General features: G+C 42.0%; 2 protein-coding genes across 2 annotated transcripts in view; one reads left to right on the forward strand and one right to left on the reverse strand.

Annotated features, from left to right (window-relative positions):
• Positions 1-544: 544 nt before the first annotated feature.
• TESPA1 (thymocyte expressed, positive selection associated 1) lies at positions 545-35343 on the reverse strand. The gene is made up of 11 exons (XM_005611272.4): positions 35071-35343; positions 25236-25443; positions 24241-24283; positions 17490-17539; positions 16850-16903; positions 16077-16113; positions 15705-15803; positions 13867-14075; positions 11506-12314; positions 10284-10377; positions 545-1340 (listed from the first exon to the last, which is right to left on the reverse strand). The coding sequence occupies exons 2-11, from the start codon at positions 25396-25398 to the stop codon at positions 1096-1098; spliced, it is 1803 nt and encodes a 600-aa protein (XP_005611329.2). The 5' UTR covers positions 25399-25443; positions 35071-35343; the 3' UTR covers positions 545-1095.
• Positions 35344-68888: 33545 nt separating this feature from the next.
• NEUROD4 (neuronal differentiation 4) overlaps positions 68889-72089 on the forward strand; it is a 10119-nt gene continuing 6918 nt past the window's right edge. Inside the window, exon 1 of the mRNA XM_023643733.2 lies at positions 68889-69259. The gene's annotated coding sequence lies outside the window, so the exon portion shown is untranslated. The remainder of the gene's footprint in view (positions 69260-72089) is intronic.

A 72089-nucleotide genomic window follows, 5' to 3' on the forward strand; every position in this document is an offset into this window, starting at 1 on the left:
GGCATGTGGGACGCTGCCTCAGCGTGGTCTGATGAGCAGTGCCATGTCTGCGCCCAGGATTCGAACCAACGAAACACTGGGCCGCCTGCAGCAGAGCACGCGAACTTAACCACTCAGCCATGGGGCCAGCCCCGAAAACTCCCCTGTCTTTTTGTTTCCACCTGGCTATGCAATTAGACTTGGTTTACACTCAGTGCTCTCTCTCCTATCGCTGGCCATAGAATTGGAATAAAATCAACCTGTGTTTCCTCATCATATCTGGTATGATTTTTTTCTTTAACACTCATGGTTATGCTTTCCCTCAAATCCCTCTCTTCTGGTCTTTGCTGTCTTGTGATTTGTTAGTCAACCAAATAATACATTACTGCAAATGTGTGTGTGGGTATGCGTGTTCTCTCTCCCACTCTACTAAAATTTTCTTGGTGGAAGAACTTGTCTAAGATGCTCTGTACCACATACAGCCCGGTAGAGCACTGTGGGTGCCCAAGACCTGTTTGTTGACAAAACATTTTCCATCCAACACAAATAATGACTGTTAATTCTCTTTTAAAAATGCCAAGGTTTAAAAATAGTTTTATTTGTATTGTTTTCTGCCAGCAGAAAATACTGTGAACTTTTTTGCAGTGGCCAAGAGGAGGGATCCTGAATTCCACTCATCTCTTTTCCTAGGAAGATACAAAATTTGGGATAGAGGGAGAAGCTGATTTTTAAGGGGGAGGCTCGAAGTGGATCTCCTCAGATGAGGCCTCAAGAAGACAAACAGGAGTGTGGTATTGGGAAGGACTTCCTGGAATTTAACTGGGGGCACATAGGGCTCTGTAGAGGCTCAGAGGGAGTACCCCTGCAGGTTGCACCAAGGTTTCAGAGCCTGAAAGTGGGATTTCTCCTTCCTCACCTAGCTTGAGCCCTTTGAGAGTATTCCAGTAGCAACCCTTGTTCCTCAAACTTGATCATACTTAAATTCTCTAACTGCCCTAGGCAGTGACAAAGTTTGGGAGAAAATTAACTCTTTTTCCAGTTCACCACTGTCCATATCATGTGTTTCAATACCCACATAGTAGAGAAACCAATGTGCAGAGAAATGAAGGGACATGCCTAGGGTCTTTCTCTGTGTGTGCAGTTTACAACAGCGTCAGACGTCAATTCCAAGTCTCTCAGGCTGGTCTTCCTTCCAGTGTACCATGCTGCCTTTCTCCCGCTGAGTTCAGCAGTTTGTAGGGCCAGGGAGCAGGAGCTGGATGCTGGAGGCTGTACAACCTCCTTTAAGAAGAGGCGGGAATTAGGCTCTTCTGTGAAGCCACTGCTGTCAGAGCATGTGCTGTGGTGGTGGCGGAGGAAGCCTGTGATGGGAATTAAAAAGAAACATATCATGCATTTTTGAGGCAACTTTGGGTACTGGTATTGGTAGAAACTTTCACACTCCACCTATGGAAATGTTTATAATAAAGTTATTAGCAACAGCAGCAACATCAAAGAGTCATGTCACTTAGACTTTCTTTTCTTCTCACCATAAAGTGAGATTTCTGAGTTTACCTCTCATTTTTTTATGCTTATAAAAAAATTAAAAATAAAAAACTTTTATCCTTATTCTTTTATATAGATTGCTGAGCACTGCTGGAGAAAGTTACAAAGCCATTGCCATCCATGTTCTGTATCTTGAGCTGAGCCTTAACATTGCTCACCTATTTAAATGTTAACATGTTTCTCCTAATAAATATTTCTGTTGTGCTTTCTCTATAGTGGAAATCACAGGTATTTACTACCTTCCTCAAATTCCCTGCCTCACACTTCTTAGTGATGACCCAATAGGAAAAAGAGAGAGACCAATAGGCAGAGATTTCTTGACTTCCCTCTCCAGGTGAGCAATGGAACTGTGTTCACACCTGTCCTTTTTCCTTTCCTCTAATGTCAAAGATCTGTACCTTTAGCTCATGGCTAAACCCTCCAAGAGTGCTTGGGATCTCAACTCATTCCAATTCTTCAGAGACCTCAGATCATCGCTCTCCCTACTTTCCTGACCCATGGCCTCTCTCACCCAATGATTCATCCTTCAGCAAATACGCATGCTGAAATGTTCCCCATGCTAGAAAAAAACTAAACAAAACACTCCTTAGAGTCTCTTGACCTCCTTACCCACTTTATTTGCATAATTTCCTATTCACTTTTCATATTAATATTTTAAAGCCCTGTCACACAAGTAAAAATACTCTTACTAAGGTTTCTAATCATTATCTAGTTGCAAATCCAGTGGTATCTTTGCATAGTCCTTCCTGCTGGATATTTTGTGACGTGTTCCTGAAGACTACACTCTCCTTCTTAAAACACTTGGCTTCTATTTGAAACTTTCTTTTTCTAATCAATATGGCTACTCCTTTAGGGACATCTTTTGTTTGATCAATCCTTAAGTATTAATGTTTCTCGGGGTTCCTTTTTCACTCCAAATTCTGACTCTGCATACTTTCCCTAGCTGAATTATTATTTCTTATGCCTTCACCCAGTATAAGTGAGCATTGAATTCTAAAGAACTCTATCCTCAAATTCATACATGCAGCTGCCTTATGGACTTCTCCATTTTAGTGTTTCAGAAGTACTTTATATCCAAATCTGAACTCATCAAATTGTTCTAAACTTGAAATAGACAAACAAGATTACCAGATACCCTTTCAGTACAGTGTTAATCTTGAGTTCCTATTTACGGGGCTATTTTATTACTCTGTAGGGGCAGATATTACCTTATAAATTTATGTTGGGTAGAGGTGCAAATAATTTCTTTCCAGTGTAACCAATAATCCCAGAGATTAGAGTTTATGGTGTTGGATATTAACCAGTTTTGCAGCTAACTCAGCAATCTGTTAGGTTGTCAATATATAACTAGCTTCTTAAATACTCTTTGGACGTGTTCAAACACACTACTGGTATCTCATGATTAATGAGTTGAATAAAATCTTTGAACATGTTTATCTTACATTTGCGTAAGTCATTATTTTGCCTTTTTGAAAATTATACTTTAAAACATTTGCCTTCCAACTTGTTAGTTCTACTGTATTTTGTTCTTAACAAAAGGACATTAATATTCACTTTGTCATCCAAGAAGAAACCTCAAAATTTCTCTGTTTCATTTTTTTCCTTATTCCTACCTCCCCAACACAAGTCTGACTGGTCTTAGGCTGAGCCATTGTACATGTTAAATATCTTAAAATTCCACCCTTCTTTCCTTCCATCCCCAGTAACCTCATCTTGTTTCTGGTCATCATGTTTCTCCTCAGTCTTAAATGATTTTCCTTACTCCACTGGCTCTCTGTTCCAACCATCTCCCATACGTCTGCCAGAATGATCTTTCTAAAAGATAAATCTAATTATATCACTTCCTTTGTAAATTTTTAAGTGGCTCCTTATCTTCCTAGACTAAATCAAAACACTTAAAATAGCATAGAAGACTTTGTTTCAAAATCTGCTATCTATTTATCTTTCCTTAATTTTTTTTTTTAAGAAAGATTAGCCCTGAGCTAACATCCGCTGCCAATCCTCCTCTTTTTGCTGAGGAAGATTAGCTCTGAGCTAATGTCTGTGCCCATCTTTCTCTACTTTATATGTGGGACGCCTGCCGCAGCATGGCTTGATAAGTGGTGTGCAGGTCCACGCCCAGTATCCGAACTGGCGAACCCCAGGCTGCTGAAGTGGAGCAGGTGAACTAAACCACTATGCCACAGGGTTGTCTCCTCCTTTTCTTAATTTTGATCTTCTCCCATGTATCCCCTTTCTCCCATTAGCACGAGGTGTAGTTTCTGAAGACAGTGTGACATTTCATTTCTCTCTGTCTTTGAACGTGTTTTTGCCTCTCCCTAGGATATCAATGTCCGGCTTCTTCTTCTACTTCCCCTCACTATCCTTCCCTTGTTCAACTTTTACTCGTCTGTCCAGATTCACCTGGATATGTCGTCCTCTGGGAAGTTCATCTTTCTATATCCCTGTGGCATTTCTTGAATTAAATCAAAATAACTGTTGATTTTCCTGTCATGTCTTTCACTAAACTATGAACTCCAACTATCCTGTGAGTGTTCCAGCTTACTCTGTATAATATTCCTCTTGCCAGTGACTTTATGAGAAGGAAGCAAAATCCAGTGGTGACAAAGGTAGGGAGGGTATTGGTGCTTAGCTCAAAGGGTTGGGCACACAGTCCGTGAAGGTCAGATCCAAGTACAGGTAGTGAGGCTTGCTCTGGTCCACACCTTCAGCCTGAACTCCTGCACATTCATGGCAGAGTGTTCTGATGAAAAGGACACTGGTCTGGGAGTCAGGAGACCTGAGTTCTAGTTCTGACTCTGATATTAACTACGTAATCACATGATCTTGTTAAGTCACTTTTCTTCTCATGCAGTTTATATGATAATAAGACTTATGCGAGATGATATCTCTGAAAGTGCTCTACAATCACTAGAGGCTCTTTCTACCTGAAGGGCTGGGTAAGGTACTGTGGACGCACCTGGGCCTCTGCTCAGCACATCTCTAGGAGCAATGCTTACATTGCAGTCTGCATGAATGTTGACACCTGAAGCTGTGTGGCTTGACAGCCTTGGATATAGCCTTGGTAATCCATCAGAACATTTGAAATGTATAACTTAGAAAATGGGCAATATGCAATGCCAGTGGAGATTATCCTTCTGCCTTCCACAGCTCTAGAGAAGAATGAGGCAGTGAGATAACAGGAAGGCCAAGGAAGAGAAAAGAATATACCGAGAGGTGTAACAACAAATATAAATTGATGCTTAATTTTCCCTATCATGAAAGAAACTTCTCCCTACACTTCCCCTTTCTTATATCATGTTCTTTAGAAAACTTGCAAGTTCTTTGTCTCTTTGAAAGGTATGAAAATCTTTTTTAAAGCCTAAATAAACCTCTTGCCACCTTTATGACACAGAAATGTCTTTCTCAAGGATATGGAAATCATTGTTTTGAAATGTAATCATCAAGGACCATAGCGCCCCTATTTCCCAGTGTCCATGGGAGGGTAGGAGTCGAACTTATGTGCCTGGCTCCAACTTGAAGAACTACTTTCTGTCATAAAGATATGAGAAGTTTTATTATTCATTTGGATACAGGAAATTAGCTAACACAGTTGGTCACCCCAGTTACAAGGCAAATCTAGGATGAACTATGTGTGACAAATGGTGCTGTCAAGTCCTCTTCCTTGAGAACTAGTTATTGTTTATTTTGACAACATGTATGTAATGGGTCGTATCTGCTCGGCTATATATGAGGGTGAGAGTTCCTTCTGTCTTTGCAATCTCTTTAGTGGGTTGTCTGTGATGCACGTCATATTCTGGTTTAATCCTTATTCTAAAAAATAAAACTGTTTTCTACCTTTTATACCTTTCTGGAGAGATTTTCTGGGGTGGTAGAAGATTTTCTTTTTAATTATATTTCCCTAACAGATGCAAAACAACCTTGGTAAGAATTGTAAATGAGGCAGAAAAATAATTGTCGCATTCTCATGTTGTCCCCTCTCCCCTTTCATATCTCTCCCTACACTTCCTATCTGATAGTCCCTCTTCAGAATTTATTTTGGTATAAAAATAACTGTGCCCAGTGTCATCATCTACAAAATGTGGAACAACAAAAAAACATATATCACAGGATTAAATAATATAATTCCCATAAGGTGCCAAGGATAGCATCTGACGTATAGTAAGCGCTATACGGTCGGCTCTCCAGAGGTTCTGTGCTGTGGATGGAAAGGACTACCATGGCCCTATCTGTACTGAATAGACACAGACTTTTTTCCTTGTTATTATTCCCTAAACAATATCACAGCTACTTACATAGCATTTACATTGTATTAGGTATTAAGTAATCAAGAAATGATTTAAAGTATATGCAAAGATGCATGTAGGTTATATGCAAATACTATACCATTTTATATACGGAACTTGAGCATCCCCGGATTTTGGTATCTTCAAGGGCTCCTGAAAACAACCCCCCATGGATACTGAGGGATGACTATATATAAGTATTTGTTATTGTTAATATTATCAGATGGGAAAATCTTACATCAAAGAGCAAGTCTGTAGCTACCTGGCTCACATGGGTGCCACCAAGTACAAACAGATAGTTTTGAGTTACATGCCCAACATTTGGGATTATCTCAGACTAGTTTCCTTCCTTATTCTGTCTTCTGCACCAGCCTCCCTACCTCATCCCTCCTGTCTCTTGTCTCTTCTCCCACTGTCACCAGCAGAGTTGACCATAAAATGAAACCTCCCACCTCCAGATATGATCACTTCACAAAGAGAATATATATTGGCCTGTGCTACTTCAGACCTGGTAAAATAAACAAACAACCATGGAAAATAAAAACCTTCTCCTTGGCCCTGCCTCTTATAAATGTGGTGAAGGCCAAATGGTTTAAATTTCAGTAATAGGGCACCAATAGAAAGGGCTGTGAATATGAAATTCTTGAGCGTGGTGCAAATTGTGAGGAATGATGAGGGTCATTCTTTCTCAGCAACTTGGAGGAAGATGAAGATTTCTTCTCTGGCAGAGATTAAATGAGAGAGTAGACAGGAAGAAAGCTGATAGCTGGGGATCAGATCCTCTTTTAACAGAAAAGATGCCCTTGTGCTAATTACAGAAAGGAACTCATCTTCTGTAGAAGAAAAAAAGAGAAATCCCTCTTAGAAGATGAAGACCCTTGAGATTTTAGTTGGGGACCTCAGTAGAGCTGGATTGCACCCCTCTTTGTCTTTTCAGGTGAATGTCTCTGTGCAGCGTGAGGGCTATACAGCTGGGGGCAGTGGCCGGCTGGGTGCTGCTACCACTTCCCACCCATGCTCGCACCCCTCCTCTGCCTGATAACAAGAAGTAGATTAACATCTGGGACTTGATAAAGAGAGCCTGGGAGAGAATTAGTCTCTAGGAGATAATTACAGACCCCGGAAGAGACGGAATGGGGTTGGTTCTCAGTACATCTGAGGAACTGCCCCACTCAGCTCTGCCTTTGATGGTGGCAAGTGAATTTCTTCCTTCCGTATTTATCACACAATCTTTAATCTTGGCAGTACTGAGCTGCTTTCATAGGTATTTCCTCCTTCCGGTGATCTCGTAAAGGAGGACAGAGGTGGATGGAGAGAGAGAGTTCATAGCCTTGTGGAAGATGATTAAACAGATACATTTTTGTTGTTGCTAGTGCTGTCAAGTGGATTCTGACTCCCAGCCACCCTGTGTACAGCAAAGCAGAACCCTGCCCAGTCTTTTTGCGCCATCCTCTCAACTTCCGGCACTATATAGGCAGTGTTCTGCTGCTACTTACAAACGCAGAGAACATTGGAAAGATTCGGGAAGCGCTGTGGCCCTCCGCCTCAGCCAAAGACGCGTCTGTGAAGCAGAGATCTCTCAGTCTGCTAGGGAATCAGAGAAGGAAAATCTACAAATGCATTTCCTCCTTTACCTGAGAGACTAAGTACATGTAATTTCTAAAGTTACTATGTTTCATTGAATCCCATAAGGCGTCTTTTGTAAGACTCATAATTATTTTATATTCTGCTAAGAAGGCAAAAAAAAAAAAAAAAGAGGACAATTAAATTGGCTGACAGTGCCAATTGTAAGACCCATTCTATTTTAGAGTTATTAAAATGTGGAAAAATGAATGCCTTAGAATAAGTGAAATAGAGCATTTCTGACCACAATCTCTCCTGCTGTAAGGAAATCCCATCGCCCTGGCAGAAAATGGAATCCAGCTACTTATTTGAAATACACAACTCCTAGTAATACTTTCTCCTTGGCAATCCAATTATAATCTTTCTGTTTACTGACACTTAGTCAAAGATGGGACAGGTTTGTGAGAGGAACCTGGGTCCTGGGTGTTTCACAGATTGCCCAGAAAGGTATAACCATATAGATCCTGCGCACAACTCGCTTTGCTGGGCATCTTGGCATTTTCTTGTGAGAAGCTGACATCTGCTGGACACATAACACTCGAGCAAAGCTTTGTATTTTAGAGTAAATTAAATTCTTGGCAGGCAAACCTAGCTATGGAGCATATACTCCACATTTTCTATTTAAATTTGGTAAGTTCAGCGGTTACTTTCTTTTTCAAGTGTTGCATGCTGTGGCTGAGACTGCATGAGCTTTAGAATGCAAGCTCACATTCAGTGCATCTTTAATACGTGAGGATAAAGCCCCTCAATTAAACCAGTTGTTCTTAACCTTCTTGGTGCACCAGAATCATTGTCTGTGGCACACTGTTCATAAAGATGGCCACAACAACCCTCCCATCCCACATGCTTTTTTACAATGTGACTTTGCCACTCCTATTAAAAAGTAGAGTCTGTTTTCCTTCCCTTTGAATCTAAGTTGGCCTTGTGAGTTGATTTGACCAATACCATGTGATAGAGGGGACATTGTGCAACTTGCAATGTATCCTTAAAAGGAGGCACTGCAACTTCAGTTCTTGCTGAACTTCCATAGAAGCAAGACGAGCTAGATCACTGAAGAATGGCACCCCACCTGGAGAGAGTGCCTGGCTGACAGTTAGCACCAAGGTTCCAGACATGTGGGTGAGCCCGTTTTTGACCTTCTAGTCCAGCCCAGCCACCTAGCCAAAGCAACTGCATAAGTGAACTCAGGTGAGACAAGCAGAAGAGCATCCCAATAAATCCACAAAATGGCAAGAAATAATAATTTTTCCTTTAAGCCACTACATTTTGGGTGGCTTTGGTTTACTATGCAGCAGTAGGAAACTGTTGCACTAGGACAGCTTCAAAAGAAGAATAAATAATAATGCCAAGTCCAAACCCAAGAGATTTGTATTTAATTCTATTGGGTGGAGCCTTGTAAATAGCAACTTTTTAAAAAGCTTACGGGACTGAAAGTCACTGGTCTAATTATTTTATGCCCATGAATACCTTTTCTAAAATCATCAGCAGCAGCAGCAATATCATTGTTGTTATTTCAATGTTACATTACCTTCACACACTCCCTATAAAATGCTGAAATGTTATATAAATGCCTAGTCCACATATACATGTGATATATATATACAAATTATTATTATTATTCTCCTATTTTATAGGACAAAACTAAAGTTATGTGATTCCTGCAAGATCATTGAACTAGTATGGGGTAGGTCATTTGGCTATTTCCTAAACTTTTTCAGCTACATATAACATATTGCTGCCACGTGATATTTCTGTCTTTTGTGAATGACTAACGGGACACACACAGTCTAGGTACCTGGAGATGAAGGTAATGGGTAAGAGAGAAAGAAGTGTAATTAGGGCCCTAAAACTACAGAGAATTAGAATTAAAAGAGTTAGAATCCTAAAGATCTTTATGATTCGGGACAAGTAACACTGAAATTTTGGCGTATTAACCAAAAAAGCTGTCGGGCTAGGAAGTGCCATAATAGTACTAAGGCATCCAAAATGGAGGGAACTCTAAGCGGGATTCAGTTACTTAATTCAAGAAAGATTTCAGTTCCTACTGTCTTGGAAAAATCATTACCCCTGATGCCATGCTCTCTGTGGTCCTAGGGGATAGGTGGTAAAAATACAGGAGACTAATTTCTACTTAGTTTAAATGATAAATCTTTAGCCAAAATGTTCAAAGGTATAAAGGATACCTCTAAAAGAGTTAATACTCAAAACACACCTCTAGAGGAAAGAAATTTCACCTTTATAGCAATAATTGCCATGTGAGACTCATGTTTTCTTTGAAGAGGGGGAAGAGAGCCATGTGCCTCAGACCCTGGCTGCCAAGAGGAACTCAGAGCCTACAGGAGCATAGCTGTGAGATACACCGAAGAGTCTTCCGTAAGTCCCAGGATGTGAGCTGATTAGAAAGAAGCTGAAGGTAGGTGCTGGGATACAGATCTCCATAGCTGGTCCTCACCTGTTACAAAACTTCTACAGAGTCTCAGGCCCCGTGCAGAGCTAGTCAGCCAGAAACTCTGGGAGGTGGGGCCCAGGCATCCATATTTTAACAAGCCCTCCAGGTGACTCTGATGCTGTAGTCTGAGAACCACTGATCTAGAGAAGTATTTATTCAGCCATAATAGAATCATCTGAGGAGCTTAAAAACAAAAAATCAGCTACCGGTTTCCATGCCATACCAATTAATCAGAATCACAGGATGTGGGATCCTTCATCGTAGGTATTTTAAAAAATCTTCCCAGGTGATTACAGTGTGCAGCTAAGTTTGAGAACCACTGCCTGTGTGTGTGTGTGTAGGGGTGTGTGTGTGTGTGTGTGAGAGAGAGAGAGAGAGAGAGATGGAGAGAACCCACTTACTTCCTGAGTCTTTGCCAGAAAAAGTCTGGTAGATGTGGGGGTGTCTGGGTCCACTGGGCCAACAGCTCTCCTCCTCTTCACTGTTGTTTTGCACCTGTAACCAAGATCCCAGCAGAACTCAGTCAGGGCCAGTGAGGGGAAGGTGTGGGATGGCCGGCTGCTGTAGGGGGAAGAGGCCGATTGTCCTTGGGAGACCTAGCCTCTTCTCTTGTGGTGGGAAGCCAGTAGAGAGGAAGGCAGGAACTGAGATGCAGCTCTACATTCAAAGAGAAGTGACACACACACACACACACACACACACACACATGCACGATAATGCAAATCACCACAGCTTCTCTTTGTGGCAAGGATTGGAGAGCTTTTCCAAGAGACCCCAGCACTTGATGGCAGTACTGTCTATAGGCCCAGGCAAGAGGATTTTACGGTCCATGAGATGAGGACTTGGTGGACCTAGAGGATGTACCCACCTGGTTCCTGCACTATCCCTTTTAGACCATGCTTTGGTTACCAAGAATCCCCAAATGTGCTGCTCGAATGGCCCCAAGCCTGCTTCAGGGAACTGCACTGACTTTGCCTGGCGTCAGTTCTCTCAAGGGCTGACCTCTCCACTACTGTCTGCACCCCCAAGCCTGAGTGATGACCAATAGATGGCTATTTGTGTGGGTAGGGGGTGTGTGGCATTTGGATATGCAGGTTAGGGTGTTCACACACGTGTGTGCAAGTCTCTTATGGTGCAGGCAGGACAGGTCTAGGCATGGGGGGAGAAGGGGACGGGCCAGGGGCTGGAGAGTGGCTCTGCTCACACTGCTATGTTCTAGCGCAGAAGTCTTAAGAGTCTGAGAATTCTAGATTTGAACCTAGATTTCCAGGTTCTTATGGGTACACATTTGTCAAGGTAGAAGAGAACATATTTCATTTAATACTGTATAACTGGCCTCTATTTGTACTCTTGTGTGGACCCCACAAATGATAGGGGCAGGTGTGCTTGATGAGAAACTTCAGTGAAATCAGATCAGATGAGGAATTAGAAAAGCAGTTCTGGGCCCTCTTAAGAAACTGGGCTTCTCTTTCTCCTTCTGTGTTAACCTACTACCAAAGGTTTCTGAATGTAACTGAAGAAGTGGTATATCTGGTGAGGACAGGGAGCCTGGATTCCCTTTACCCAAGGCAAGAATCTACCACCTTTCTCTACCAGCCCCTCCCTCACCTCCAACCCACTCACCTCCTCTGAGTCAAAAGTGTCCCGCAGTTGCTGGGTTAGAGATTGGTGCAGTTCTGGTCTCTCTTGACTCTGCTTCCATTTCTGCTGGACGGCGGACAGGTCTAAAGACTTAGCCTTCCTGCCCATGGAATTCTTCTGAAACAGGCTCTTTCTTGCTCTGCTCTTCCTTTTCCAGAAAGTCTCATCATTGGCTGAATGGGCTTCCTTATTGGTGGCCTGTAGACCCCACAGCTCTCTCTTTACCTGTGCAGAGTCTGTGCTCCACTGTAGATCTGCTCTGGCTAGAGAATGTGTGCAACAAGGTGCCTTGGGGTTAAAATCCAGAGTTCGTGATGATGCTTGCACTATGGACATCCCCTGCTGTCCATCCTCTTTAGGGCAGAGGACACATGGACAGGAGGAAGTGGGCAGCTTTGTACCCTTGATGGGGGGCACAGGATCTTCCTGTGAGCCAGGCCCAAACCCAGGGTCTTGCTGGAGGACCAGCTTCTCTCCTCTCACTCTGTCCATCACTTCCCACACCACTTGGTCCAAACTATTCCTTTTGGGAGTATTAGGGGGTGGTGAGAGCCGATCTCGGGGGCATGTATACAGGCACATTTTGGAAATGGCTTTCCGGAGGCGCTCTCTGGGTGAATGAGGTTCAGCTTCTGGAGCCAGAATCCTGATGGATGGCACATCAGTTGGGTTGCAATTCCAGAACATGTGGGATGGTGTGAACTTTTGGACAGGTGTCTTAGACACATAGGAATAGAGACAGAAGAAGGCATCGGCAGTGACAGCCAGTGTTTGCACCTGCTTGAACCTGCCTGGGCACAAGGGTTGAAAATGGTGAGTCTGGGGTGTCATCAGCAAATTATCTCTTGTATCTCTCCCCTCAATAGCCTTCCTAAAGCTCAAAATTTAGAAAAAAGTTGCCACTTTCCCCACTAGTGTTTCTCCCATTTAGATTTCTGACATGTAGGATCCCCTTCTTGACTTCTTGACTCCCCATCCCAAATAGATATTTTCCTTTAGCCCAAAAATGAATTCTATATGGGATGAGAAACTTTTCTATATCTTGATTTGGTGTATCCTTTCTGCTGTCAGTATATTCTAAATGATAGCCTCTATCACTGTGTTTACTTTAGATGAAAAACATGACAAAAAAGGGCAAAACCAACATTATTTTCTTAGACAGTAACAAAAGGGTTATAGAAGGCTTCTCTATAGCAACAAATTTGAGGGTTATTAACTACTATGCAATGGACTAGGGTAGAGAAATTTCAATGGACTATATCATTTCTACTAGACCTTGCTTCCCAGAGTGTGGTCACTAGCCCAGTAATATGGGTATTGCTTGGGGACTTGTTATAAATGCAAAATCTCAGACTGTACCTCAAGAATTTTAACAGTATCCTTTGGTAATTCATATGCACATCTGTCGTTGAAAAGCACCGTGTATCTATTAAACGGTAAGCTTCCTAAAGGCAAGAATCATGTTCCTGTGGTGAGGCTGTGATTCTTCCTGAATTTAACACCTAATTATGTACCTGGCACATAAAAGGAATTCAATAAATCATCCTCTAACTTTAGTATGCATGGGAATCATCTAAGGTGCTTGTGAAAATACTCCCGCTGAAAAGCTTTGTCTCAGCATGTGGAGCTCAGGAGTGTGGTTATATCAAGCTTTTAAATTGAATCTGATGCAAAGAATCTGAAACAAAACTGTCAGAAACACTATCATCTTGGGGGTGTAGCAGAATATAATTTGAAATATGTTCTAACATCTAGAATCATCCGGGTGGAGAAGCCCTCTCACGTCTTCCCTTAGAATGGAATTGGCATGACTTAAATCCTTGTTTCCCTGGATGTGGTCTAAGGATTACACATAAGAATCATCTGTGTGCTAGTTTAAAATAGACATTCCTGAACCTCCTCCACTCTGGAGGAAAAGCCTACAAATGTGAATGTTTTATAAACTCCCTGGGCAATTTAACATATTTAACTTTGAGAACCACTGCCCTAAATGGAAATGATTTTAATGTAGTGGCTACAAATGGGGAACATTCTATAATTCCAACTGAGAAATAGAAGTTGGAGATAACATTTAAATACGTTGTTCTGATTTGATTCAGCTAAAAGAGAGAAGGCCTAAGAAAGCCATAGTAATATGAGGTCTCTTGAAGACTGTTTCTTTAAGCGAGAGGAGCAGATGTTAAAGTTCTCCATCTTCACTGAAGGCAACCTAAGAAGACACAGACATAAGAGACAAAGGGTCGAGCGAAGCTGACCAAGAGGAAGTAGGATTTGGAGCATTGATCCCTGTTAATGTCTGGAGGCTGGGGGAGAAGTAGAACCCAGATCTGTGGTAACACTCACTGGCCAGCATGAGGCAAGGGTCCTCCATCTCAATCCTCCGCACCTGGGCCTTCAGGAAGAGCTGGAAATCAATGCCTTTTGCCTGAGAGGGGGTGGTGAAAAATCGGGAAGGAATCCTAGATGTGTCCTTGTGGTCCTCTTGGCCAAAGCCCAAACTGAAGAGGACATCTTCTGCATCTTCTTGCACCTTGTCCAGAATCTCAGAGATGCTGCAAAGAGGGAGTTTGGGTAAATGGGGTAATCCAGAGTATCTAATCAAAGTGTCAGGAAACTTAGATATCTTTCTGGCCATTTCTCTACCTTCCATGTGGCTTTGAGAAAAGCTTTCACTTCGCTGAACCTAAATTCTCTGTCTGAAACATGAGAATTACAATCCAGCTCTGGCTTAAAAACTGAATACAATTCTATCAATGGATAGATAGAATGAATCCAATGAACAATGGATTCCAAATGAATGAAAGTTTACTATGGAGGGATTTGAAAAATCAAAAGCAGTTATAGATGCAAAGAAATCTTGTGGTTGTGTTATTAGCCAGTCAGTTTCCACTCACACAAACTATGATGTAGCTGGCTTTGCAGTTTACTACCCAGCTTGCCCCAGTGGTTGTGTGGGACAACTAAGCAATGAGTGTGTAAGGAACATAAAACTCATTTTATTCTTACCCTGAGGGTGAAAATTAATCAATATAGGTATTTTCAAAAACTGATTTTGAGAAGTAAGCCCCTTGATAGCACTATTTTCGGGACAGAAGCTCTGCATTACAGAAGATCAAGCTGTCTCTCAGAATGGTACCAACATGTATCTGCATCCAAATCTGTGTACTACCCAGCTGGGTGACACTAGAGCTCAGTGGCTACGCTTCCAAACAACAGTGGGGATCGGGGGGCTGTGGATTAGTATTTGAGACTTTGAATAATCACTGTCACTCTCAGAAAGGATGCTGGGCTTTTTGATCCAAATAGGTACCATCTTGTTTAATTAATAGGTGGATAATTGGAATTCCTGGATCTACTCTTGTGCTTGCCTCCTACATGCTGGTTTTATCTCTATGGTCCTAAGTCTGCTTACCTGAATTATGGGCATAAGACTGGATCATTGGTACTCCACTATGGCTTCACATTAGAATCATCTTGAGGGGCTTTAAAAAATATGGATATCTGAGTCTCATCTCTAGAGATTCTGGCTTAATTGAACTGGGGTGTGGCCAGGGCTAAAGCTCAGTGATTACAAATCACTAAAGATAGTTACATGGGTAATAAATCTGAGAACAAGGTCTCAAATTCAAACTTTGACTCCAATTTCCAGACACTTTTGATTATACCACACTAGTTTTCATCACTTTTCGTCTTGTTTTAAAGTTATTTGTGTGTATATTTTGTTCATCCTATTGGATTGTTGAGCTCCTTGTCTGGTTGTCTTTTTCAAATTCCATGCGGTCATTGCTTGGCCTGCATTAGGGGATACAAAATTGCCTGGATGACTCAATGTTTTATTGCTTCAATGAACAAATCAACTAACCAATATGTTTATTGATTATTTATTGAGTCCTTATTGTAACTCCAGGAACAGTGATGGTACCAATACTACACTTCGTGGGGTACAAGGTTTAGTGGCAGAAACACCTATATTTCACACATATTTTACACATAGAATACAGCTCTGAGCAGTAGATTCCTCTGCATCCTTGAAGCATAAGTAAGGTCATACTTCTAAAGTATGTGACTACATAAAAGCTCCAGAAAGAAATCCCAGAAAAAATGGGCAATGGATCTCAGTTCCATTCTCCTCTGCCTCTCATCTTCCCCACCCTTACACCCCTGCCAAACTTGGTACCTACCTTGAACTAGTCTTGTTGGTCCCACCAGTCATGCTGCTAGAAGCCAGACTGCAACCAAGATCGAGTAGCTGGCAGGGCCGGGCTGTCTCCAGGAAACACCTGCAGGGATCAGAGCCCATGTCATACTAATCTTGTAAGCAATCTGCACCCTGGTTCTAAGACATGCCCTGCTGGGCGTATTCACTCCCTGCTGGGTACCTTTGAACCAACTACTGTAAAAACTCAGTCTATGGCCTCATTGCCAGTTGGAAAATCTCACTCTCTATTGTGAATCTCCAGCTCCTTGTCTTAAATCTCTTGACTCTGACACCTACCCCTGTTCGGTAGCTCCTGAAAGAGATATCATTCAGCCTGGCTGAACCTCACACTTACCTGGAGAAGAGTTTGCCATTGGTGGCCAACAGTGTGGCTGGACAGGGAATGGAACAGAAAGGCAAAGAGAAAGTTAGAAGGGAAAATTAAAATCACTTAAAACTCAGCCACCTCTGTTCCCCTCCACCACTGCTACAGGCTACCTGCACCCTGTGGACTCTGCTCTTTATGGGAGTGTCTAAAGATTATCAAACACAGATCTGGAAGGGGGACAAATACAACTGGCCCCGAGGCTCTGAACTTCTGAACCATGACTGGTGTGTAGGCAACAGTTTCTCTGTCCTGAGGAGGATAGAGTCATTCAGTCCTCCAGACCAGTGGTCCTGTCCCTCAAACGTGACTCTCTACAGGCCCCAGGAGACACTAGTAGGTTGCTATACGTCTACCCTCTATTCAAGTCCTAGGCTTCCTGCAATGCAGTCTCTTTCCTGTACCCAGTACTCGGGCTGCTTTGGGCTTCTTATACAGAAAACAGTTTCAAAGATGTTTGGACAGCCAATGTTATGGTGATTTTATATATCTTCCCAGGGGCCAAAGGAAAGCTCCAATGATGGACCAGTAGACATCACGACAGGCTGGTGAGGAAGTATTTCTGTGCACATGACATTTTTCTGAGTTTTACATTAGATCATAATGAGACTTCTTGTTCCCTACAGATGAGACCCCAGGGATGGGCTGCTTCTTTCAGCTGTTCTCTCCTTCCATTCTACCCTTAATTCATCCAATGCATAGCCTCATCCTTGGTGCCAATCTCAGAGAGCTGTGCCACTTACCCTCTGCTCCAAGGGTCAAGTCATCTTCAAAGCTGGTTCCATGGCTGGGGCACCCTGTCAAACAATAAGGCAAAGGTCACCGAAAATCAGGCTTGGACACACACACACATAACATCTGTATACATGAACATCTACAACCACGCAATCACATCAGACATCTACATTTTTGCAAAACTATCCCTAGCTATACAAACACTACCTCAGAAATCACAGTCATATTTTGATTTGGAAAGAATCACAGAAAGACTCACCTATAATTAACCTGTCCTCTATATCACATAGCCATGTCCACAGTCCTCTGCCAAATAGTGAGCACATGAGAGGGTGCACTCACACACATAAACACACATTGTATAGAGCTCTTCCCACAGCAGCGATTATTAGCTGAACAACCACTAACAGAAGATAATCTTTGAGTGCTAGTCAGCCTGTGGGCTCTCAGCCGATGCTTTCTCTATCTTTTGGACCTCCTGGACTGCCTTGTGACCACTAATAGGCATTTGGCAGACAGTTAAAGACAGTCAGCATTCTTACGCATGCATATGCGTGTGTGTACACATGCACTCACATGTGCACATGCACAGCCATACCCCTCTCCAGGTAGAAGAGCAAGAGAAGAAAGAACAGAGCCCATACTCACCATTGTAGATTGACTGTCCTGCTTCCTCAAAGAATCCTTCTTCAGAGTATCTAAAAACCAAAAATAATCTTATAGGTTGAAACCATTACATTTTCCAAGGGTCTTTTCCTCAAATATAAGTTCACGTAATTTTCCAGTGACAGTCAGTAGTATTTAAATTACTTTTATGTTGAAGAAAACTAAGACAGAGTGGTTATTTGACTGACAAATTCATAGAGGTAGTGAGGGGAGCTGGGACTGGAGTTCACTGCATTTCAGGTTGTGCTGCCATTGCACTGATCCCATTGTCTAAAGTCAGCTTAGCAACAGTTCTCCAGGTAAAATCCTAGGTAAAATAGGAAAGAAAGAATATAGGAATAAAACCGGAGAATTACATTTATAGAAGCAGGGATTTGTGTGCCATAATTTTCACAACACGAATACAAATACTGAGTGGCTGGCCTGGTGGCATAGTGGTTAAGTTTGTACTCTCCGCTTTGGTGGCCCAGTGTTCATGAGTTCAGATCCCAAGTGCAGACCTACATACTGCTTATCAAGCCATGCTGTGCCTGTGTCCCACATACAAAACAGAGGAATATTGGTGCAGATGTTAGCTCAGGGACAATCTTCCTCAAGCAAAAAGAGGAAGATTGACAACAGATGTTAGCTCACAGGCAATCTTCCTCACCAAAAACAAAAGAAAACAAATACAAATACTGAAATTTTAAAAAACTTTTAGGAGGTTGTGTTATCCACCCACACCTCCTTCCTTCTCTCTGAGCCATGTTCTTGCTGAACATCACATCTTCCAGGAAGTAGCAGAATCTGCATCTTGGTTAGAGATTTTATTTTAACTTTTTGAGATATGGTCTTATCAAACATTTACCATCTCCATAAGAAGAACAGACAGAAATCAGCATAAATGGTAGTGAGAAACACTCAGTTTTACAAACAAGGAAGAAATTCTCTGTCTAAACAGGTGAGTGAAGTAGTCTGTGAAAAAGCTTTGAACAGGAACCAGAGCACCTGGATTCCAGTCCTGGTTCCTCACTGCTGTTATATTCTCAAATATTACGTAAGGGCATTGGGATGCCTAGATGTTATCAATTTCTAAGTCCACTTCAAGGACTAATTTGTCATGAGTTTTATAGAGTTTGCTTTCCTGAAAGTTTTTAAAATGGAAGTTGCACATAATGCTTGAATGTAATCTCAAATGGAGGCTGGAGCAGAGAAGAGTTGTTAAAGTGGGTTTACCAGGGAAACCAACTGGATGCGTCCATTAGAGATGGTCTTAAAGGAGTTTTCTCCTTTATCAGTCTCTAGTGATCCAGACAACTCAGGCTAATGGAGTATCACTTAAAGAAATTTTTAATAATGGGAATGGGTTTACTAATTCAACATCTATAGATGAAGTTGTGTTTAAATTTTACAAAATAAACCACTACATTTGTAGACATCTTTTCTTGGTAGCTTCCTTTCAATACTGAAAAAATCAACCATGTTTTCCCAAACCTGAATTTTTTTGTCTTCATGAAAAATCTACATCAAGGTACATTATAAAACATGAGATGATACTCAAGCTAATTAAGAATGAGTAACTCATAATACAATTAGAACTACAAATATATACTTTTCTTCCTAATAGACAATTACATAAAAATATATACTTTAATATAATACTACAAACACATAACATTTATACTATTACAAATATTAGCATAAATTAATATTTACTATTACTACTAAAAACACTATGATGACTAATATAGTCAACCACTAGAACACTGAGATTTACTATTGCATTTAATGCTTGTGCTGTAGCTACACAGTAACGCAACTACTAAAGCCCTCTATTATTATAACTACTACTGAAACATCTACTATTCCACCTCTAGGTAGAGACTCAGTGGAAATGCCTGTATATGTCCACCAAAAGAAAAAATAATATTCATAATAACCCAGAATTGGGAGACTCCAAATCTCTAATTATTATAAAATGGATAAATGTACAACTTAATACTACACAACAATAAAAAATAATGACCTATTGCTGCATGAAAAACATGGATGAACATCATAAACATAATGCTGAGCCAAAGAAACAGAGATAAAACAGTACGTATTGTATGATTCTATTTATGTAAAGTTTGAAAAGTGCAAACTTCTCTATGATGTTACAAGTCAGGGTACTGGTTCTTGGGAGCAGGCTAATGAATGGAAGGGAACAGAAGGGGCTTCTGGATGCTGGTAATGTTCTGCTTCAGGTTTCATGGATCTATTTCTTTTGAGAAAATTCATTGTGCTATATATTTAATACGCGTTTATATTTCAGTAAAAATTTTATACTTCAATATAATTTATATGACTATTACTTTAACAGCTGTATTGAGGTATAATTGATATGCAAAGAACTGCACATATTTCATGTGTACAATTTAATGAGTTTGGACATATCCAAACACCCGTGATTCCATCGCCAATTAAGGTAACAGGCATATCTAACATCTCCCAGAGGCGCCTTGTTTCACTTTGTCTTTTTTGTTTGTTTTGAAATAAGAACACTTAACATGAGATCTATCCTCTTAACAAATTTTGAAGTGCACAATACTGCACTGTTAGCTACGGACACTATGTTGTACAGCAGATCTCTAAAACTTATTCATCCAGCATAACCGAAACTTCGACCCATTGACTTGTACTGCAATTTATATTAAAAAGAAAAATGCTAGTGATACGTATGCTATACTTCTATAAAATTTTTGTTAAGAAATATCACTGATAAAATTCCTCATTTGTCCAAAGCAAAACTTGGTATTATACATTAGATACAAGTTCTTGCTGGGTGTTCATCCTTTATGTTTTTTCTCTAGTTATGCCTTGGCAGGCATGTCCATGTTCTCTGTATGAGGACCAGCCCAGGGTAAGCCTTTGATAGTGGGCTTTTCTATGTGTATGTGGACTCTACTGCAGGAGAATGGATGTAGGGCTGGACCTACTGATGCCTTTTTCACTAAGTATGCTGATCTGAAACTTCATGGCCATCACCATGTCCCAGGCAAGTCATGCATTATTGCTTAGGACATAAAACCAATGACTAGACACTGGATCTACAGCTGCTCCTCTCTCTCCATCTTTGTGTTCACAGGGCCCTTAGCATCATTTCAAATCTGAACTAGAAAAGCCAAGGTCTGCTCCTCCTGTATACCCAATCCACAAACAAAGAGGAGGGAGTAAGACTGTATTGTGAGAAGCATGTAGACGTTCTTAGCTTCTTCTGGCAATTTCTATAGGTCTCGCTTGCAGAGATTTAAGCTGAAGTCCACACAGACAATTTTTGGGTTCCCAACTCTCTCTCTGATGATTCAAAAGAAACACATTCATGTCCTAAAAAAGCCCCTGAGAGGAAAGGGGGGTTGGGGCTGGGCACAAAGGGTGAAGTGGTGCACCTATAATATGACTGACAGGGGCTGGCCTGGTGGTGCAGTGGTCAAGTTCGCACGTTCTGCTTCTTGGCGGACCAGGGTTCACCAGTTCAGATCCTGGGTGCAGACATGGCACTGCTTGACAAAAGCATCCCACATATAAAATAGAGGAAGATGGGCATGGATGTTAGCTCAGGGCCACTCTTCCTCAGCAAAAAGAGGAAGATCGGCAGTAGTTAACTCAGGGCTAATCTTCCTCAAAGAAAAAAAGACTGATGATAATGTACAACTGAAACTTCACAAGGTTGTAAACTATCATAATCTCAATAATAATAATAAAAAAAATCCCCTGAGAGCTTAAGAGGAGAAAGAAAAAGGAGAGGTGTACTTTGTACAGATATACGTGATCTAAACCTGCAGCAGAATGGTCTGCCTATAGATTCAATTACAGTGAGACACACTGACACAAGTTGTCCAGGAAGTTGGTGAGCTTTCTTGGAGAGCTTGTCAGGAAACAAAACCCTCTTGTGACCAGAGGGTGTTTGGCATTGGAAAGAAAATGGAAACTATAGGGTCTTGAAAGAAAATTTGAAGAGTGCCTCCCTGGGCACCTGTCAACAAGGTGGACAGATAACCAGTGAATGTGGGCTCCTTGTCCATCTTCTTTCCTCTGTGGTCTTGGCAGCCTAAGGATCAAAGACTGCGGTAGCTCAGAATGTCATATTTAGAAAGTATTTCCCTCCTATCTTCTTCATTGTCTATTATCAAAATCAAGCGTTCTCTCACTATCATCGTCATTCTTTAATTTTTCTGATTTTCCCATACAATTCAAAATATTACATACGTATTAGGGAGGATTAGAAAATAGAGAAAATTGGAAATATTTTATAAACCTAATAATTCCCCTTCCAGAGACAAATCTAAGCATGTTAATAGACTTACTTGTGACTTTTTTGGAATTTTAAATATTGAAATTTTTTCAACATACAGAAAATTAAAGAAAATATGACAGATACCCTTGCAGTTATCCCCTTATTTTAAAAAATGTAAACATTTTGTCATATTTGCTTCAGAGCTGTTAATAAAAAATAAATAAAATATTAAAGATATAACTAAAGTCTCATTTTACTTCCATTCCTTCCTAGAAATAACCACTTACCCTAGAGTTCATATGTATTACTTTTAGAACTACTTTTCTGATAAACAATAATAAGAAATTTTCACATGTTGAGGTATATGGGGTGGCTATTCTGGTTTAAACCTGATTTTGCCTGAACTAAGGAAGCCTGACTTATGCCTGTCAAACATACATTGTATATCTGCTTAACCATTGAAGTAAAAATGACGCATTCTATACAGAAACTGAAATATAACAGTGTACACTGAAATTTACAGAATGTTATGAGTCAATATGACCTCAATCAAATAATTTTCAAGAAAGAATGCATTAAACATCATCCCAAAGTATAAGAATGCACTTTTCGAAGATAAGAATGCATACTTCCTTTCCTAGGACGCCAATATCAGTGTTCCTGAAGATAAGTTTCATTCTTGGACATCAGAGTCATGTTGACCTGCTAATCTGTAACTAAATATCTCTTTGAAACTTTGATGAATATGTATCCTGCGTGTTTGACGTATGTTCTTTGTTCTAAGAAGGTATAAAACTGCAGGAAACCGTGCTTCTCTGGAACACTTTCTTTGTTTGTGGAGACTGCCTTCCCTGGCTAGTGTTCTGCTTGACTTAAGTAAATTTCACCTTATCTCTCTAGATGCTAGATAAATAGACTTATTTTGCGAAATTTTAAAGTAGCATAAAGCCCCTCCTTTATAAACTTCACCACTCACATAACTACTATAGAGAATAAAACACTCATACATATATCATATCATTTAAATCTTACAAGAAACTTTTGAAACTTGAGTATTCTAGTTCTTCGCTTTGTAGGTGAGGAGTCTGCCATAGAAAGAATTTCAGTTGTTTGCTTACACTGGGTTACACAGAGAGCACAACAATCAGGCTCAGATCTTGGAGCCTTTTCACTCACCAGACTACCTCCCCATTTTGGTTCAGGGTTTATCTTTGTAGAATATAGCGGGGAAAGATGATTTCTGGAGTTTACAGTATTGTGTTTCTGTGAATTTATTCTTTTCAGTCAGTATATCTGAAGTCAAGGGGCATATTTTAAACTATTTGGCACTCCTCTAGGCCGTTCAGACAATCGGACAGTTAGCAAATGCACAGTCCATACTTGTTGATGTGAATTGATGCGACCCACGAGTAGCTAATGAAGTAAAGACATTAACTGAGCCCACGGTTCTCCTGTACGTACCAGGTGAAGCATTTTACATCCTAGGACTCTTCCCACACAAACCTGCAAACATTCCTCTTACCGCCATCCGTTTACTTCCTTACACTTTGGTTACCTTAATTGACTTTAAAGTCAATGAATTGTGAACCAGATTAGGACATAAGGATGATATGTTTTGTAAACAACAAAAATACAAACTAAATCCTTCCTGGCATTACTTTCCAGGGCAGAGTTGAAATAAACAACCTTGTATTATTCAGTGCTATTTATTGCCTACCAAATAAGCAAGGACGGGTTTATTTATATATTAATTAGATTAAAGGCTATATATAGCTTGAAACATTCCTGGAGGGGAAACAAGAAGGAGGTAAGAGTTATAAATTCTGAGAATTCATTATTACACAAATGATCAGACTTAAATAGGTCACAGAATCTTTCTCTCTGCGTCTGGGTAGACTGAGCCTAAAATGGTACAGGCTGATGGGGTGTGAGGTCTTATAGTTTAAAGTGTTTCTGAGGGAAGAGATACTACATTTTGCCTTGAAGTACCTGCTCCAATTCTTCATGCTTTGAATGGCTGGGGTAAGCCCTTAGCCCTTCTTCCTGGGTTCTGCAGTAGAAATGGGCAACATAGTGATGAATTACTCTGATCATAAGAAGATTAGGTTTCTAACTCTTCCTTTGTTACATAATGTAAGACTGCAGTCTGAAGGGAAAGGTGACGGAGGAGGGATGTGGGACCCAGCCCAGCCATTCCCCTGAGCTGCAGGCTTCCATCATTCTTGGCTTTAGATAAGATCCACCCTATACTTCCAGACCTTCCCCCTAACTTGGTCTCAGGCCGGAGTTGCAGCTGATTCACAGTTCCCATCCCCAAAGTCACCCAAACCCTTACGAGCCCATCCCCACTGCAACCTCCCTTCTGATACTGAGATCCAATTCGAACCCATTTCCTTGTCTCTGAGTTCCCAGGAGTCAGTGCCTGTTGTACACCCAACCACCAACCACATCCAATCCCATTGCCTCTCAAGCACTCACCCACAGTCCTGCAGCCAGTCCTCAATCTTGCTGACTGGATTCCCTAGAAAAGGCAGACATCAGAACACTGAGAACTGAAGGAAATCAGACTCCGCCTGCAACTCACCCCATGCCGTCAGTTTATCCTTATGGAAGCCACGTCATGAATCCTTTTTTCCTCCATAAAACTTTTCTTTAAGATATAGAGGAAAATAACAATGTATAAAAATAGTGGATATTTCTTCTCTCTCTTGACTCCCTGCCCCCTTCCTCCCAGGACCTGGAAAATGCCCAGGATGTCAGGCCCGTTGCTTTCTTTTCCCCAAGGTTTGGGAACAAGGGTAAATCTTTCTACTCAAAAAATAAAAAATAAAAAAAAAAAAAAGAAGAAGAAGAAGGAAAAAACAAAAAGAAAAAAGGCACAATATTGTGTGTGCTTTTTGTTTTCTATGAAATAAGTAAGAATTGGTTTATTAATATAAAATTAGTTTTTTTAACCCTTGTGTCTATAGTCTCATCTGAGTCTCAGAGAAGCTCTGAGAGGCTTGTAGAAAAGTGACTACTATTATTTCAGGTATTTCTTCTTCAATTACACAAATATGCCTTAGAGAGGTGAGTGACTTGCCAAAGGTCACACAGCTTGTTAGTGACCAAGTTGTGGCCAGGGTCCAGGCTTCCAGATTGAGTGTAACCTTGTTACACAGACAAAATAGAAACACCCCAAAGCACTCACAGAGAACCCTGGCCTTGGTCCTTACAGACAGCTTCTCAGGATGATGCAAAAATTTCCTCTTTCTTTTTCCTAATCTTACGCCTGTCTGTTTCTCACATAATTCATATCTTGCATTACTTTACTCTTCTTCATTTAAACTCATTTAAACCAGTCAAAATGAGCCTCCTTGAAGGCCTAGTCTAACCAAGGGACCCACTGCCCACCCTGCAGACCTGTGTCTGCTGCCACCCGTTCCTCACCACAGACAACGTGGAAGTCTGTTTAATGCCTAACTACCTCTTACCTTCCTGGAAAACATCATCCAGGCTGGAAGGCTCAGGATCTGGGACATCCTGCAGGGCAGCTGCAGCCTCCTCTTCCAGGATCTGGGTCTGCCAGTGACGGCTCTGACGGAGCCAGGCCCGCCGTTTCTCCCAGGATGTGGGGCTCAGCACAGAGCCCTCCATGGACCTGGTTCAGACTTCAGGGCCTCCTGCCACACTGATGCTGTCCTGAGTGTTGAAATACAGTGATACTCTCTCATCCTGTGTTCAGAAACCACCACGCCCAGGGTAGCCCCCCTCTGCAAAAAGGAGCATGACTCTTCTGCCCATTCAGGAGAAGGGAGGAGATGTCTAGCCTTTCTTCCATCTTCCAGAAAAAGGAATGCTCTGAAAAATCTAAACACCAGGGCATGTCTTTCAAATCAGTAAGTCTGGAAACTTCAAACATCATATGATTTAAGGGACATTGAGACAGCTCTTCTGACTTAAAGAATTTTCACTTCTCATGATAGCCAAAACGCTGTATTAGAAAACATTTCTCTTTATTCCTGAAAGATTTTGTCTTTCAGAATCTTCCATTGAAATTAAAATACCTTTAAATTCGCAATTTATAAAATTTACTTTATTTGATCCTTATAAAGACATCTGAAGAAGTCTCAGATCTCAAAGGTTAAACAGATTTTTTAAGGTCCCACAACCAGGACATCACTCCAGCTACAGTCATTCTGGGTTTGTTTTGTTTTGTTTCCTCTTTTAGAAATTAAGAGTCCACATCAGACTTCTCTTGGAAAAAAAAAAATCCCACATTAAAAACAAGGAGACATCGCCTTAAGCCATTAGCAGCCACCACCTTCAGAATCATCATTCTCTGATTTGTCAACTTGGGTTTCTCCATAGCCATGAGTTAATTCCCCTGTTCATCAATGCATTTATATTGCATTTACCACTGCCTAATCCACACCTACGTATTCTTCCAAAAGATACATTCAGATGAGAGAAAAAAGAGGGGAAGAATAACCGGAGGTGTAGGACTAGGTAAATAAACTCTGATCAAGGCTTTTTAGACTCTTAAATTTTTCCTAGAGGCAGTCATCCTCTTTTTATCACTTCACAACAGCTCTGGCTGAAGGACAAGTTATCCCTGCTACCCGTCTTTGTGATTTCCCTATGTCACAAGCTTAATTCAATCATTTAATTTCCCCTAAGAGGCACAGGAAGTAGACAGAGAGCCAAGTGCCCGGGGTTAACAAACTCTCCTAGTGCCAACTGCTGTCTCTCCTTGGAGAAAAAGATGTCTTAGGCTGGACCTGAAGTGAAAGAATTTAGATCAGACAGCAGTAATTATGTATTGTTTTTCTTTGGATATGTTCTGTCTGTAGCAAGTAGAGGCATCCAAAACGAGTTTATTGCCCTAGGAATACACTTTATGTTCAGGATGTTCTTTTCAAAAATAGCTATTTTAGTACCTAAATTGTTGAATACCTGACTAATGATTTTGTTTTTAAGCGTTTGAAGAACAGAAGTCACGGGAAACTGGCACTCTTCTTACTTTTTTTCCTTTTATTTTCTCTTCCTCCAACAGTCAAAAGCGTAGCTATGAAGATGAAGCTGTTTATGGCAGCTCCAGGGGACAGAGGGATAAGACAGTGAAGAGCAATGGTCCCACTTCTACTCGTTCACTGTAGAGGGTGTGAGTGTGGCCGGTGGGGATGAGACGGGAGGGCAGAGCCTAAGTTAATGAATGCACACTAGCCTCAAGTCTTTTTAAGCTCTATTTGGACAACCTATTGAATAGGTAGGTGTCAGCACAGAGAAGAAAATGTCAAAGGCTGATTTGCCTGTTGTCTTTAATTCCCCGAGCAAATGGAACTCACTTACATCACAAGGACTCTTCAACTCACAAGAAGTTTTTGATGATTAGGGGAATTTAAAAGGAAGGCAGAAAGGCAGGAGGGCAGGAAGGAAGGAAGGAAGGGAGGAAGGAAGTAAGGAAAGGTTATCTGACTCCCACACTTTACTCTGCCACCTGCTAATGACATAACCTTGGAAAATTCAATCATTTTCTCTGGTCTCAGTTTCTTAATGAGAACATTATAGTCCTAAAAATTGATGCTTTAAGTCCTACGAGCTTCCGGATGTGCCGTTGTACAGCTGAACCCCCAGTGCACCTAGCACAGTGCCTGAATCTCACTAATAGAGATGGTAGATGGAGGTCTCTACTTGGGTTTCAACATCCTCTGTGATATGAATCTAGTCTACATTCCTCCAACATCTTTGAAAATATATCCCGCAGCTATAGGTTAATTTCCCCTCTGTACCCTGAAAATGCTTCTCTCCTTTTTAACCCTAGGCTTTTCTCATATTCCTTCCCCCTCCCTCTTCCTATCCCTCAGCCTTTGGCATACTCTACCTGCAAAGCCCAGCTCTCAACCCACTTTCTCCATGAAGCCAGGCCTGGCTTCTACAGCCTACAATAGTCACTGCCACTGAGTTCCTTCTCTGCTTGATTTTCTTCTTTGTTGTTCTTATCATTAACATATTTTATCTTTTATTTGTCAATCTAATTTATTGTTTACTCTCCTGATTGGAATATAAACTCCATGAGGACGGAGATTTTTGTCTGAGTTGTTCATTGCTGTGTCCTTAACACCTAAAACAGAACCAAACACATTGTAGTTGCTTAATAAATTCTTATTCTCTAAATGAATGCTTAGTAGTTGACTATTCCCCATAGGAACCCAGGGCCTTACAGAGTCATCACAGACACATATAGGGAGATCAGCTTCAAAACCATAGCAATAAGCTTATAACTATGTGTTTACTAAGCATGTAAAAATGTTTTGGGTTGGAAGTTGGAGAAAAGAGATGAATTTGAGGGTTATCCTATGACTTGTTTCTACTCTGAGTTCCTATAATTGTGAACAGAAGTTGTATTTTCTTAACTATTCCTATTTGCTGTTCTGTCCGATACACAAAAGTTTTCCTTAATGCAAATGCATAAAGGAAAATGCCTATGGAAACAGAATCCTCAATGCTTGAAAGTTCAAAAGAAAGGCTTACCAATAAATGGTTATTATAGTTGTCACAACAAATAGGCTAGACAAGTTAAGGGTTCTACTTCCCACTGAGAATGACAGCCATTTTCTGAGCGATTTGGGTGAGAATGGAACAATTTCTTCACTTGAAAAAGCAACAATGGTCTCCCTGATGGTCTGAAATAAAACGTGCAGGATATATCTAAGCTAATCTCAACTGTGGCAAACTGGACTTGGGACTAGGGAATTGAATCAGTTAATTTTCCCAAATCTCTGTCACACTGGGCTATAGCGACCTGTTCACGGGGTATTATGTGGGAACACTATAAGCACAGCAATATTATGAGGCAGGGAGAAATAGAATTGTCTGGTTATTGGCAGGAGGGGGAAGCTGTGCTGCTGGGAGATAAGAAACTGGGTATTCTTTGTGGAAATCTGGAGGAAGTGGCAAATGACTATCACAGAAGAACATCAGCAATGAGAGTGTTAGAAAGAGTTGAAGGAGGGGTGCACGCTACTGTCAAGATGGCATCTTTGAAGGCCTTGGGGCCCCTTGTAATACAGAGAAGGGCATGGAGATATTTCCTCCAAACAAATCGTTCAAAAGCTTATGTGTACAATGGAGTTTGGTGCAGTACAAACAGCAATGACGAAGAATCAGGCGACTTGAGATTTCTTCCAACTTTGTCCAATGAATTGACTTCTGGCAAGTCAATTAGGGTTTCTATTTGGGCATCAGTGTCATCCTCTAGAAAATGAATTGGTAGGACTCAACGTTGTAAAAGTTTGCCTCCAATACCAATGTTTATAAATTTATTCTAGTTGAGTTTGAAATATTTGTAGGAATTATACCTGTAAAAAATGCGTTTATGTAGGTTTCCCCATAAGAAATAGGAAATGGTCCAGTGGCTTCAGGAATGACTTCCTATTTAGCAAATTCCCTTTCAAATTAACACTGACATATGTGGTTTCCAGACTTCCTGCTTTCACTCACCCAGGGAAGTTGTGAGCCTGAATGAGGGAGGCTGAGAAGGACCCAAAGGAGAGTGATTCCGTCAGGCATTGCTTGCTGACCCCTAGTGCTTCTTGAACTTTTCTCCCTCTTTGCTTTAGCTTACACAATTTCATCCACCTTTCTCTCTACCCGAACAAATTCTATCTACACTTTTAAGGCCTACTCAAGTCATCACCTTTCTCTTACCCACCTCTAGCCACTAGCACACATCCCTGTATCATATTCAATAAGAGATAAGTGGCTACCTTTCTCAATGTTATCCACTACTTCTTGTAACGTGTTCCCTAAATCCCATCTCAGGACAAGCACAGTACCTTCCAATAGAAGGGGCTCAGCAAATGCTGCACCTGCAGATGAGCAAGAACCACATTGATGCTGAGAAGTTATCTTCACCTAGTATATGCCATAGGACAGGTGTTCCTGACTTTCCACGTGGTCTCAAATCCTAACATATATATTTTGTACACCTTGCAGTGAAGAAGAAAAGCCTTGGGACACAGTCATGCGAATCCTTTGTTGATATAACCAAGGGGTCACACAAGTCTGACTGAATTTACAAGCCTTAAACTGTCAAATTCTTCTGTCTCTGAAAAAATATTTTACAGAGTTTTCCATTCTAAGTTCTTGTTCCTTCTGGAATATGACTACTATCTTTCTTGATGCTAGCTTGTACTGTAATATTGTATTTAATCTATCTTCTAAGAGGATGGAAGCCTAAAGCCTGCTGAAATATTTTCTCTGATGTTCCTACTAACCACTCCCCTCCCCTAAAAAGCAACAAAAAACCCACACTGGTTCTACTGCTCCTTGCTGAATCACCTCAAGCCTGATTTTTCCCCCCTGCTATCATTTCCATCACTTTGCCCTTTCCTCTTTCCTACATTTCTCTACAAGTTCATTCCCCAAATATTTCTCCACAATCTGTCAAGTGTCTGGAATCTACTACAACTAAGTAGGAGAGAATTTGCTTTGTTCTGGGGACGTTATAATTAAAAGCAGAAATTGTAGCAGACAAGATTGAAATTGACAAGAGAAATCACCTCTAATGGTTTAAGATTAGGGAATTATTTAAGAGCTTTGAAATGAACATCTTAAAGCAAAAGTCATTAGTAGCAGTAACTTCAGTAGCGGAGAAAACCTCTGTGGGTATGTTATTATTACTATGCTGAGAACATCACGTGCTTCCCGTTTCTGTCTTCCGTGTGGTCAGAGATTCGCTATACGTTAACATGTGCAAGTCAAAGCAATAGGTGCTCATAACAGCTGACATGTGCAGACTACCTATGTTTACCCATAAAACCTTCTCACAAACCACTTCACTTAATCCTAAAATCACCTGTGACCTGATTATTGTTATCTGAGCTCGGAGAGAGATGTGACCTGTTCAAGGTCATGTCTTTAGGATCTTACTGCTGAGATTTAAACTTGGGTTAGTCTGACTCTAGTTGTGTAGTCTTTCCACTAACAATAGAATAAGAAAATAACCTAAGATCACCATCCAACTGTCAGCAGTAAATGTAATTTGGAATAAAGGAAAGGAGAAACTATCTCAGTAAATTCTCCATTCCACATGTAAACTCTCCATTTTATAGTCATAGAAGAGGCCTCTATACTAAACCAAAAGTAATTTAGACTTGGCTTTGTGACAATCTCAGTGAAGGAAGTGTTGCTTTGTTTGGTTATTATCATCGCTTTCCTTCTTGACTCCACTCAGATGGTTACAAAGCAGTTTTGCCTTCCTCAGGCTAAAAGAGTAAGTTAGGGGCTGGCCCCGTGGCCGAGTGGTTAAGTTCGCGCGCTCCGCTGCAGGCGGCCCATTGTTTCGTTGGTTCGAATCCTGGGCGCGGACATGACACTGCTCTTCAAACCACGCTGAGGCGGCGTCCCACATACCACAACTAGAAGGACCCACAACGAAGAATATACAACTATGTACTGGGGGGACTTTGGGGAGAAAAAGGAAAAAATAAAATCTTAAAAAAAAAAAATAAAAATAAAAGAGTAAGTTAGTGGTAAGGGCCCAACCAGGTTCCAGTTGAGAGGAGACAGTCTGCTGGAATTTCATGTTACTTTCAGATTGCTGTGGCATTCTGAACATTCACCATTGTTGACAGAGCAGCACAGACCAACCAGAGTTGACACCAGTCACAGCCATGTGGCTGGGTCCTACAAGTGCATGGTTGGTGTGGCACTGTTTTTGTTGTCAGTCTGGGGAATCTTGTGGGAAAGGCTTGGATAGCTGGGTTGTCGTGAGCACTCAGAGAGCTTGGAGCAATGGATATTTATCATAATTTGGTAATTTTACCATAATTAGGTGTGGACATATTTTAATATTTTAACAACCAGTGTGGGCCTACCAATTTGTACCTGTCAAATATCAGCTCCGCTTACAGATATCTCACTATGGAGATATTTTTAAGGGGCCCAGTAAGGATGGTCAACACTTGAGAAGAAAAACTGTAGAAAGAGCCTGGGCCTTGGAATTGAGAAAGCCTTGTTTGGAATCCCAGTTCTTTCTACTTACTGTAAGTGTGTCCTTGGTAAAGGTACTTATCCCCTTTAGCCCTAGGTTTCTTCATGTGTAGGGCAGATAACATATCAAACTTGTTGGGTTATTGGGGGTTAAAATCAGATAATGTATATTAAGTCCTTGATATACAAAGGAGGTGCTTAATAAATGACAGCTATTATTATTATTAATCTTCCCTCAGTCTAAACCATTCACTAAAGTTGGAACATTTTTAGGAATAAGGGAAGAAGGAAGAAAAGGAGCGAGCAGGTGTGTGTGTAAAATCCAGATGATGAAGGAAGGATGTTGCTGTTAAGCAGAGATGAAAAATAAGCAATAAATAGGTCCTTCGCTCTGGCCTAATGCCCAAAGGGATCAGAGAGATACCTAATCCTGGTCACTCATTTTGTAGTTGAGGAACCTGAAAGGGAGAGAGACAGATAGAAGCTTATGTGAAGTCACATAGAACGTTATGGTTATAAACGAGACTCAGACTCACAGGTCCCGAGCCCAGGTGTGTGCTTTCTTCCTCATATCACAGCCTTCCTTCCCAACCCTTGGTTTCCAAGATTCAGCCCCACATTTTTCCTTAGCTCTCTAGGCCTCTTCCCAGGGACATATATCAGACAGACCTCTCCTCGTTTCTGTCCGTATTGCACTACACCCCAAGCGGTGCCTGTGAATTGGGACTGAGAGTGAGAACAAGCGTGGGAGGAGAGAAAAAGGAAATGGAGTTTCCATGATGGGGCCCATAAGACCTTCTGCATCTTATCCGCAGTCACAGCCGAGACACACATCACCACTGTTGCCAAGGGCTATGGGGAATCCCAGGACAGCCAACAGTCTCTGTTTATAGAGGACAAACTCCACTTCAGACCAGGTTGACTGGCCCCCATTCTACATACCCCAACCTGCAACATGCGCTCACATTCCTTCATAGGTAGGAAATATCTTCCTAATTGCTAACCCTCTTCCATGTTATTGCAGTTTGGAAGCGCATCAGAACAAAAATCACCCTGAGTATAGCGTTTGAGCATTACGAGACGTCTGTGGTGTAAGGGAGCAGTTCCATCTATTGGAGGGAAAAAGGAGGCTGTTATCTGATAAATAATACTAAGAAAAATGTCAATTCATCAATATAACACTTTTTCCCTCCCTTTTCACCCCCTCTCTCCCACAAACAAGTTTAGCTGAACAAATACTGAAAGAAGACCACCTAAGACCCCTTTTTTCTCCTTCCCTCTATTCCTTACTTCCACCTCCACCATGTGGATGAGTTTTATGGAAGGTTTGTAAACTGCTACAGGAAACATTCAAGCCGGACATTGGGAAAACGGTAATCCTGTGCTCTCAGTGTTGGGAGACACTAGTTTTTTTCATGTGGTTGGCCAAAAAAAACACCAAAAATAAGGAACATCAGCTGGTTCGGACTGGTTTACAGATAGTTCAGTCTAGAGACAGGGCAGAAGATAAGCAGATTTCTCCATCATCCAGTTAGTTCCGTGAATTCATATCTTCAGTTCTTCATCCTATTTCCTTGGTAATGAAGCTCTTTCCCTCATGTACTCATTTGCATTCGTCCTCCTTTTCTTTCACAATAGCTACACTCTCTCTTCTTCTCCTCAAAATCTGTTTTTAAGCTTTCCTGCATCTGGCCTGGGTGTGGGAAGAGCGCAGAGCAGAGTGGGTACTGGAATGCCCACTTCTGTCTTGTCCTTTAGGTGGGAACAGAGCAGTTGGCAGTTATCAAGTGGAAATAAATGTCTGGTCCTTCTCCCTTACTGTAGCCCAGAGTGAACTTTGAGAGTCATGATCTGAGCTGGGACCACACTTCCTTTCCGTTCTCTATTAGAACACAAATCATAAACCTTGAATTGAAAATGACTGTCTTGGGTCTCTATGGCCACCACGTAATGCTTAATCACACGATTCCACCTAACTTTCAGAAGACCAAAGGAGTCATGAGAAAGTGTTCTTAGTATGGTTGTAAAGAATTTCTAAACCCCTGGGGTGTCCATGAATAAGAAATCATTTCTTAGATCTCTTTCTGTCCCCCCTGCTATTTCTCCAGCTTGTTATCCCTGATAATATTCCCAGTAGAGATAATAGTAAACCTGGCTTATCCTCTTCCTAATAATGCTTCATGTTATAGAAGAACCACACCAGATCTTTAGTTCTAATCACTCAAGACCAATAACTGTTAAGTCTGAAGCTTGGACATACAAGTTGAAAACCTCTAACCTCCAACCTCCTATCCTCAGCACTGCCATATACTGTCTACAATGTCCCCTTGTCTCTCTACTCAGCGCCATTTATGGTAGACAGTCACCAGTACTTCCCTGGGCATCTCTTCCAAACCCTTGTGTCTTATCCAATCACTTCTGTGGGGGCTCTTTTATCTTTTCCTTGTTCTGTACCGGGGACCCACTTCTTCTCCACACACTGGTGAGTTCAATAGCAAGCAGGGTCACGGGAAAACCCCAGTGCAGAGGATCTTTCCACTCCTCTACCCTTCCAGAAACTCATGTAGATGGTGACATGCTCAGCCTCACTACCACTAAGACAAGGGATGTTGGAGAAGCAAAGACCACCACTCCTCAGGATTATGTCATCAAGTAGTCAACATATCCATCTATCCATCTCTGAGATGTACAGACTGAAAACCAACCCTGACAGTGGTTATCTATCCTGAGCCTTCCAGTTAGTTTGGCCTGGCATTGTCCAGCTGTGTAAATTCTCCCTGATATCTAATCCAAATATATCTTGCTGTCGCTTAACTCCTCAACAAATTTCTTCTACACCTTCTGAAGGAAACAGTCATATGCGCAAAAAGCAAAATTGATTTAAGCTGGGTATTCCCAACAGTCAAAGTTATGGAGGCTAGAACGGGCCCTGCAAAGAAGCTAAGAAACTTTTCTCCTGGAGAACGTTTCAAAGTTAGAATCAGATAGAAATTTCAGCAAAAATGAGTACAGCAAGACACGGAGAGGAACTTCTCAGATGAGAAAGGTGAAAAATTCCTAAGAATTAATTCAAGCCATCAAAGAAACCCATGTTTTATGATCCTACAAAGAGTACCCCTCTGGTAATGGGAAGGAAAAGAAAGTAGAAGGACTTCCTTGTTCCGAAAGGCACAACGATGAATTTTTTAAGGTGGAATTCAGAGACGTGGGAGATTTCCTCCCGACTCTTCCCTTTTCCTCGCAGCCTGATCCGTCTCTGACCTGTTTCCTCCTATCTGCCAGCACCAACCTAAATCACTATAGTCTGTAAATGGAGGTGGAAATGGTACTCACCTGTCTGCTGGTAGAGAGCTGAGTTTGAGGCAAAGCGGTTACCAAAGCTGGACCAAGCCCTTCCCAGGGAGCGGGATTGAGGTGGGGACAGGGAGAAAGTATCATATTGCATACTGCACCTTTCTCTCTGTCCTCATTAAACTGCTGTTGCCAGCTTGAAAGGGGAAGCGGAAATGAGAAAACACACACACACACACACACACACGCACACACACATATGCGCAGTCCCCGCCTCCTACCCCAGCCACATCCTTTGCTTTAGCTCAGGAGACTGACTGAAGAACAAAGTATCTGAAGTCACCGAGCTCAGCACTAGGGAGCACTTCCTGTCTGAGTGCTGCCTTGGCCTTTCCAAAACAATGGGAGGCCTTTTCCTCTTAGGGAAAGGTGCAGCCCATCTCATGATGTGTGGATAGGAAAGTCTTCCTCCCATAGAACAGAATCCCACTGCTGCAAATGAAGCTTTCAGTCCCTAGGAGGGAAGGTGTCTAAGGATGGGAAAGCTCTCTCCCAAAAATTATCTCACACTGATCTCAGAGAGCGTTCTTACAGCTTTGGCACACACTTGAGAGGGCTCTAAGCCAAAACGAGTCTGTTTCCGTAACTCTTTCACACTCTGGTAAATTCCCCAGAAGCTTGTTTTCAAATCCTGCATAGTATCGTAAGCAACTTTCTTTCTGTGTTGATTTCTTAGACCTTTGTTTTTAAGTTCAAACCACTACGAGGTTTTCCTCTTTTTTTAAAAAAATAAATGATGGCTCTCCCAAGGAATTTTTAAAGTTGGACTTTTAAAAATCTGTCACACACTGGAGATGTCTTCAATTTACTGGCTTTCAGTTCCAAGAAGCCTAAACTCTACAGGTTTTCCCCAGTCCTCACTCAGCCCTGAGTAGCATCCAGCACTGCTGACCATCCCTCTCCTTGCTTCTCCATTATCTCCTAATACTTCTTCTTTGTTTGATGTGGCACCTTTCCAGCTGTCTCCCATCCCTCTCCCCTGATCCTATGGTTTCCTTCCCTGCATCACTTATTTACAAATATTTATCTCAATATTTATTGTACAAGGCACACCTCTAATGTGCTAACCATGACTGATTTTCACATGTTCATTTTCTCCCCCTAATTTTTGGCTATAAATACAGTTGGATTTCTTTTTACCATGTTCCCGAATTCCATTTCTAATTGCCAATAGGATAACTTCATTAGACGTCGACAGTATAGCTATCCTATGGTGGAAAGAAGCCTAAGGAAAATACCTGCTCAGCAAATCAAGTTCACTAAACATTATTTTCTCCAAGGATCATATGCGTAAAATAATAATTCTCTCTGTCTCTTTCTCTCTCTACTACACACACACATACACAGGTATGAAAATGTCTAACATATTTTCCAGTACATAGTTAGTGCTAAATATTTGTTTTTTTTTTTTTAAAGATTTTTTATTTTTTCCTTTTTCTCCCCAATGCCCCCCGGTACATAGTTGTGTATTCTTCGTTGTGGGTTCTTCTAGTTGTGGCATGTGGGACGCTGCCTCAGCGTGGTCTGATGAGCAGTGCCATGTCCGCGCCCAGGATTCGAACTAACGAAACACTGGGCCACCTGCAGCGGAGCGCGCGAACTTAACCACTCGGCCACGGGGCCAGCCCCTAAATATTTGTTTTTTTGAGAATTATCTCAAAGTCAACAAATAAAAAACTAAACCTAGCACTCTATTGGTCTCTTTATCACTATTCTCTTTCGCACAAATTAACTACGAAAACTAAAATAGTGGAACTCTTGAAATTCTTTTTAACCCTAAGTTTCTGAAACTCAATATTTTCCTTAACAGTTATTTTCTGTGTGTTGGGGATAGGAGAAGCAACACCCCTATAGGGAGTGTGCAAATCTGTGAGGGCATTTTAATTTTCAGAGTGACAGGAAGCTGCTCCTGTATGTGGTGCCTGAGGATCAGAGATGCAGAATGTCTTCGGAAGCACAGGACTGTTGAGCATAAGGAACGATGGTCCTGGCTGAAACGCCAACACTTTAATCGACACTGGTAGTTTCACGGTCAGGAGAGTAGGCTCCGGAGTCAGACTCTGTGCCAGGAGGTTCTGCAGTCCTGGACACATTAATTAACATCTCCAGGCCTCAACTTCCTTGTCTGCAAAATGGGGATAATCCAACTAAAGGAGGGGTCACAAAGCTACAGGATGGAGGAATGTAGAGTTGTTAGTCCAGGGCCCAACTCATGGCAAATACTCAACAAATTGCAGGTATCTTTAAGGCTCTTTAACATAACACTTTCAATTTTTTCCAGCAGGCTCTATGTCTGTATCCATCCAAAGGACTCCACTCATTAGAGAAGCTATTTTATAAGGAAATTTCCAGAGTTTTTTTAATAAAAAAAGAATATTGCTATTTTGATTTATTTTTTTAAAAAAGAAATGTTTTCTTTATGAGCAGTTGTTGAAAGACAAGGATGAAGGCCATAGCATTCCCAGGAGAAGGAAGTCCAGGGTATTCTTCTGTGCTTGTCTTGCTCCTCAGTTGTAGAGCGTTTCCCTCTCTCCTCTCTCTCCCTCTCTCGCATCTACCCTCCTCCATCCTTTGACAACATTAAGTGCCTCTATATGTTTTACACTGTAAAGTTCTCTGATCCCATGTGCCACATGCATCCTGAAAACTTAACCAATTTCCCTTTTTGTGCTAGATGCAGTTCAGGATTTCAGACAGTTTTTAGGAGAAATTGCTCAGTTTCTCCTTTGGTTAAAAATAAAAACTCTTGGGGCTGGCCCCATGGCCAAGTGGTTAAGTTTGTGTGCTCCGCTGCAGGCGGCCCAGTGTTTCGCTGGTTCGAATCCTGGGCGTGGACCTGGCACTGCTCATCAAACCACGCTGAGGTAGCGTCCCACATGCCACAACTAGAAGGACCCACAACGAAGAATATACAACTATGTACTGGGGGGCTTTGGGGAGAAAAAGGAAAAAAATATAATCCTTAAAAAAAAATAATAACTCTTACACTAAATGAGAAGATGAATTAGAGCTTTACCGCCTGGGTGATTCAGCAGTTTGGCGCCTCAGCACATGGCCGGTTTGTCATTCTGTGGTGCCCTCTCTCAGGTTTTACGGAATTTAGTAAAAACGCTGAGCTTGGAGTAAAATAGCCATCCGACTTTAATACTCACTGTACGATAGGTACTTAATTCCACTGGAATCAGTTTCTTCTTCTGACAAGTAGAGAAATATTTTCTAAGATTCTCCTGCCTCTAGAAATCTGTAATATGCAATATGCACACACACTATTTTTCTCTACTCTCAAGTAGCTATGTGTGGCTTATTATGGAAAATGAAAATATTAAGTAGCAGATCTTTGGTAAATCCTTCAAAAGGTAAGAGGATGCGTTAGAAAAAAACTCTTGTCCATTGCAAAACCGAGTAAAAATTGCTTTTGAATAATATTATCCTCCAGACATGTAACCTGATAACACTGACAAGTAAGACAGACAGATGAGCTGGGGAGGGGCATGAGTTCTGAAGCTGCAGAACTGAGAGCTCAGCTGGCAGGTTGCTCAGCCAGACCTGGGCCAGAGCCAGGACAGCTGCCCGGAGAGGCTGTCCCATGGTGGAGAGGCTGCTGCTCACGGCCTCTGCTCTGGGCTGAGCAGCTGGGCCCCTCTGCCCAGATGCAAGGGATCTGCTTCCATTTCCGTTCTCTGCTTTCTCCTTTCTCAGATCCCTGGGTTTGCAAACGCCCATTTTTCACGGAGTCTGTTCCTTCAAATTGTTAATGTGGGAGTCTGAGTGAGTTTGTTTTCTTCTTCTACCAAAGACTCAAAAGTGGGGAGAGAGAGAGGATGGAATCCTAGGCAAGGGTTTTCTGAACTTTCTAAGAAAAGGATCCACCAAGGTCATCTTGTCCTTCTCTCTGCTTCTAAGTTCTGAGAGTAAAGGATTCTAAGAAATGGGATTTGCTAACTTTTCTAACACACTCATTCTCCTAAATCACCCTGAATTGCAAGAAAGTTCTTCTTTCTGTCTTACTATATCTTCCCTATTTTTGAGTGCAGCAGAACAGAAGAGCAGTCTGTCACAGGCCTCTGTAGATGCTATCCCTTTAGAGGTCTGGAATGATAATTCTGTTCAAACTGTACTTTACTGAGTACCTTCTAAGTGCCAGAAATAAGCTGGATCCAGGGGGGCTATAAAGAGAAACAATATAAAATGCTATCCCTTGGGGGCTTACTCTCTAATGTGATCAAATAATTTGGAGAATACACAGTTAACAGAAGACAAACGAGATTCTTTTTTGTGATTTTTGGTGAGGAAGATTGGCCCTGAGCTAACATCTGGTACCAATCTTCCTCTTTCCCCCCCACCCCCCCCCCAAAGCTCTGGTACGTAGTTGTAAGTCATTCTAGTTCTTCTCTATGGGTCGCCGCCACAGCCTGGTTTGATGAGTGGTGCTAGGTCTGCGCCCAGGATCGGAGCCAGCAAACCCTGGGCCACCAAGTGGAGTGTGCAAACTTAACCACTTGGCCACAGGGCCGGTCCTGACAAAACTGATTCTTTAAGGCACAATTTCTTGAAACTTTTAATAAGCTGATATGAATTGTGACTCTTCCAGAAGGAGAGAGTTTGTATTTCCCAAACGTATTAGTCTAGTTTTTTTTTTTATTAATGTTATGATAGATTACAACCTTGTGAGATTTCAGTTGTACATTTTTGTTAGTCATGTTGTGGGTACACCACTTCCCCCTTTGTGCCCTCCCCCCCCCCCCCTTTTCCCTGGTAACCACCGATCAGATCTCCTTGTCAATATACTAACTTCCACCTATGAGTGGAGTCATATAGAGCTCGTCTTTCTCTGACTGGCTTATTTCGCTTAACATAATACCCTCGAGGTCCATCCACGTTGCTGCGAATGGGCCGATTTTGTCTTTTTTTATGGCTGAGTAGTATTCCATTGTGTATATATACCATATCTTCTTTATCCAATCATCAGTTTCTGGGCATGTAGGTTGGTTCCACGTCTTGGCTATTGTAAATAATGCTGCGATGAACATAGGGGTGCATGGGACTCTTGAGATTTCTGATTTCAGGTTCTTAGGATAGATACCCAGTAGTGGGATGGCTGGGTCATAGGGTATTTCTATTTTTAACTTTTTGAGAAATCTCCATACCGTTTTCCATAGTGGCTGTACCAGTTTGCATTCCCACCAACAATGTATGAGGGTTCCTTTTTCTCCACAACCTCTCCAACATTTGTCGCGCTTGGTTTTGGATGTTTTTGCCAATCTAACGGGTGTAAGGTGATAGTTTTTTTGAGGAGCATCCCAAGAAAATTACTTTTGGGAAAGTTGTCTTCTGTGACAGTTTTGTCCCGTGTTCTCTAGATTAAATCACGACATTCACGTCTTACTCAGAGGGCTGGAACACAGGGTTAGTTTGACTACCTGGTGAGCCTGTGTTCTCTCTCTCTTCTGATCGAGCCTGTCTATTTAGAAGCACAGGGCCTCACTGGGGTCTGATTTTATGGGCCCATTTTCTTATAAGGGCATTGAGGAGGACAGAGCCTGGGGCCCATAGGATGGGGTCTAAGAGCAGGAGAGGAGGACAGATCTGGGGATTTGGTAGGATGGGGCCAGGATAACCCCATGGACTTGATCTGGGGCAACCTCGGGGCCTTGAAAAATAAATGTGGAATAATTTTCAGGTTGATCTCCTTATCTGGAAGAAAAGAAGGCTTCCAGGAGGGTTTCTCTCCATCTCACGTACCTGGTACAAAGCAGACGCTCAGAGCAATAGTATAACTGGTGGTAGGAAAGAAAGAGGGGGATGAGAGAAAAGCAATAACAAACTTTTGGGTGAAAGAGCATTTATGGTGAATGAATGTTGGAGAGACTGGAGCACGGCCCAGGGGGTTAGTGAATTTATAGATTTGGGAAACACTTAAAACCGAGGTCTTTGGGTTCAGCACTTTAAAATCTTAAAAAGGACAGGCTTTAAAAGCCACAACAGCAAGTAGAATTTGGAGGCTGCTGTAGACTTGGTATAAAGGAAAACATTATAGGGTGAGCGTGGGATTAGGGTTTAGAGGCAGAGCGTGAGAATTTGGGTTACGGTAACAGACTAGAGGAGGGGGTGGCTCTTTTCTAAGCCCACGCCTGTCTCTCACCTCTGCAAAAGGGCAGCCCTGAAACCCTGAGGCCCTCCCACCAGTGTTGGACTGCATTCTGCAGCCGCAGTGGACTAGACCCTGGTGGGCAGAGAGGACATAGGGGCAGGAAATGGTCTGGGGAGGAACCCAGTGACGAACCCGAGAACAACAAACCAGGATTTCTGGAAAGACGTTAAAATGTTTCATCAGCGTCGTGTCAGCTCATCAGAGGAAGTGGGGTAACCGTCACCTTCTGATCGGAGGGCAGGAGGGGAAATTGCGTATGTGTCAACCCCAGCGCTTGGTCTGTGCAGGAGCCTCAGCTCCAAGGAGAGTCCTCTTTGTTAGGTTTAGAGAAGAAGGAGGAAGGGGTGGAAGAGAAGACAGAAGAGACTGAACCAGAGAGAAGTACAGAGACAGAATCTGAAAGAAAGTAATTCATACGCAAGCGAAAGTGAAACTGAAGCGTAACCACCCAAACTGCGAAAGGCAAATTACTCTGGTTTGCCTCATCGGAGGGGACATCTCATCCTTCGCAGTCACCTGCCCCTGCGCGACCGTCCTCCTCCTCCTTCACTGACGCAGCCTCCCTCCTCTGGAGCCCCCCTGCCCTTACCTACCTGGGACTAGCGGCTTGCAGGCCGACCTTAGAAGGCAGAGTAAATAGAGAGAGAAGGACATTTAACCCACTGATGGAGCGTTCTGCAGCTACGTCCTGTCGTTTCTGCTACAGGCACAATGAACGACTTTCTTCTGACCTATGTTCGGCAAAGGAGTGACGAGTCAAAAAGCCCATCCTTTAGGCCTTGCTCTCTGTCTGTCCTGCATTTCAAGTTCCTTAACTGTAAAATGATGAAATGAAAATAAATAGTCTTTAATGTTCTTTCCGGTGTAATATTTTATGTTTCTTATAATACTCACTACCATTTATTGAGCTAGTGCTCTGCGAAAAACAATTAATGGATCTTAACTCTAGTCCTAAAACAATCTGAAAAGTGGATTTTATAACCCACAGATGAATCGAATGAGACTTCAAGCAGAATCTGTGTCCTGACTTTTTCCATCCTGTAAACCTCTGCGCTCTCCATACTCTTCAAACGAATATATTCCTAATGACCACCAGGTGGCAGCCTATCCCCATTCTCCGAGTTCTGCTTGTGGTTACCTGAGCGGAATTCCAGACTAGCCCACTGCTCAGAAGGTGGACCAAACCCAAACCAACAAATCAATCTAGGAGACTGGACAGGCTCAGGGCCAAAGTGGGTAAATGAGGATTTCTTCCAAAGACTGGGCAATTTTTGTTAAGGACGTCCAGGGTTGAATAGGATTTCACAAGTTAAGGAGTAAAAAGAAGGCTGTCTTGGCAGAGATGCAAGTGAGCATAAATACCAAGGTGGAAAATGCAGGACACGTTTGGGAAGAACTGAGTAGCTCACTGTGGCCACCATGGGAGTTGTACAATGGTGAAGAACGAGTGGGACATAGATTGTTAAGATAGTGTTAGGTTAGGTCCAAGAAATCCTTGAACGTCATATTTCAGGATTTGAATTTTCATTTTGTAAACTTTTCTTTCGTAATAATTTCAAATTCATGTCTGAATTGTAAGAAGAGTAGAGAGGACTCTGGCACACCTGTCGCTCTGATTTACAATGGTTAATATTTGGCTTTATCACCTCTTTTATTTCTGAACCTTTTGAGAATAATGAGCAGATATTTACCTACAAACAAAGACCATGATTTTCACAACTACAGCACAGTTATCAAAATCAGGAAATTTAACATTGAACCAATATTGTCATCTAATCTACAGACTTAATTCCGATTTCCTCATTTTCCCAATAATATGCAGAATCACATGCACACAGTGTCCGTGGCTCTTGCCTCCTTCAATCTGGACCAGTTCCTCAGCTTTCCCTTATCTTTCATGACATGGACATTTTTGGAGAGTATAGTCCTGGTTCCACAGAGTCCCTCAATTGGGTTTGTTTGCAGCTCTGTGTGATCAAATTTGGGGTCCACAATTTTGTCAAGATTATCCTTTTCAGTGCATCTCGTCAGGAAGCACATTGTGTCCGTTTTCCCCTTACTGGTAACTTAAGGTGGTATGTTCTACTTCTGTTTTGTTTTTTATTGTAAAGTTATAATTTTCCTTTTTAATTAATAAGCATGTTTAAATATTTTGAAATCACATAAATTTCCTATTCTTTAACTTTCAACTTTCACTTACTAGTTTTAGTATTTTATTTTCTTTAACTGGAGAGTCAAAAAATACACCAAAACTGTATTGAGTAGGGCAGGCTATAATCAGAGCTATGTTTAGAAATAGCTTTCTGGAGGCCGTGTGTGTGTGTGTGTTTGTGTGTGAGTGTATGTGATTTTAGTCTCTCTAACTCCTATGCATTGTACTCCTTCAGCTTGGGACTCTGGTACTCAAGTCCTAACCTGCTTCAGGAAATCTTTTCCCCTTGAGCCAAGCACATAACAGTGCTGGTAGACTGGAGAACAAAAAAGGCACCCTTCTTCCAGGCCGGTGCAGCCTAGTCTCAGAGCACGCCCCTTCACTATTTGCTCCCTTGGGCTGGCACCCTTGTGCAAGGCACAGCCAACACAACCGTGAGCGCAGAGGCCAACAGCTCTGGGCTGCATTTTGGGAGCACTAGAATCCACGAGAGGATAAAGCTGTATTAGGCTCTCACCACCCACCTACCTCTCTTCTGGGTGTTGTGCCGTACATCCCCTCACTTAAATCTCACAGCAATCTTCAGGGCAGGCATTATGATTCCCATTGCACGGATGAAGAAAGTGAGTTCCAGCAGTCTCAGTGGAAGGCCAGGATTTCATCCCTGGTCTGTCTGATTCTGAAACCTCTCATTTCTGCTGCTTTATGACTCCCTTCCTTGTGATGACGACACTAACACAGCCCTCGGTAACTGCCATAACTAGTTTCTTAATACACATTCTCTTCTCATTCTTGCAAGAGCTTTGGGGGAAACACAAAGCAGAAGCCATTTGCCTCGTTTTATAGATGAGGATATTGTCCTCACAGCTCATGGCAAAACCAAGCTTTTTGACTGGTAGTCCAAAGCTCGCTCCTTTTTTTTTTGAGGAAGATTAGCCCTGAGCTAACATCTGCTGCCAATTGTCCTCTTTTTGCTGAGGAAAACTGTCCCTGAGCTAACCCTGAGCTAACATCCGTGCCCATCTTCCTCTACTTTATATGTGGGACGCCTACCACAGCATGGCCTGACAAGCGGTGCTATGTCCGCACCAGGGATCCCTACAAGCAAACCCCGGGCCCCAAAGCGGAATGTGCAAACTTAACCGTTGCGCCAGCTGGTGGGCCCCAGTCTTCCTAATGACAGCATGTGCCCTCTCCTGAGGAAGGAGGAGAGGATTTGGGAGAGCGAAGAAGACAGGGAATAAAACCTATCCGAGTGGAGGACGTCATGGGTAGGGAGACCTGTGAAATCAAGATGCCTCTCTGGCTTCCTGGACATGGCGCCCGCAGGCTTCAGGATGCAGGACACATCTGTGCCCTTTTTGGCTCCTTTTGCAGAGCCCGGGAGATTGGCAGGGACCCTAGAGAAGACTCACTCCTGGGTGCAGGGCAGATGCTGAGCAGCTGAGCAAGCAGGACGAGCGAGGCAGGGAGGGCTATCTCCTCCAGCTAACTCAGTTTTCCAGAGGCCCTGCCAGCACTGCCTCCCTCCCTCCCTCCTTTGGGAGGAGAAAGCTGGCTTCTCTCCCTTCTTACTCCCAGTGGCTCTCCAGGCCCCAGAGGGAGGTCTGTGCAGGAAAAAAGGGAGCCGAAGGAGTAACGGAACCTCAAAGTACAAAAGAAAAGGCTTCTCACCTGTTTTTTGATTATAAGCCAGGAGGCCCCTAGGATGGGACAGGGAACAGCTTTGCAGGTCCTTGCAGGAGAGGGGAAAGGTTAAAAGGCACAGAAAAAGTTAACCCTGAGAGTAAAGAATAAGATCCCCAGTAAATATCTATATGTCTTCCCACTCCCCAAAATGACAGGCTGAAATGTGATCGGGTCTGGCTTAGGCTTGAAATAAAGAAAGATTTCTATGGAGCTTCAAAGTTTTATGTCACTTTGTGGGTAGACAGACCCGGCAGGTCCATCTTGGACAGAGGGAAGGATGCGATGATGTCTGAAGGAGCAGGGTGTTTCTCAGGGAGACGGGGATTGAGAGAGCGAGTGGGCTGTGGGATTTGAATCCCTGCTCTGTCATGAACCAGCTATTTGAGTTTGGGCAAGCTACTCAGCCCAGAAGCCTTAGTCTTCTCATAGAACATGGGGCAAGAATAGCGTCCATCTCAAAGTGTTGTGGGAGCGAAACTGAGAGGGTATAGAAAGCTTAGTAGATGACCTAGTGTGTAGTAAATGAGCAAAGAATTTAGCTGCTATTATCACATTTCTTACTCATAGTGAAAAGCACCTTGGGTTGAGGGTGAGAGAAACCGGTTTTTATTTCTGTCTCTTTCAAGATATCCAGTTCTATTCCTGATAAATAATATCTTCTTCTCTCCCCATATGTCCTCTGTGCAAAAAGGCAGTATCGTGTGAGACCCAAGTTCTATTTCCAGTTGTGGTACTAACTCATGTTTTGAGCTAATGCAAATTATGTCACTACCCTGAAACGGAGCCTCAGTTCCCCATATATAAATGGAGAGGATAACACCTGTTTTGGGTTGCTGGTTAATAGCATAGTGTTTAGAGTTAGAGAGGCCTGGATTTGAATTGTACCTTCAGCACTTACCAGCTGTATGACTGCGGGCATCATATCTTTCTCACAATTAAGATAATGAAGCATAAAGTGCTTCTCCCAGAGCTCAGCACAAAGCAAGCGCCCAGGAAGTAAAATTAGTAGCTTTTGGTCTGAATGAATTCATTTAAGAAGTATTCTTTTAATCACATTTCTTTTGCCTAAGACAAAAAGAAGATAATGAGAGTGCAATTTTAAAATCCTTATTCTGCTTTTTCTGTTTAGACAGACCCACTGAAAAAGTATCTTAGAATATTTGTCTGGAATTCAGCTATAACCTCCTCCAGCACTCCCTGCCCCACCCCTCCACCAGAACCACAAGGCCTATCCATCAACTCTCAACCTCACCTTTGTCATGCAGAGTGGACTAGCCCCTAGCTACAAAGCCCCCCTCCCCTAAAACACACCAACACACACACACACACACATCCTGCACACCACGCACATAATTTCTCAAAAGCCAAATTAAAGTCACCGTCCATCCACCAACAGAAGCCTCTTTCCTAGTCCCTTCTCCCAGGGGAATCCTCACTCTCCACTGACATCACCCTCCCACCCCCTATCCTCCAACACAGGCACAAACCGTCACCATCTCACTTCTCCTCCCCTTCTCTATTGCTCGGTAATTATATTCTCCGCCTCCCAGTGTCATGCTAATATAGGCTCCTGGCACAGCTGCCCAGATTAAATTAGAGCCCAAACCAGCAGGCTGACTAATTATATTTTCTGGCCTGGAATTCTCTTCCCCCACCTTTCGGGTCCCGGGCCAATGGAGAGTAAATGAGCACTGCCAATATTTGCCGAGGATATTTGACTCTTCTTGCCTGGGTGGTTTTGTCCTCCCCAACCAATCTGGGCCCCTTGAATTAGATTAGACCAGAATGAGAGAAGAGAGCTTTACTCAAAGGACCTTCCTAAACCCCATCCGTCTTCCTGCCGTCCTCCTGCAGCTCGCTCAGCTGCACTGACCACCATCTTCAGGTCCAGGAAGAAAGGATGGTGTGAAACTCTTTCTCAAGATGAGATTCTACTATAGGCCTTGTGGGTCCTTCTGCTCTTCCCAACTCCAAAGGCTTTCCTCCAGATATTTATTGCGACTTGTCCTGCAATGATTATTGCTGTGTTCTTTTCCTTCTATCCCCTGTGGAAGGGAACGCATTCCCCTTAAAGAACACCGTTTCGTAGCTTATCCTCCACTTTGTCTTTCCTTATTCATGGCTAGGACATAATGCATGTTTCAGTTTGCTTACAGACAGGGCTTGCCAGCCCTTCATTTCTTTATTCCACTAACAATTATTGTGCACATCCCTTCGCCTCATAGTGAGATGGATGGTAAAGACTGTGAAGATATATCTTGCTTTTGAGAAGAGCAGGGCCTCATGAGTGGTCTAAATATGGATAGATGTGCAGATGACTTCTTCTAGAAGTCTGTGCGTGATGCAGTGCTGGCACGAGAGGCTGGGCATAGGAATCAGAAAAGCCATTATTGAAGAGATGATCCTTGAGTAAAGTTTTGAAAACTTGTTCAGAAAACCATTAAAGTTAGGACAGGAATCCTAGAAAGAGAGAGTAGAGATATAGAGGCCAGAAAGGCATAGCAATTTCATGACCCTCAAGCATAAGGAATAAGACCAAAGGAGCAGCCAGAAGATGAGTCTTGAGAAGTAGAGGAATGTTTTATTTCTGGATCTTTCTGGGCCCTCAGTTCGTGTCTCCTTAGCTCAGGGAGAACAACTCCACTTCTCAAAGACCTGAGCGACACCAGTTAGGGCCCTTTCCTTTGCTGTCAACTTTCCTCAAATTTGCTTGCAATAATCTCTCCCACAAATAGTTGTCCCATTCTTGCACGACTATTTCCTTTGGAGGTGTATTTAGGGAAGAAGCTAAGATTTCCAAAGAATTGAAGGGAAAAATTCTGGCAGTAAAATTGCTAAAAATAAAATGAAACCAAACCAAACCAAAACAAAAACTTCTGACTGGACATTGGATGTTTTCCCGTATAGTCACCAATCTATCTCCTCTACCTCTTCATTCATTCATTCATTTGTTCGTTCAGCACATATTTTTCCAGCTGTTTTCTATAACAAGCACTATTCTAGGTATGATGCAGCATAGATGAGTAAGACAGTCCTTCCCCTTGAGGAATTCAGTCTAGAGGAAGAGAGACTAAGACATAGATAATTAAAAAGAGGGTACAATGAGAGCGTAGAGGAGGGGCACCATATTGGTTTCCTGGGACAGCCATAACAAAGTAGTACCGAAAACTGGGTGACTTCACACAACAGAAATTTATGGTCTTGGTTCTGGAGGCTAGAAGTCCAAAATCAAGATGTCAGCTGGGCCATGCTCCCCTGAAGCCACTAGGAGAATCCTTCCTTTTTCTATCCCTGCCTTCTGGTGGTTTGCTAGTGTAGGGACCTGAAATTGGCCACCCCAAGGTATGTCTCTTTGGCATCAGGATTATTTGAGGCTGATTGCTTTTGATAAACTGGGAGAGAGAAGGAGGAATGGAACTTGCCCTTTGTTAGGACACATTTACATTTGTAAGGTAAATCTCTACCTGTAAAAGGTGTCTCCCTCTCTGTACCAGGAAGAAGAAAGGAGATGACCTTCTCTCTAGAAACTCTTAATCAATGCCAAAGGCAAGGACTTAAATCTGCATTTTATTGTGCTTCTCTGGTAACCTCCTGTAACTGACTTCCCTCCCCCTCCCAAAGTTGGCATTTCTTTAAGGATTAAGCATCTTTCCTTAGGCTAGAAACTGATGCTGTGCTCACCTGTGGCCGCCCAGCCTGAGACAATAGACTTGCCTCCTGCTACGCCCACCAAGATAGCAGACCCACTACCTGCTGTGTCCATCAAGCACTGTGCTGACAGGGCAATCTTGTGACTATTGTGGGAGGGACATTTCAATCACATGTGAAACACCCTGTTTGGGGGTATATAACCACTCTGTGCACCCCACTTCTTCAGTGCCCTTTCTTCCTTTGGGAAGAAAGGCCTTGGGCCATGGTTCCTCATAAAGCTTTGTTTAATTTTCTCTTACTATTCTGTCTCATGTGAATTTAATTTGTTCTCCGGCCAGACAAACCCACATTTGGGAAGAGGAAATGTCTTCCTCCCCTACACTAGCAATCTTTGGTATTCTTTGGCTCATACGTGCATCACTCCAATTCTGTGTTTCCATGGAATCCCCCCTGTGTATCTCTGTCTTCACACGGTCATCTTTATATAAGGACATCAGTCATATTGGATAGAGCCTCACCCCCCTCCAGTACGACCTCATTTTACCTTAACTGCAACGACCCTTCACATCTGCAATGGCCCCGTTTCCTAATAAGATCACACGTTAAGTTACAAGGTGTTAAGACGTCAATGCATTTTGTTTGGAGGGAACACAATTCAACTTGCATCAGTACCTAACTCTTCCTAGGTGTATCAAGAAATTTCCTACAGGTGGGAGGGGTATTGAACTAAGCTTTGATTCCAGAAAATTAAATAAGAATTAGCCAAAAGGATGATTTAGGGGAGGATGTTCCTGTGGAAGAAATAACATTGGAAGAAGAATGAAGGCACAGAAAGGGCATGAATAGACCATGGAAGTGCGAAGAATTTCTATAGAAGAGAATATTCAGAAATAAAGCAGTGAATGATGGATGTGAGAAGTGTGCTTGGATCAGATGAGGCACTCAGATGTGTATACTTAACATGGTACAAATGAGATGCTGTGTCTTACTTATGGACTTGTGACTTACTGCTCTGACCACAGAAAAATGGGGGCCTGAGCTGTTAGTGAGTGTGCTAGGGGAAAAGGGAAGAGGTGGATGGCTCTTCCTCAGTGGTTGAAATAGGTCTTCTTGCCGCCCTCCTGTCCATCTAGAGGGGCATGGACATCATCTCTGGGCTTCTCTATGAAATATTAATCCAAAAGGAAAGAAACTCTGTCTTATTCCTCTCCTTATTCCCAGCTCTCTGCACAACAGCCGGTACAGTGTACACGCTGAATTTAGATGGGCTGAATGAACGGATAGAAAGAAAGCACGTTTGGTGCATCAAAACTTTGAGCAGGCCCTGTTGGCCGAGGAATGCACCTGGACTCATGCCTTTTACCCAACATGGTGCCCACTTTACTCCCCTCAGCTTAGCTATCTTTACAGTTGCTTCGGGGAGGGTCTTACAGGTTTTGAGGAGAGACTCACGGAAATCTCCTTTAGCAGTCCCTGTTTGCTATAAGGCTGTGTCGGGAAGTAAAGTAACAGGAGAGCACATGGCAGCAGCAGCCCCATTAATCTGAGTCCCAGTGATGCGGGATCGGTGAGCCGAGGAGTCGAAAGAAAGATTTCTTAGACTCTCAAGATCTGGCAGTAGTGCTCTTTTATTTAGAAAATAGTGTGGAATAGCATGGGGACAGGACCCATGGGCAGTCAGAGCTTCTGCTGCTGCCGCTTCTGCTGCCCCCGCTGGCATGGGGACAGAGCCCATGGGCAGGCAGAGCCGCTGCTGCTGCCCCCGCTGGCATGGGGACAGGACCCATGGGCAGGCAGAGCTGGTGCGTGGGGACAGGACCCACGGGCAGTCAGAGCTCCTGCTGCTGCCCCGAGTTGAGGGTTAGGGCTAATTTTATAAGGCATAGGTATATGATTCATCTCTTTACAAGACAAAGGAAAGAACATGAAAAAAAGTTAAAATGGTATCAGTGCGGGTGGGGTCTGGTCATTGGGTGATCCCATGACTTTTAGACAAGAATCAAATCGGATTAAGTAAAGGTTAGAAAGGTTAGACGCCACCACTCTAAACCAGTTACATGAGATTGCCAGACAGCAACCAACTTAAGTTCTTGCCTCTGGCATTGACCAAGAGCCTCTAGAGATAAGACCATCCCCCCCTCTTCCTGGCACAGAGAGGGAGGCATCTTCACAGATAGAGGTTTCCCTTAGAAATGTAAATGTTTCCCAACAAAGGGGCAAACAAATTCCACTCCTTGGAGCCTGAATCTCATCTGTAGTTTTAAAACTAACCAGCCTAAAAATCCTCATCATAAGCCATTTTAAAATTAAGCAGCCTAAAAATCCCCATCACCAGGAGTGCCAAGACAATGGTGCACAGAGAGGGAGAACTGATAATCAAGGAAACAAATTAAACTCTCTTAACGCACCTTCTGTGTGTACCTACAGTTGCACTTTCCAAGAGAGGATCCGATTAGGTCTCCTAGCCAACATCTGACAGGAAGTGTTCCTGCTGGGGTTCTGCCCCAGACCCCTTCAGAGCTGACTGGTCTCCTTTACGTATAGCCTGCACAAGGTCTGCCTCTGACCTTTGGTCCAATCAGCTCCATTGTTGAGTTTCAATTTGTATATAAAGCCTGAATTATAACTGTCGATGAAAATAATCCATAACCAATCTATAAATGAAAATTTGGCTGAGTTTATTCTGAGCTTAAATTTTAGGATTATAATCTGGGAGAGTCTTTCCACAAAGGAACAGAGCACTCCAAAGAAGTGGGGGTACACAGGATGGTTATATACACTTAAAGAGGGTGTTTCACATATGATTGAAATATCCCTCCCACAATAGTCACAAGATTGCCCTGTTGGCACAGCACTTGATGGACACAGCAGGTAGTGGGTCTGCTATCTTGGTGGGCGTAGCAGGAGGCAAGTCTATTGTCTCAGGCTGGGTGGGTCACAGGTGAGTGCAGCAATCAGTTTCTAGCCTAAGGAAAGATACTTAATCCTTAAGGAGACGCCAACGTTGGGAGGGGGAGGGAAATTGCACCTTTATCTCAAGGGCCTTTTGCTCTTGCCACAGGGAATCTCTAAACCAGATATACAATGCATGCTCAATGGCCTCGCTCAGGCCCTTTTGGAAAGACAAGGTCAGGCCGAATTAGGTTTATACCAAATGGCTTCCTCATATATTCCAATATATCCTATTGCTTGCCATTTTTATTTGTCATAACTTTAGGGAGAATGAACCACTATTGTCAGAAAAGGACAGTGGGCCAAGCAGATGCAGCCACTCCTCCTTTTTTTTGCTGAGGAATATCGGCCCTGAACTACCATCCATGCCTATCTTCCTCTACTTTATATGTGGGACACCTGCCACAGCATAGCTTGATAAGTGGTGTGTATGTCTGTGCACGGGATCCGAACTGGCGAACCCCGGGCCACCAAAGTGGAGCATGAGAACTTAATCACTGTGCCACCAGGTCTGCCCCAGACACTTGTTTTTAAGATCCTTTTTCAGTAAGCAATTAACTGTATCAGAAGGAGGTGATCTGGGTCTGAAATTCCACAGCTCTTGAGGATTCTGCCACTTCCTCAGCACGTGCCTTGTAAGGCTTATTCACATTTTGTACAGGCTGCCTTTCAAACTTTCCCTCTCACATGGGTCTTATCTATCTCCCCAACCACTCTGGATAATCAAGAGATTATGAACTTTGCATTCAGGTAAATGTGGGTTAGAGCCCTGCATTGAACTTCACAGACATGCCCATCATTTGGTATTTACTTTCCTCTTAACTCCTCAGTCCTTATCTGCAAAAGACGAAATAATGTTTCTTCACAATTTTTTTTGAATATTTCATCAGAGTCTCCAGAGAAACAAAACCAATAGGATATATACTTTTGTTTGTTTATTTATTTATTATACCAATTGGCTCACATAATATTATGGAGGCCAAGAAGTCCCACCATCTGCCGTCTGTAAAGTGGAGAACCAGGAAAGTCAATGGTGTAATTCAGCCCAAGTCTGAAGGCCTGAGAACCAGAAGGGCTGATGGTATAAGTGTGAGTCTGAGTCCAAAGGCCCGAGAACTGGGAGCAGCGACATCTGAGGGCAGGAGAAGATGGCTGCCCCAGCTCTGAGAGAGAGCAAATTTCCCCTTCCCGTACCTTTTGTTCTACTCAGGCCCTCAACCGATTGGACGATGCCCACGTGCATTGGTGAGGGTGATCGCCTTTACTCAGTCTACAGATTCCAATGCTAATCTCTTCCAGAAAACCCTCACTGACACATGCAGAAATAATGATTTACAGGCTATCTGTACGTCCCTTAGTCCAGTCAAGTTGAGACATAAAATTAAGCATCACAAATACTAAATTAGAAAATGGTGTGAAATTGGCTGTGGACATGTGGATTTTCTTTCTCATTTCTTTAGAGCAAAGATGATTCGTAAGAGTTCTTTGTAACCATTTTCCCAGGACCAGAGGTAGAGCAGGCACACAACAGTTAATTTATTGGTGGACTAAAAACATTTCAAGTATATTTCCGCAAGAAAATAACTTACAATATGCTAAGGAATATTACAGCTACTCACCACAGCATTGACAAACAATTGCAAAGTGATATAAATTATTATGTGTTCAGTTAACTGGCACTGCCTCCAGAATATGGGAGAGGAACACATAATTTGTTTTTTCCTAACTTTGAAAATGCTGCAGACCTCGGGAATTGACCAGACCCGCTCTTTTGTCTGTGACCTTCGGAATCCCTCCACTGCTCTTCTCCGCCACTTTTACCCCCAAACACATATCCACCCTGGCCAAAGGATGAGTTACCCAAGAACAAGATGTGGAGATTAGAGAAGGAGGTTAATCTCGATCCTGGCCTATGTGCAGGTCACCTTCTTGTTGGACGTGCTACGTTACCTCTTCCAGAAAGCCTGCCTTCGTAATGAGCTCATACTTTAAAAACGCCTTTATTCAAAAGGCCGTATATGATAAACCCACAGCCAACATCATACTCAACGGGCAAAAACTGAGCACCATCCCCCTGAGAACAGGAACGAGACAAGGATGGCCTCTATCACCACTCTTATTCAACATAGTACTGGAGGTTTTGGCCAGAGCAATCAGGCAAGAGAAAGGAATAAAAGGAATCTAAACAGGGAGGGAAGAAGTGAAACTCTCACCCTTTGCAGACGACATGATCTTATATATAGAAAACCCAAAGGAATCCACTGCAAAACTATTAGAAATAATCAACAGCTACAGCAAAGTTGCAGAGTATAAAATCAACTTGTATAAATTAGTAGCATTTCTATACTCTAACAACGAACTAACAGAAAAAGAACTCAAGAACACAATACTATTCACAATCACAACAAAAGGAATAAAGTATCTTGGGGTGAATTTAACTAAGGAAGTGAAAGACCTATACAATGAAAACTACAAGACCGTCCTGAAAGAAATTGATGACAACGTAAAGAGATGGAAAGACATTCCATGCACATGGATTGGTAGAATAAACATAGTTAAAATGTCCATACTACCTAAAGCAATCTACAGATTCAACGCTATCCCAATCAGAATCCCAATGACATTCTTTATAGAAATAGAACAAAGAATCCTAAAATTCATATGGGGCAACAAAAGACCCTGAAATGCTAAAGCAATCCTGAGAAAAAAGAACAAAGCTGGAGGCATAACAACCCCTGAATTCAAAACATACTACAAAGCTACAGTAATCAAAACAGCATGGTACTGGTACAAAAACAGGTGCACAGATCAATGGAACAGAATTGAAAGCCCAGAAATAAAACTACACATCTATGGACAGCTAATTTTCGACAAAGGAACTGAGGGCACACAATGGAGAAAAGAAGGTATCTTCAACAAATGGTGCTGGGAAAACTGGACAGCCATATGTAAAAGAATGAAGACTGACAATTCTTTTACACCATTCACCAAAATAAACTGAAAATGGATCAAAGACCGCAAGGTAAGACCTGAAACCTTAAGGCTTGAGAAGAAAATATAGGCAGTACACTCTTTGACATCAGTATTAAAAGGATCTTTTCAGACACCATGTCTTCTCAGACAAGGGAAATAATAGAAAGAATTAACAAATGGGACTTCATCAGACTAAAGAGCTTCTTTAAGGCAAGGGAAAACAGATTGAAAAAAAAAAACTGCACTAATTGGGAAAAAATATTTGCAAGTCATGTATCTGACAAAGGATTAATCTCCATAATATATAAAGAACTCACACAACTCAACAACTAAAATTCAAACAATCCAATCAAAAAATGGGCAAGGGACATGAACAGACATTTCTCCAAGGAAGACATATGGATGGCCAATAGGCACATGAAAAGATGTTTATAATCACTGATCATCAGGAAATGCAAATTAAAACTACACTAAGATATCACATTACACCCATTAGAATGGCAAAAATAACCAAAACAAAAAGTAACAAATGTTGGAGAGATTGTGGAGAAAAAGGAACCCTCACACTGCTGGTGGGAATGCAAACTGGTGCAGCCACCATGGAAAATAGTATGGAGATTTCTCAAAAAATTAAAAATAGAAATACCATATGACCCAGACATCCCACTACTAGATATCTGTCCAAAGAACTTGAAATCAGCAATTCCAAAAGTCCCATGCATCCCTATGTTCATTGCATTATTTACAATAGCCAAGACCTGGAAGCAACCTAAGTGCCCATCAACTGATGAATGGATAAAGAAGATGTGGTATATATATATATATATATATACAATGGAATACTACTCAGCCATAAAAAAGGATAAAATTGTCCCATTCACAACAACATGGATGGAACTTGAGGGTATTATGTTAAGTGAAATAAACCAGATAGAGAAAGATAGTCTCTGTATGACTCCACTCACACGTGGAAGTTAAACATGTAGACAAAGAGAACAGATTAGTGGCTACCAGGGGAAAGGGGGAGTAGGGATGGGCACAAAGGGTGAAGTGGTGCACCTACAACACGACTAACAAACAATAATGTACAACTGAAAGTTTACAAGGTTGTAAACTATCATACTCTCAATAAAAAGTTAAAAAAATGCCTTTATTCAGTGTCTACTTAATGTGATCTTAGAAAGTTAAATCAGAAATGAGAGAATAGCGATCATCTAGTTCATGGCCTTTAATTGACAGCTGAGGCCCAGAGAGGTGCTGCGGTTTGCTAGAGGTCACAGGGTGAGTTATTGACGAACTCAGATCTGAAACCCACATCCTTTGGCTCCCAGCCAGGGCTTTTTTTCCCATTTGAACTTTGTTGACTTGTTTTCCTATTAAATTGGAGGCTGTTTCTCCTATTAAATTGGAAACCCTCTGAAAGCAAATCTTGCCTCTCTCTGTTCTTCTGCTATTCCTCAACCGTCGCCCCATAAAAAGTAGGGAATTCTGTGTGTACTGTCCAAATTGAGATACTTTTGAGAATGGAAAGGTGGTATTGCTGATAATTAATCCAGGACTTGAGCCAGATATGTATTGGTGAGTGAGTTTATTTTACTGAAGTCCTGTTTTTCTTTTATGCATTTATCTACGTTTAAGTGTTCCTGTCCTTTGAGGGGCTTCTATCTCCAGTCACTGTAACTCCAGTGAATAGGAACAGGGCGCTCTTTCAGGTCAAAGTCTTTTTGTGCACATACATTTTCTCTTTCTCTGTTTCTCTCTCTGTCTCTGTCCCTGTCTCTCTGTGTATCTGTCCCTGTCTCTCTCTCTCTTTCACACACACACACACACACACACACACTCTTGTTGTGGAGCATACCATGAGCACCAGAGAGATACCCAGATCTTCGACTAATTTGGTTCAGCAGAGAGGAAAACATCCAGGATAGGCAAGAGGGACTGGATGGAGTAGTTCTGGATGAAGGCAGAGAGGGAAGGACTCACTTCTACATCTTTCATCCCTATTTTAAGCCACTCTGCTTTCTCCTTTTTGCATTCTAAACTAACTCCCTGGATGGATTCTTTAACATTTCACTTCACTATTTCCTCTTTCCATGTACATATACACTTTACAACACATTTAATTCAATTGCTTGTACAGTGGTTTAAGCATTTTAAAGTCATAAGCTTCTTAAGGCCTGGAACAAAGATACTTGTTTAGATTAAAGAATTTTTAACAAGGACTTCTCACTGGAAAAGAGAAATAGGATGTCTCTCATAGCAGGAGGAGTCTAGGACAGGTTGAAACCAAGGTGGACATCCTGACCTTCAACATCAGGAGATCATTCCTAAGAACACTTGTAAAATTAAATATTGCCGTTTTTATTTAAGCATAAATAATATCATGTAATTGGAAATAAACTTGTCAGTCCAATTCTCCACTAGATCCTTAGTTCCTGGAAGAGCATCTGACAATCATAGGCGCTCAGTAGAAATTTATGCAATGATGTCAGGCTTTCCCACCAATAACGCAGGATTCTTGAGATAACCTCTCACAGTTCTCTGCACCAAATGTAACAACTATGTTTTGTGCTGCAGCAATTACATTGAAATGTCAGACAAAGTTTTCAACATGAAAAGAGCATGCATTCTATAGGAGAAATGAACAAACTGCACAAATTGTGATAATGCAGCATATGACAGTAAGTGTGACGATAGAGATTAAAAAAAGTGTTCTTTTCACTTACTGGAAGGACAGGCTGGTCTTGGAAGGAAAATCATTGAGGGGGTGGTATGTACCAGAAAAATGAATGGGATTTTAACAAATAGTGAAAATTATTTATAAGGAGGCAGAATAACCTAATCTGGATATATATGAACGGGAGTTGTGGAGATGAGGGATGGAGCATGGGAAGATGAGGGCATTTGAAGAATGGCAGAGAAGCCAGTGATCCCAGAGGAGAGTGTGCAAGCTAAAGGCGGTCCAAGCTCAGGTCAGAGAGATAATAGGACAGGGAGGAGAGGAGAATGTATAGTGTCTTTTAAGTCATTGTAAGGACTTTGTGAGTAAAGTGTGAAGCCATTAGAAGTTTTTGAGCAAAAAGGGGACATAATTCCTACTTCATTGCTATGTTGAGAACAGACTATAAAGACAAGAGATGCAAGCAGGGAGACCAGTCAGGGAGTTATCACAATAATCCAGATGAAGATGACACTGACTCAGACTAGAGGAGTAGCAGAAATGGTAGGATTCTGAAGAGATGTTGAAGGCAGAGCCAATGAAACTTTGCGGAGAGTACGCAGATATGACCTCAAGTTCTTTGGCCAGAGCAGGTGGAAAGAGGGGTTTTGTCTGTAGTAACAGAGATGTGGAAGCCTAGAGAAAGAGAAGATTTGAGGGAAGATAAGGAGCTCAGCTTAAGACATGATAAATTTGAGATATGTCTTAGGCAAAACATGGTGATAACAAGTTGGTAGTTGGATGTACAGGTCTGGAGTCCAGGGGGTGGTCTGGACTGAAGGTATATATTTAGGCCTTGTCACGTTTTGCAAAGATGACTTTGAAGAATAATCATATACACTTAGATGCAGGAGGTTACCGTTGGTAGAGTTAGTATAGAGGCAGAAAAGTAAATTATAGAAGGAACATAGAAAGTATTGGAATTTCAAAGTCTGTGCTGTGAGCCACCGTGTTGCATTTTATGTTGTCTGTGCCCTAATGGTGTGGAATGTGTCTCGAGAAAGCTGCAGGAGCTTCATTAGAGTTATGCATTTGACTAGTAACTTATTTTAAACTCGTAAAACATACTTTTTACTATAAAAATAAAGAAAATAAAAATCAAAGTAGTCTACGGCCTAAGTGATAACCATTGTTAAACGTCTGTTGTATTTCTTCCCTTCCTTTTTTCTTTGAATATCTAAAAATGTGGATTCCTCAAAAATTCTACCCAAATAACCTGTGTAGAAGACAAAGCTTAGCTACTTGCTTGCCACGGCCATGGAGGACACCATCTCGCAAGGCTTAAGGTGGTTTGTGGAGGGACCAGGAGGGTCGGGATGTTCATAAGGTGGAGGTATAGTTTCAGAAGGATCTTTCAATGTGAAGAATGAGAAGATTGGCTAAAGACAGTGGTACAATCATTTAGGGTTGAGAAAGAAAGTAAGGCAAGGATTATGAGGTGAGAATTTCAGCGTCTTGGATGGTAAACAGTCATTTGATGCTATCATTCATGTTCATTTAAATGCTTTTATTTTAAGCAAAATTCCTGAAATAAACAGTAAAGTTATTTGAGGCATTTTCCCTCCTGGGGAAGAGCTTCCTGAATAGGGTAGCCAGGTTAACGTGGCCAGTAAGCTGTGTGGGTGCAGAAAGGCTCCAGTTCTTAGTGTACACTGTAGGTAACTGACATCAGATTGCATGTAAAATTTCATATATTATGTTCTTTTTTATACTTATGCCATTTTCCTATGTCTTGGAAATCTGCTTTAAACACTGGGTAAAAACTGCAAAGTTTTATCTCACGAACACACCTAAATTGAATTAATTATTCTGCTGTGCCCATTTCAGTTATTTCCTGTTTTAACTTATATAAATAATACAGGGATGAATTTACTTATATGCAAAGATATTTCTGATTTGGGATTGTTTCCTTTAGAGAGATCATTTGAGATGAAATTACGGGATCAGAGGATTGTAGTCACATCTTAACAAAAAAAGTGGCTGTAAGCGGTGTTTGGTTTTGTTGAGGTTGTTTGCAGATAAGCCCCCAGTCACGGAAGTCAAGCCATCTCAGTGGGTAACCTCACACGAGTCACTCTCCCTATGGATATTTTGTCTTTTTTTTTCCATGCACAAAATAATTCAGACTTTCCATCCAAGGAAGGAAAAAATAAGGCAGATATTACCAAAAAAAAAAAAAAAAAAAAAAAAGGCAGATATTTAGAGCTCTCTGCAAATATGAGCTTGCTATTCTTTATGGCTCCAAACAATCAGAATCTTAAAAGCTGGTACTATCATGCGACACATCTGCCAGAAATCAAGTTATCGAATCATCAACCCCAGTCAAAAAATGATAAAATGAGTAAATCTGCTGATTTTTTCTCAGTACTCACAAACAAAACAAAACAAAGAAACAAAACATCTTAGGGTTTTCCCCTAAAATAAATAAACCCTTGTGAGTTTACTTATACACAGTGTATAAAATGGATTACTGTGGAGCTTTGGAGAAAAATGCACCTAAATGCCCAGCTCCCATTTGGTGCTGAGTTAATGGGAACACGCTGGAAAGCCACGTCTGTCTCAAGGCACAGCTCAAATTCCACCTCCTCCTGGAACCATTCCCCGAGCATGAGAAGGCTTCTCCTAGCGCATTCGTCATCATTTCCCTCAAATAAAGTTATCCCTATATGTGAACATCCTCCGTTAGACTATGGATCCCTGGAATCCCCGAAGTGTTTCCTGTTTAAGTCACGTTTGTGTCTCCAGCACCTCACAGGATTTGAACAAATAGATATTTGTTGAATGGGATATAATTTTGGATTATCTGCAGTTTGGGATTTTCTGCACCATTGCTCCCTACAGGCGATGTGCTTAATCCTGACTTAACCGACAACCCAATAGACTGTCGAGCAGCGAGTCTTAATTATACAGCATGAGGCATCGCAGCAGCGGAGAGGGCGCAGGCGACTTCCCTGGACTGAACTTTCTCACTGACATCTGTGACTTCCAAGGCTTTCTTTGAGGGAGAGTGGGGAAAGCAGGGGAAAGAACCCCTCAAGTGAGGGCTGAGGTGGGAAGAAGTGGGGTAGGGGACATTCGCCTAAATCTCTCCCAGCTCCCTTATGAACTGCCCGCGGGACGGGAAGAGGAAGGGGAAGGGGAGGGGCGATGGCTGGAGGCCAGCAAGGGGATGGTGAAAGGCTGACAGATGGAGTGCTCCCTTTGAGGGCTCTCTCAGGGCCAACCGTTGCAAAGCTACACAATGTACAGAAGTAAATCAAATTGAGGAGCATGTGCACTAAAGAAGGAAAAGATGGGAGGGGGAAGAGGGCACACAGTAGGGAGGGGGCTGAGAGAGTGGGATGGAGACCTCTTAGAGCCTGAAGAAGAGAGAGCAGAGGGAGTTAGGGAGCGAAAAAGGAAAAAGAAGCCACATCTCGGGAGGCTGGCATCTTTCTGGAACAGGGAGGGAGGGAGGGGAAGGATATGGACAGGGAAGGTCAGAGAGTCATAACATCCCAAGGCGTCAGGGAATTTGGAGGGGCATTTCAATTATCCTCAAATGTAGGCAAGACTAAATTCTCAATACCACAGATAAATAACTGTCTGAGGGAAAAAAAGCAATCTCTAGGGAAAGAGTTCACCAGCACCCCTCATAATATATGGCAGCTCTCCCCACAAATTACTGTAGGAGGTGCCTAGAGGATAGTGCAGTGGTCTTAGCCTGGCCTCAGCTGGTACCCACAGAAAATATTCAGAGCCTTAATTTAGCCTTTAAAGACCTTAAATCCCTTCTAGCCTGGGGGAATAAACAGCTCCCACCCTTAAAGCTGGATTTGGGCTTCTAACTCCTGGATTCAGCTGGGTGAAGGTGGAAGGAGTGGGGGCTGAATGTCAGGAGGCTGAGCCTGGGGATATTTTTTCGCAGGGTCACTGGATGGGGTGGAGGGAGGTTTTGTCTTTGTCTTTGTTATTCAACCTCTCTCTGTCACTTTACCTTTCCCAGTTCTCATTTTAATCATCTTTTCTTTATCAAGCCCCCACCCCACGATGTCTCCACACCCCTCCAACTCCCTTCATCATGATCCTTTTGAGCCTGGGGGAGAAGATGCGGGAGCCTTTTTCTCTTTAATAGTGGAGTGAACTAACACGAACAAGAGAGAGCTGGGGTCCTAAAGGCCAGGGATGGGCAAGTTTGGAACTTCAGTGTAGAGTGCAAGCACTAGGAACATTAAAGCTGGGATATTTTTAAAGTTAAAGGGGCTCTAAAAATAACTAACAGGCATGAACTGATTTATAAACAGTGCAAACTGTGACAGTCCTAGCAAACCAGAACCTATGGTCAGTGGGGACGTGAATAAATTGGCATGTAACCCCAAAGTTGTGTATTGTCTCTGTGTGAGTGTGTGTGTGCACTCTTGTGTTTGTGGGGATCGCAGGGGTGGGATATGGAGACTGTTCAACTTGTCACAGAGAATCTGTCTTTCTGGCAACCACCTAGGACCCTTAACTTCCCTTTATCTAACCAATGTGACTCCTTGGAGGAGGTGGGGTGTGAACTTAGGGTAAGTTTTCATTCAAATCTATCCTCCCAGTGGTTAAGGATTAAAAATAGAATAATCAAAATAAATGAAAGGGACATAACAATAAGCAGGATTTCAAAGCACAACATTCATTTCCTGCCTCTGTGATCCTGGGCAAGCTATTTGTCCTTTCTGTTTTTTTTGCTGATACATCCCCAGTGCCTGTTGCACATAGGAAGCAGCTAAATATTTATTGAATGCGTGAATTAATGCACTACATTCTCCTCATTTGTTAAAAAAAGTGACATTAATAGCACCCGTCTCAAAGAGTTGATGTAGCAATTAAATGAAATAATATAGGTAAAGCTCTCAATTCAATGTAAAAATACAGAAACTGCTGGCTACATGTGTTTCTAAAGGAGATGATACGTGCAGACTACTGATGCAACAACCATATGGTATACACACACTGCAAATGTCAGTTTCCTCCTTTATCCCTACCCTTTCTCCACACTGTAATTCTGGTATCTTGAAATACTCACCTTTGAACCCCAAAGGGCCATCATAATTCTGTATTCTGTATATTACCTGATTCCCTGCCTTTTTAACTCATACCAGGAATTAAAGTGTCCTGAAATGACAGCAGTTCTAGCTTGAAGAATGGGAGAGCAAGAAGAAGGGAAAAATGTCTGAGAAGGTCAACCAGACCTTTGAGGTTGAAAAATCATTGATTGTGGAAGAAGGACTCCAGAACTCAGGAACTGGCTATGGGGATATTTCTTGTATTCTGTTGGTATTTTTGTTCCCTTAAAATTAGAGGAAGAAAGGAAAAATCCCACCTGGAAGATGAGTGTCAGGCTGGTGAACAGTATACGGCCTGCTTCTACAGCTAGCTCTCATGATGGTCATCTTTCAACACTCTGTTTGGCTCAAATCTTAAAGGTTTTATGTTTTATTTTCATAAAAGAGGTTATTTTCTCTGCGCTGGATTCATAAAATACTGTATCAGGCCATATCTTTGCAGAGGAGTGGGGCTCAGGGAAGGCCAGACAAGTGGGGAGTGTCTCTCCTATTGGAGGAGCGTCTAAGGACCAAGATACTACCATCACCTCATATTACATTATCAGTTGTAGTGGTGAAAAGTCTCTCCTGAAATTGAATCTCAGGCAAATGTATGGTGGGCAAAACATGATTCTTCTGAACATCCTGGACAGTGAAGAACCAGATGAAGATGCCATCCTGTCAGCTGCTTCAGGCTGAGACACCGGAAAGACCACTTTCAGTGTCCCTCGTGGAACCTCCAGGGAATAGATTCTGGATGCGTAGTTAACTATCGGTTGCCTGCTTTAGGAAGGTAGTACCGTGTAGTGGAGGTAGACTACTGTCCAAATTCTAGCACCATCACTTAGTACACCATCAATTCCTGTGTGGCCTTGGGCAAGTGATTTAATCTCTCTCTATTCAATCAATTTATATGTAAAATAGAGATAATAATTAATAATAATAATAATAGTACCTACCTCATAATGTGTTGTGATGATAAAATAAATTAATACAAGCAAAGCACTTAAAACAGCATCTAACATGTGGTAAGCGCTCTACAAGGATTAGCTATAATTATTACAGTTGGTAATTAATTTCTTCCCATTGGCTTCTACCTCATTCAATTGGTGAATGCTTAGGAGAGATGACATGGTTGGAGCACGGCCTAATGGAGCAGACCACTGAAACTACTGTGGATGCAAGGGGGCTACTTCTGTAATGGTGCAGTGTCCCCTTGGAGTAATTGAGCTTTGACTGTGATCTGAGAGTGCCAAGGGCAGTACTCTGCTTGGTCCTCCCAGAAGACTTGATTTTATTCATTTCTTTATTCTAATTTTTTTCCAGTGGCATAAATTAAGGCTGGATTCTTAGGAAATCCCCACTGCCCTCCAACAGATATTTCTCAGGGCTTAAGAATTAAAAGGTTGAAGCCTCTTAAATTCAACCTAAAGTTTGAATGCTCCTAAGACTTGGCAAATGCTCCTGGGGCTGAGTGTATGAAGGCAGAGTTGGTGGGAACTATTGTAGTGGCCTTTTCATGGAAGAGTCATATCGCCATATACCCCAGTGTTTGGGGCTGGGGGGAATCAGATCCTTCTTGAAAACAAATTTCACTAGCGTGGAGAATGGAATTTTAAAAATAGTCTATTTTAATTATATTTTAATGTCAATTTTATTTTCATTAGTTATGTTATATATGAATACATTATGCTTGTACAAAAAGAAAACAATCTCCTTTGATAACTATCCAATCTCAATCTACTTAATCTCAGTAATGAGATATCTGGAGAAAAAGACTCACAGTTTGTTTCTGTGGGTGTGCGTGTACAATATAGCTATTACTTAATGTATGTGTATACGTCTTAAACATTAAGTGTATCATATTGAACTCATATTTCTACAAATTGTTTTACATTTCCCCTCACAGCATGTAAATACATAAAAGTATATTTCTTGTTAGTATATATATATATATATAATATATATATATATAGCATCCCATATATATATATATCTCATATATATATATATAGCATCTCATGCAAATCAGTGTTCTCCTGTTTGGCTAAACCACTGGCTATTTAACATATTGATAATATACTTTTGCACTATTAAAAACAATACTGCAATGAACATCTCTGCTCCATACGTGGCTCCTTGAGCCATACATAAATACATGTAGTATGTTATAAAGACATAGAGAAGTGGAGTTTTTGAACTATATACTTATATATTTTGGTTTTCTCCCTCTGCCATTATATTGAAAATTGGGCAGGAATGAGAAAGCAGAGAAATTGGCTCTGTATTCCCAGCAATTTGCACAGTGCCTAGGGCTTAAATGTGCATAAAACACTTACGTTGGATAAATGAATATAGTGTGGTCATTACTATAAAAAAGGAATACTTGAGGTAGGAGCATAGGGAGAGGACCTCTCTATGGAGATCCTGATATTAGTTTTTTCTCGATTTCTAAGGGATGAAAATACAATTGAAATGTTTAAGACAAAATACCAGTAATAACCACCATTTATTGAGCACTTGCTAAGTGCCAGACTGCATACTAGGTACTTTGTATACATTATCTCATCTTGAATGAGATATATACTCCTCAGAGCAAGTTTATGGGATAAGCATTATTATCTTCAATTTACAGATGAAGAAACCGAGGCCCAGAGAGATAAATAACTCGTCTGAAGTTGCATGGTTAGTAAATGGCAACGTTAGGGTTCGATTGAATTGTAGAGGACTTTGCTCTTAGGAATTGGGTATAGAAAGTGTAGAGAAGGATGCTAGAGGCAGACGGCACAGAGCTTTCAAATGGGCAGAAGTTACCCAACAGATTTTTAACAAATGCAGGTAATTTTTGTAGCTGGAATGAGTTACTCTGTACGCCCTCTGAATCCCAAATGCACAGGACTTGAACAAATGGAGTGGCAGAAGGTTGAGTCAAGCATCCTTCCCAGAAGAGACCAGGAATCTGGGTGGAGAGAGAACACCTAAGTATTACCTGGTTTCTAGACCCACTTTTGTCACTAACCTATTTTCTTACTTATGCAAACCTGGAGACTCAGACTGCATACTCTTGAACAGGCTAGGGTTATTCACTCTCAAATGGGAATTGTAACATTTATCTATGTCATCATCACTGAATATTAGAGCTAGAAGGAACCTAAGGGATCGTCATCCAACCCAATCATTGACTGATGACGTGAGGCTCAGAAGACTTCGATCACTCATCACGGCCACACGATTAGAGGCAGACTAATGTTTAGGACAAGTTTCTTTACTCCCAAGCTTTTTCTACTCCACGGCATCTCAGGGTTTTGTAAAAGAATGAAGGAGTTTGCAGCTGTAAGGGAGGGTTGCTGAATCTCCCAGATGCCAGTCTCCAGACTGATCAGACTCTCAGCTGACATCTCTATTTTACTACAGTCTTTATTCAGGAGAGATTCGCATCACAAATCACTTTCTGTCAATCTGGTTCACAATTATTTTTGACCCTGTATCATTTCCCTGGAGCACTGAGCCTCTTGAGTCGGAGACTGTGCTTCCTATACCTTCTGCCCCTATCCCTACCCCACCGCAACCCCACACTAATCCCTGGAGAGCAACTTTAGGATCTGTTCAAGTTTTATCCTGAATATGGGAAGCCTGAATCCTTGCTTTCTGGAAGTTTGCCGTCCTACTCTCCATAGTTTCTGATTTATGGCTCTGGACTCTATTTGTTGGTGGTATTGGTTTTAATTCAGCAAATGCTAGCTGTCTCCCAAGGGAATATGAGAAAGAGTGACATCTGGGGATCATTAACAACAGGGTCTGTGGCTTGCAGATTAGCACCCTGGGGCCTAATGTCAGGCCTTGGTCCTGGGTCTTTAGTGTCTGGTCGAAGAAGGCAGTTTCTAGCTCCCTTAGGGGCCCACAGGCAGGTCTCCTTTGGGGGCTGGGATTACTGGGAATACTAATTAATTCATTAGTGGGGTTGATGGATTATCAAGCTGTCTCCTGGCAGAGGGGCTTTGGGGGGGGGGGGGAACAGATTGCTGCCCATAAATCTGCCTGTTGCCTCCCTTCTCTCTGCTTCAATGACTCCAGGCCTGTGGGCCAGTAACTCAGCGCTGGTTGCGTTTTCCCCACTCAGCAGATGGTTCTAACAGGTTAGCTCAGAGCTTTACAAAAAACAGCAGAGAAAGAAGGAAGGGCTGGGGATTGGGCCCTCTGGCCGGGGAACCATGTGGCGGGGGAGGGGGGGGTTGGGGTGGGGGGGGGAGAAGGAATGCAAATGCTCTTCATTCAGTCACCGCCCCCTTTCCTCTGCTGACTGCACACACCCCTCCTGCCCCTTCCTGCTCTCTGAGTTGAATAGCCAACTGTATAACTGTCGATGAGTTGTGATGAGGGTGACCCTGATGAAATAGATCCATCCATCCCTCTGCAAAAGGCAGCTCCTAAAGAAAATCCAGTGCCCTCCTCAACTCCCTCCCAAGGCTGCACGCGCACATACACACAATTGAACCTGTTTTGAGAGCTAATCCTATTGTGTGCAGTCCCTTACATCTGTCAGAGAAAGGAAGGAGCCTCACAGAATGTTCTGTCCCCACACTCATCTTTGTCTCAATGTGTTCACCTTTCTGCTAATCCACTAGTCGTCCCTGCCCTCTGAACATTTCACAGGCAGGATACCAACAACACCAGCATCATCAGCTCTCAACTAACCATGGACATCATTTCAAAGACACAAAGCAGGGCATCAATCTATTCTATACATGCTCATCGCAGCTCTATCCTAATCACAGATTACTCCATAGATAAATTTCCTCTGATCGCCAGTGGATTCTGATTTGGTTTTCAGAAATCCATTATTTCTAGCATATGTTCTTTAATTACTCTGAAAATAAAGTGTATTTTGCTGAGCAGATATTTCCTGGATAGGGGGCGCAGAAAAGATTAGTAAGAGCTTAAAGCTTTGCTGAAGATGAACAACTTCCTATGAAAACTGAAAAAAGATGTTAATTTTTATTTTCTGTTTTTCTGTGAAGGACGTAGTCACATGACACCTAAATCAGAATTTAAAAAAAAATTAACTATTTCAAACCTAAAATATTCCTTTCAGCTCTATTGGCAATAAAACTCTTTTATTTCAACTTTCTGCACCTTTCCTTGCACTCAAGACATATTTATAACTCCTCATCTCTATTAGACACACGAGCCAGTTACATTGGTAGAACAAGTGACTTCCAAAAACTTTGAGGAATTTCCTTCAAGTTAATTTCAAAAAAAAAATAGGAAAAAATGGTTGAGCTTGGACTCAGAATTCTACCTTGCTACTGATGGAAAAAACTTCAGTGATCAGGTCATTTTACAGATGCGAAAACTGATGCTGGAAGTAAAGTTGAATACTGAAGATCCTTTAGCCAATTCCTTAATCTGGGTACCCTTCCTCTCCTCCTCAGAATCACTAGAAGATGACAAAATCCTTCACATCTTAAAATGAACTCACAATTTTTTACATGATTTTGGTCAAGTTTTACACAAGATAGTCTTCCAAATTTGACAATCTGTAAAATGAAGATTCCACTGATTGACTTGGTAGCTTGGTCCACAGCTCTCTGTCATAAAGCAAATCCATGTATTTTCTTTAAATCTTCCCAGATGTAGTTTTCTTCTTCTCTTCTAGCAATTTAATCTGACTTCTAATACTGCGACAATGTTAGGACTTACATGACCCTTATTTCCTTCCAAGTTCGTTACCGCTTAGGTGGACTTTTCTGCCTGAATGCTTAATGACATACTTTTGAAAAACAGTAGTGGATCTCGGTTTGTAATTCAAGGAGCTAAGTGTCCTTAAAATGAAAGATTTCATTCATTTGCTTTTTGTTTTTATAAATCTCAAACAGACAGAAAAGTTGAAAGAACAATACAGCAAGTACAGATATGGCTTTGTCTGTATTCATTAATCAAAATGAAAAGGTTTTAAATGGGAATAAATTTGACCTGTGAAAAGAAGGGAGAGGAGAGACTTCTTCCTTCTACTTTGGGAATTTTGAAGTTTTAAAGCCAAAGACAGCAATACAACAGTGTCAGGTAACAGTCAATGATGCCATGTCCTGGGCAGCTATCTTTCTCACTTTCTGACTCTTCGGGCACGGGCCAGCATTTTCATTTGCCCTTCTTGGCTCTCTCTTCAATTCTACCTCCAGCTCTCTTTCCGAATTCTGCCCACATTACTCCACTCCCATTTCTGACCTTTTAACCCCAAACATTTCCAGTCCTCTTTTTCTTTACCTCTCAACTTCAGCAACTCCCCTCCTATATTCCCCTTCTACCAACCTCTATCCCCATTTAAACAAACGAATGGATGGTTAAACTGGACTTGGCCAGTGGAGCCCTTGAGGTAGGCGTGTCTTTCGCCGGGAAAGGGGAGGAGTTAGACCCAGGGCAGCGTCACCCCTCCCTGGTCAGCGAGAAAGCAATCAAAACTGCTGCGACTTGGAGGCTCCGGCCAGAGAGCAGGAGCTGCCCAGAGGCTGTGGTGCTGAAAGCTCCACTCCGGGAACTAACCAGGGGGAGGAGGTACTGAAGGCCAACTAAACCAGCTGCAACGGGGACGTCAGTCCGAAGGCTTCTGGAGGAGCATACAGAACTCCAAGGAAGGAGTAGAACAAGTAGCAGGCAGAGAAACCAGACCTGGTGGCATTCCTAAGGGGCACGCCGGGTTTAACATGGATCGCTAAAAGCATCTCTTTCTCCTGTGATCAGACGGTCAGGGAGACTTGTCTTCTCTGAGTCTCCTCCAGGACACAGGTTCACAGAGCTCACGCCACGGACTGCCACTGACAGAGGTGAGCCAGTGGATGGGGTGGCATGGGGACTACTAACGTTTCAGTGGGAAGTTCCCACAGACCTAGAGGAGCAGCTGGGGTGAGGTAAGTCTCTTCTGGGCTAAGCGAGGAGGGAGAAGGATTTAGGAAACTTAAACAGAGAAACAAGGAGAGTCAGAACACTTAGGGACAGATATTAAAACTTTAATAATTTCACTAATTTCCATAGCACTTGTCACCCAAAGTGAAACTCAGATACTCTGAATCATTTTTATAAAGTAACACATCCTTCCATTTTATTAATGCAGGAAAAAAAAGTCCACAAAGTTTAACTGCTTTTCTGAGGTAGCTCAGCAAGCAGATTGGAAGAATTGGCCCAACCCACCATCTGCTCATAGCATTTTAGGGCTATGCACGGAGTGGGGGGGGGGGGGAAGGGGAATGAAAATAGAATAGGGAATGAGAGAAGATGTTGGAAAGCAATGCAGTATATTCTCACCATTGCCCCCCAAAATCCTTGGATAATTGGAATAGAGCAGGGGAATTTCCCTTTTCCTCAGCTCTTTCAGATGGGAAATCAGAAGAGAAAATTGTCCATGCATCTTTTTGCCTCCTCAGCCTCTCACTTACCATTCACACCCCCCAAAAATGTATTCATAAAAGTACTAGTAAACGTAAAACGCCTCCCTCTCTTTTTGACAGAGGGACCAGAAATGAAGTGCCGAAGAGCATGGAGGGAAAACTGAAGGATTGAATAACTTCTGTTTGCAAAGTTCACCATTAGGATCTGAGGCTATGAGAACTGAATTATGACATGGCTATGCTGGACAAGGCGTGCTTGCATGCGCGCTTATGTGTGTGTGTGTACAAGTATTAATCAAGAGGGAAAGTGGTAGAAGATAAAGGGTTGTCCATGGAGAGCACAGAACAGCCTACTGGCTGTTTCCAGTCAGTGCAACTTGTGAGCACCCTGGTCTGCATTCTGTCTTTTCAGTGCAAAGACTGCAAATATGAGCAAAGCATTTAGTCTGTCTGGTTCTTAGATTCCCTAGAAACTGGACTGGATAGTCCCCTTCCTGCTGTATTTAAGATTTAGTCATAGGATTAGGTGAAGTGAGTACAATCAGCTTTTAAGAGGAAAGACACTGTCTAATCACTCCAAACACACATGCAGGTGCTACTTACTTACTTGTTCATCAATTGAAACTTCTCCACAGAGAATCAAAATTTAGTAAAAGTTATAGCTCACATTCTGGGAGAGCTCCAAATGATAGTAATGCCCAATGACCTCAGACCCAGTAATAAAAGTATTGGGTAGTCACAATCATTGCCCAAGCAAACATTTTGCTAGAACAGGTTAAAAAAACAAACAAACAAAAAAAGTGGGAGAAAATTTTGAATTTGAGAGGATTGGCTAAACTTGAAATTTCACAGAAGGGTCCTTTAAAAAGGAGAGAAACTCTATTATATTGTGTAGATGCGTCAGGAAATCCAAATTCCAGGATCAAAGCTAAGAATCGGAATGTGCTTTGCGGAGGGGGCGGGAACTGGATTCTGCCTCCAGAGCCAATATTCCTTGATTTTTGTCATACAGGAGTCTGCTTCATGTATATTTTGAGAGTTAATTTCTTTTCTAGGAATCAAAGAAACCTAAAAATGATGTATCAACATACTTTGTGAAAGATTGCTATGGACTTTCCCATGCAACTTCCATAAAACAATTGCCAACTCTTACATTTGTGTAACAACTTTACAAAGTACTTGTGCTTGCATTATCTCTTTGCTGTTTGTAAAAGCTTCTAAATGAGATAAGAAAGATGAAAATATCATTTCCATTTTTCCATAATGGTAAAAGAATTGAAATAATTTTCCTTTGCTCATTTAATAAGTGAGTGATGAAAGAGGATTTCGACTTCGACACACCTCTGAGCTGGTTCATGAAGAGGCTAAAAGCCATGATAGAATTAGGCACCTGTTCTGGAGGGAACCAAGTTGGTTTCCTTGATCAAAACTCAGAACTACACCACACACGTTTTCAACTTTCAAATCTAAATCTGGATGCTTGACTTCTTTTCTTTCCTGCTAACCTTTTTGACGCATTGAAGATATTTAGGTAGAAAAAGTCAGAGGGAAAGTTTTTTTTCTTTATCTTTGAGGAGTCTTGGCTTTTACTTCTGTTTGAGAGACTCTTCATTTTTCTGCTCAGAGCTCTGGCACTTGGTTCTTGTAGGAAAGTCATATCCCCAACATTGTTTAATCAAAGACAAAAGGAAAAGTGTCCAAGTGCCAAGGGTTGCCTGTATTCCACCAGAAGCTTAATGAACCTGAAAATTCATGTGACTGAGTAGGAGTGTCCAGCCAACTGCTGTCTCCCAATTGTAAAAGAGAATGAAAGAGGCTAACTTCCTTCTTATATATGATGGAAGAGTTTTAATCAATCCAATGGAGGCAGCTGAGTTCAGATTCCTCACCCTTTGCAGCAAAATAGGAGCTTTGATATTTAGTTTTATTAGGAGATTGGGGGAGTGGGTTCATCAGGGAATTTTTCAAAATAGGTGTTGAGATGGAGCCATTGGCCTTTGTTAACATAAAATCAATATCAAGCACAGATTGTAATTATACCTCTTCTTGTCCGTGTGGCCAGAAAAACTCATGATGAACTTTAGGAACAATGATACCTAACACTTACATGGCTTTTGTGATGTCTGGCACTACTCAAAGTCTTTAAATATATTACCTCAGTTTATACTCACAGTACTCCTATGAGGTAGGACTACTATTATTTCCACTTTAAAGAGAAGGAGACTGAAACGCAGAAAGCTTATGAAATTTGCCTAAAGTCATGTATCTA

Source organism: Equus caballus, chromosome 6 (assembly GCF_041296265.1).
Source record: "Equus caballus isolate H_3958 breed thoroughbred chromosome 6, TB-T2T, whole genome shotgun sequence".
NCBI classification, from domain to species: Eukaryota; Metazoa; Chordata; class Mammalia; order Perissodactyla; family Equidae; genus Equus; species Equus caballus.

Excerpts from the sequence above, each read along its gene's own strand:
- TESPA1 (XM_005611272.4), bottom strand. The coding sequence starts at position 25,398 with ATGGAGGGCTCTGTGCTGAGCCCCACATCCTGGGAGAAACGGCGGGCC. Across the intron at positions 24,284-25,235 it reads GGATGATGTTTTCCAGGAAG|GGAATCCAGTCAGCAAGATT; the intron begins GTAAGAGGTAGT and ends TGCCTTTTCTAG. Across the intron at positions 15,804-16,076 it reads AATGGCAAACTCTTCTCCAG|GTGTTTCCTGGAGACAGCCC; the intron begins GTAAGTGTGAGG and ends TGATCCCTGCAG.